Source organism: Salvelinus sp. IW2-2015, linkage group LG13, assembly GCF_002910315.2.
Source record: "Salvelinus sp. IW2-2015 linkage group LG13, ASM291031v2, whole genome shotgun sequence".
NCBI lineage: Eukaryota > Metazoa > Chordata > Actinopteri > Salmoniformes > Salmonidae > Salvelinus > Salvelinus sp. IW2-2015.
Genome location: NC_036853.1, coordinates 42,454,783 through 42,515,730, shown reverse-complemented (window position 1 = coordinate 42,515,730; position 60,948 = coordinate 42,454,783). Strand labels below are relative to the sequence as shown.

The window sequence follows — 60,948 nt, the reverse complement described above, 5'->3', positions numbered from 1 at the left end:
CTTGACTGCAACAGTTCTTTTGAACTTTTGTTGTTCTGATCCCCAACACCATGGCTCGTCCATCCTCAGCAGCTTGTGCATAGGAGCCGATAGTGTCGACAGATTCGGTAGGAAATTCATATAGTAGTTTATTAGGCCCAGATATGATTTCAGTTCTGTGACTGTAGTAGGCATTGGTGCATCCTGCACCGCCGTTACTTTCTCTGGTACTGGATGCTGTCCAGTAGCATCCACTCTGTGTCCTAAAAATGTCACTTCCTTCTCCATGAAGCTGCACGTACTCCATTTCAAGCGTAGCCCAGCCTCCTCCAGTCACTGTAACACTCTGTCCAGTGTTCAGATGTGGTCCTGATCATTTCTTCCTGTCAGGAGAATATCATTGAGATACACTGGGTAATCGCCTGTAGAATCTCCTCCATAGTGCACTGGAAGATAGCGGGACTGGAGCTGATGCAGAAGGGTAACCTGGCATAGGTGAACAGTCTCTTGTGCGTGTTCACTGTGACATATTTCTTTGAATCTTCATCTAGCACAATCTGCTGGTAAGCATGACTCATGTCTAGTTTGCTGAATTTTTCTAGCTCTAGCTAAGGACGTGAACATGTCCTCCATTTTAGGAATGGGGTTCTGTTCTAGTGATGACACTCTGTTTACAGTTACTTTATAGTCACCACACAATCTCACTGTACCGTCTGGTTTTAACACTGGGACTAACGGTGCTGCCCAGTCTGGTTCCATGATTTTGTTGTCCTGGCAATGAGCTAACTCAGCCTCTATCTTAGTTTTCATTGCAATTGGTACTGACTAGAGGTCGACCAATTATGATTTTTTCAACGCCGATACCGATACCAATTATTGAAGGACCAAAAAAGCCGATAACGATTAATCGGACGATTTTTATATATATATTCTTAATAATGACAATTACAACAATACTGAATGAACACTTATTTTAACTTAATATAATACATAAATAAAATCAATTTGGCCTCAAATAAATAATGAAACATGTTCAATTTGGTTTAAATAATGCAAAAASAAAGTGTTGGTGTCACGCCCTGACCTTAGAGAGCCGTTTTATTTCTCTATTTGGTTAGGTCAGGGTGTGATTAGGGTGGGCATTCTATGTTTCCTATTTCTTTGTTTTTGGCCGAGTGTGGTTCTCAATCAGAGGCAGCTGTCTATCGTTGTCTCTGATTGGGAATCATACTTAGGTAGCCTTTTTTCCCACCTGTTTTGTGGGTAGTTATTTTCTGTTTAGTCTCTGTTACCTGACAGAACTGTTCGCTTTCGTTTTGTTACTTTGTTCGAGTGGTTTTTGATAATAAATAAAATCATGAACACTTTTCACGCTGCGCTTTGGTCCACTCCTTCCGACGACAGGCGTTAGTTGTAGAAGAAAGTAAAAGTGCAATATGTGTCATGTAAGAAAGCTAACGTTTAAGTTCCTTGCTCAGAACATGAGAACATATGAAAGCTGGTGGTTCCTTTTAACATGAGTCTTCAATATTCCCAGGTAAGACATTTTTGGTTGTAGTTATTATAGGACTATTTCTCTCTTTACGATTTGTATTTCATATACCTTTGACTATTGGATGTTCTTATAGGCACTTTAGTATTGCCAGTATAACAGTATAGCTTCCGTCCCTCTCCTGGCTTCTACCTGGGCTCGAACCAGGAACACATCGACAACAGCCACCCTTGAAGCAGCGTTACCCATGCAGAGCAAGGGGAACAACTACTCCAAGTCTCAGAGCGAGTGACGTTTGAAACGCTATTAGCACGCACCCCACTAACTAGCTAGCCATTTCACATCGGTTACACCAGCCTAATCTCGGGAGTTGATAGGCTTGAAGTCATAAACAGCGCAATGCTTGAAGCATTGCGAAGAGCTGCTGGCAAAACGCATGAAAGTGCTGTTTGAATGAATGCTTACGAGCATGCTGGTGCCTACCATCGCTCTATCAAATCATAGACTTAATTATAACATAATAACACACAGAAATACGAGCCTTAGGTCATTAATATGGTAGAATCCGCAAACTATCATCTCAAAAACAAAACGTTTATTCTTTCAGTGAAATACAGAACCATTCCGTATTTTATCTAACGGGTGGCATACATAAGTCTAAATATTCCTGTTACATTGCACAACCTTCAATGATATTATGTTATAATTATGTAAAATTCTGGCAAATTAGTTCGCAACGAGCCAGGCGGCCCAAACTGTTGCATATACCCTGACTCTGCGTGCAATGAACGCAAGAGAAGTGACACAATTTCACCTGGTTAATATTGCCCGCTAACCTGGATTTCTTTTAGCTAAATATGCAGGTTTAAAAATATATACTTGTGTATTGATTTTAAGAAAGGCATTGATGTTTATGGTTAGGTACACGTTGGAGCAACGACAGTCCTTTTTCGCGAATGCGCACCACATCGATTATATGCAACGCAGGACACGCTAGATAAACTAGTAATATCATCAACCATGTGTAGTTAACTATTGATTCATGATTGTTTTTTTATAAGATAAGTTTAATGCTAGCTAGCAACTTACCTTGGCTTCTTACTGCATTCTCGTAACAGGCAGGCTCCTCGTGGAGTGCAATGTAAGGCAGGTGGTTAGAGCGCTGGACTAGTTAACCGTAAGGTAGCAAGATTGAATCCCCGAGCTGACAAGGTAAAAATTTGTCGTTCTGCCCCTGAACAAGGCAGTTAACCCACCGTTCCTAGGCCGTCATTGAAAATAAGAATGTGTTCTTAACTGACTTGCCTAGTTAAATAAAGGTGTAAAAAACCTTGTACACCGGCCAAATCGGTGTACAAAAATACCGATTTCCGATTGTTATGAAAACTTGAAATTGGCCCTAATTAATCGGCCATTCCGATTAATCGGTCGACCCTTAGTACTGACCTCTGAAGAAACGGGGTGTGGCATCACTTGATACATATATCTTTGCTGTGAATCCTTTCAACGTACCCAACTCATCCTTGAACACTTCCTCATGTTTCTTTAACAGTTACTGTAGAGGTCGCTCAGGCAGTTCAAATCCTTCATGTTCTTGTTGGCTGCTTCAATGGCCTGCGCTTTACTTAGCGCTGTGTCAAATGTCAAAAACTCCTCAGATAAAAGGCTCCGCTGTATCTTATCATCATCTACCCCACATACTAATCTGTCACGTAGCATCACTGTGAGGGAGTTACAGTCCTGTGCTAGCTTCCTTAGCTCCACCACATATTCAATAACACTTTCCTCTGGTTTCCTATGTCTTGAGTTGAATTTTCACCTTTGTACTATTTCACTCGGTTTAGGATTGAAATGTGTTTTCAGTAGACTCACCAAGTCCTCCAATCATTTCTCTCTTGGCTTTGCCGGGCTCAGTAAGTTCCTCATCAAGATTTAGGTTTGCGCGCCCACACAGCTCAGTAGAATGGCCCTTTTCTGTGCCGCGTCGGCGATCTCATTTGCAACAATTTTTTGGAGAATTTCGCAATATTCTTCCCACAACTGTGTCTTGTTGTCAGATGGTGCCACCGATCCTACTGTGCCTGCCATCCTGTCCGTCGTCTAGTCACTGCTGCCAAAGAGAGGGCGAAGTATTTGCTAGCTTCCCCACATCGATAGCTCTCACTTACTTAGCTTAGCCTTTCCTAGCTAACTAGCGTGCTAATATTCACTCACGGTAGTTTCTCCACTCATAACTCAGAAAACTCTGTCGTCTCACCGAAAACTTCTTCTGATTTTTCCTCGTCGCCAAATGTAGTATCTTGAATAGACCAACGGTGTAATCTTTACTTGTCATTTATTAGGAACTGATTTACCACCACTATCTATCATGGAAACCAATACTCAACTATCTCTATTGTTCACAGAACGGTTACCAATCTAGGACTGGTGATAGCGCCACCTATTGGTTTGATGGGCCAGCATCATTTATCACTCTATAACAACGTTAACTTTAGCTAAGTTAGCCAAGTTCTTCTTTGCAAATTGATGAGATAGCGGTAGCTATTTAAAACTTCTAGAATATTGTAATAGCTAGATAATGTGTGTTTAATTTGTTTTCTTGCTGTATTTAAAAATCCGGTAGCCAACTGTCTGTGGCGCAACAAAATGTTCATAGTTACAGAAGTATCCATTCGTCTCAAGACAAGTGTTTAGCTGTCCTAAAGTTAAGTACATTTCCAAGAAGAAATCCTAAAACATTATTTCCAAGAATCTGCTTTCTTCTTACCTTTTTTCTTAGGAAGAAACATAGGGAAAAAATGAAGAACATTTCCAATAACTTTGAGGAATAGCAACTTTGCTTAACTTTCTTCATAAGTCTATAGTTAAGAATAAATTTCTTCTTAAGAATGTTTTGTGAATCCAGCCCCTTACTGTGAGCTGGCCAGGAGGAGACACATCATCCATGAACAATTGAGGGACACGGCAACTGAATTTCAGTAAGTACATTTAAATGAATTTGTATAAAAATATAAGTAAATAATACAACTAAACATAAAAAGGTACCACTAGTCTTAAGTCAAGTAATAGCACAAGGTATTATTGAGCATGAATGTTACGCAGAGTGAAACAGGGGAACCCACGAGCAGACTCAGACTGGGATAAAGTAACCAAGGTATTTATTGAAACACAAGGGGGAGATGGAGTGCAGGTCAGGGGAAGCTCGGGCATGTTGCTGGAAACCAGGTGTGGAGGCTAAAGCTGGAGGGAGAGGGGTTGAGACAGGGTAAGCAGGTCCGGAGGGGAATCCAAGGGAGTAGTAGAGTGGGGAATCCAGGACAGAGCAGCAGGATGACGAGACGTGGGACTGGAGACAGGGACCAGAGTCAGAACGGGCAGAACTGTAGCGGAGATGAAAACAGTGTCAGGCAAGGAAAACAGGCACAACAGCATAACAGGATCTGAATAGTAACAAACGGCTAGAAACGTAGACTGACTGAGCAGAGATTACGATCTGGCAGTGTGGAAGTGGCAGGGCTGAGTATTTGTAGAGGTCTTGACTATGGAACAGGTTGCAGCTGGTGGGGATCTGCTCTGACTCCAGCACACCTGTCTCCACCCGCACAACCACGCACACACACAGAGGGAGAGAGTACTGGGGGAGTGGCGGCAGGTCAAGATGACACAGGATGAGCAGTAGAGGGGGTTGCAGGAGCAGATGTGACAACGAAATGTTATTTTATACGTATGTGGAAAGACTATACAGTCTATAGCATCTATGAATATATAATAAACTATTGAGACTATAGATGCTGAGGGACTATGGATGCTGAAGGGACTATGGACTCTATAGAGACTAGATACTATGGAGGCTCTAGTCTTATAGGGAAGATTAGAACGAGGGCAAGTAATGGTACCATGGGAAAGCCCCGCTGACAGCTGTCTGTAGGCATTTATTTGAAGTGTCTATGTGGTCTGCAGCCACTACTAATAGCACGAGGTGTTATTGAGCATGTGGTGTTATTTTATATGTATAGGAAGATGCATATGGTGTATAGGAAGTAATGACAAGAGAATTATTGAAGATGCACACGGAGTAATAAGGGAGATTAGTGACTGTGTTTGGGAATAGTACTTAGTTAATGTGGATGTGAGTTGTGTGAATGTGGAAAGGACTTGTTAAGCTGATTGAAATTTGGATAATAAATGGCTTCAAATTTGGATATTAAGCTGATTGAAATTTGGATAATAAGTGGTAAGCTGAGTTCAGCAAAGAATTGAAATTTGGGATAATAAGAGCATAGAAATTGGGATCATAATCTGATTGAAATGGGATAATAAGAGGCTTGAAATTTATATAATAAGAGATATTATTACTATTAAGTAGTGAATGAATGAGAGCTGTCCGGGGACTAGCTCCGGTGTGAAAGAGGTGCGTGTCTGAATGAATACCCCAACCAGTTTTGTGAGCTGAGTTTATCAATATACACTGCATTCGGAAAGTATTCAGAACCCTTCCCTATTTCCACATTTTGTTACGTTACAGCCTTATTCTAAAATTGATCAACTACATTTTTTTTCTCGTCAATCTATACACAATACCCCATAATGATGAAGCGAAAACAGGTTTTTAGACATTTTTGCAAATGTAATAAAAATTAAAAAACGGATATCTTATTTACATAAGTATTCAGACCCTTTGCTATGAGACTCGAAATTGAGCTCAGGTTCATCCTGTTTCCATTGATCATCCTTGAGATCTTTCTACAACTTGATTGGAGTCCACCTGTAGAAAATTAAAATGATTTGACATGATTTGGAAAGGCACACACTTGTCTATATAAGTGCATGTCAGAGCAAAAACCAAGCCATGAGGTCGAAGGAATTGTTCGTAGAGGTCCGAGACAGGATTGTGTCAAGGTACAGATCTGGGGAAGGGTACCAAAAAAATTCTGCAGCATTGAAGGTCCCCAAGAACACAGTGGACACACATCACTCTTAAATGGAAGAAGTTTGGAACCACCAATACTTTTCTTAGAGCTGGTCGCCCGGCCAAACTGAGCAATCGGAGGAAAAGGGCCTTGGTCAGGGAGATGACCAAGAACCCGATAGTCACTCTAACAGAGCCCCAGAGTTCCTCTGTGGAGATGGGAGAACCTTCCAGAAGGACAACCATCTCTGTAGCACTCCACCGATCAGGCCTTTAGTGTAGAGTGGCCAGACGGAAGCCACTCCTCAGTAGAATGCACATGATAGCCCACTTGGAGTTCCCCAAAAAACAAGATTATCTGGTGAATGCCAAGTATCACGTCTGGAGGAAACCTGGTACCATCCCTACGATGAAGCATGGTGGTGGCATCATGATGTGGGGATGTTTTTCAGCGGCAGGGACTGGGAAACTTGTCAGGATCGAGGGAAAGATGAACGGAGCTTACAGAGAGGATGATGGTAACCTGCTCCAGAGCACTCAGACCTCAGACTGGGGCGAAGGTTCACCCTCCAACAGGACAATGACCCTAAGCACACAGCCAAGACAATGCAGGAGTTGTTTCGGGACAAGTCTCTGAATATCCTTGAGTGGCTCAGCCGGAGCCCGGACTTGAATGCCGATTGAACATCTCTAGAGAGATCTAAAAATAGCTGTGCAGCGACGCTCCCCATATAACTTGACAGAGCTTGAGAGGATCTGCAGAGAGGAATGGGAGAAACTCCCCAAATACAGTTATGCCAAGCTTGTAGCGTCATACCTAAGAAGACTTGAGGCTGTAATTGCTTGAACAAAGTACAGAGTAAAGGGTCTGAATACTTATGTAAATGTGATATTTCTGGTTTTATTTGAAATACATTTGCAAAAAACTTAAATCTGTTTTTGGTTTGTCATTATGGGGTATTGTGTGGAGATGGATGAGGGAAAAAAAAATACTTAATCCATTTTAGAATTAGGCTGGGGTCTGAATACTTTCCGAATGCACTGTATTTGTGGAGGAATGTAACTGTTTTTCTGGGTGATTTGTGATGTTTTATGCTTGCCATGACTGTGTTTTTGTACTTTAACGTGTGTATTTATAGTATATATACATATACAGTGGGGCAAAAAAGTATTTAGTCAGCCACCAATTGTGCAAGTTCTCCCACTTAAAAATATGAGAGAGGCCTGTAATTTTCATCATAGGCACACTTCAACTATGACAGACAAAATGAGAAAAAGAAATCCAGAAAATCACATTGTAGGATTTTTTATGAATTTATTTGCAAATTATGGTGGAAAATAAGTATTTGGTCACCTACAAAACAAGCAAGATTTCTGGCTCTCACAGACCTGTAACTTCTTTAAGAGGCTCCTCTGTCCTCCACTCGTTACCTGTATTAATGGCACCTCCTTGAACTTGTTATCAGTATAAAAGACACCTGTCCACAACCTCAAACAGTCACACTCCAAACTCCACTATGGCCAAGACCAAAGAGCTGTCAAAGGACACCAGAAACAAAATTGTAGACTGCACCAGGCTGGGAAGACTGAATCTGCAATAGGTAAGCAGCTTGGTTTGAAGAAATCACTGTGGGAGCAATTATTAGGAAATGGAAGACATACAAGACAAGACCACTGATAATCTCCCTCGATCTGGGGCTCCACGCAAGATCTCACCCCGTGGGGCCAAAATGATCAAAAGAACGGTGAGCAAAAATCCCAGAACCACGCGGGGGGACCTAGTGAATGACCCGCAGAGAGCTGGGACCAAAGTAACAAAGCCTACCATCAGTAACACACTACGGAGTGCCAGACGTGTCCCCCTGCTTAAGCCAGTACATGTCCAGGCCCGTCTGAAGTTTGCTAGAGAGCATTTGGATGAGGCTATGGAACCTTGACCTGTTCACCGGACGTGCTACCTGTCCCAGACCTGCTGTTTTGAACCCTCTAGAGACAAGAAGGAGCGGTAGAGATGCTATGAAAAGCCAACTGACATTTACTCCTGAGGTGCTGACCTGTTTCACCCTCAACAACCACTGTGATTATTATTATTTGACCCTGCTGGTCATCTATAAACATTTGAACATGTTCTGTTATAATCTCCACCCGGCACAGCCAGAAGAGGACTGGCCACCCCTCATAACCTGGTTCCTCTCTAGGTTTCTTCCTAGGTTCTGGCCTTTCTAGAGTTTTTCCTAGCCACCGTGCTTCTACACCTGCATTGCTTGCTGTTTGGGGTTTTAGGCTGGGTTTCTGTACAGCACTTTGTGACCAGCTGATGTAATAAGGGCTTTATAAATACATTTGATTGATTGATTGACTCTACTTCACAGGACAGGGGTCAGCTCTTCATCATCCAGTGTCTGCTGAAGCATTATGGCACTAAGAACCTTTCTGATTGTACTTATCTGTCTTTCCCAAATACCACCATGGTGCGATCCAGTGGGAGGGTTAAATATCCATGTGATACCTTTTTTGAGAGGGGTGTCCTGTACCTGAGCATCATCCAGGCCCTGAATGGCCTCCTTAAGCTAATGCTCTGCTCTGACAAGGTTGGTACCATTATCCGAGCAGGTATAACCTTCACTTGTCCTCTCCTACAAACCTTCTTATAGCATCTATGAGTCAGTGTCCAATGAATATGCCACTTCTATATGTACAGCTCTTATGTTAAGGCATGTAAAGATGACTCCATACCGCTTGACACTCCACACTTTATTTCAAATGGGCCAAAGTAGTTGACGCCCACATTGGTGAAAGGTGGTTCATCTGGAATCAGTCTTTCCTGGGGCAGGTCTGCCATGTGCTGTTCACCTCTGCTGGAGATTACCTTTCTGATAGCACTAGGAACCCATTATCTTTGTCTGAGGTGAGAGTGTGTGTGATTTCATCCACTATGTCCAACATCCTCATGAACATTTATTTTTACCACCATTTTTTGATATCCAATTGGTAATGAGAGTCTTGTCCCATCGCTCCAACTCCTGTACGGACTCGGGAGAGGCGAAGGTCGAGAGCCATGCGTCCTCCGAAACACGACCCTGCCAAGCCGCACTGCTTCTTGACACAACGCCCACTTAACCCGGAAGCCAGCCACACCAATGTGTCAGAGGAAACACCATACAACTGGCGACCGTATCAGCATGCATGCCCCCGGCCCGCCACAGGAGTTGCTAGAGCATGATGGGACAAGGACATCCCGGCCGGCCAAACCCTCCCCTAACCCGGACGACACTGGGCCAATTGTGCGTCGCCTCATGGGTCTCCGGTCGCGGCCAGCTGCGACACATCCGGGGATCGAACCTGGATCTGTAGAGATGCCTCGAGTACTGCCGTGCCTTAGACCGCTGCGTCACTCAGGAGGCCCCCTCATTAACATTTCTGATAATAAGCTGTGTCACATGATGGATCTTGGGCAGGATCGCCGGGTGCTTACAGTGTGTTGGAATAGCTGACCTACTCAATCTGCCACCTACTCTCATAACACCATCTTGGAACACTGGAGACAAAGATGGCTGTTTCTTTTTACCATTATTCAGAGCTACCATTTCATCTGAAAACATTCTCTGACAAACTATTTGCATTTCTGCATCCATCAGCTCTTCCACAGAGTGACCTTTTGATCAGTGTTCTTTTGTAGCTATTCAACTCCTTCTCCATCAGATTAGTGTTTTCCTCGTCCTTTTTCCCCACCTTAGATTCTTTATTTTCTCACACACTTGCTTTAGTGCACTTTTAACCTTTAGGATCCATGCAACCTCTCTGCTGAGTTGGTGCCACTCTGAGTAGTGAGAAATGAGCTTGCTGACAGCATCGACATTCTGTTCCACAAATACAACATTCACCAACATCTCTCTTCACCTCCGGATCATCAACGACTAGAGTTTGATCTGGCATGTGTGGCCATTCCGACTCKAGCTGCATTAGGAAATCTGGTCCTGAAAATGCATCTCCTTGAAATGGCAGGCTACATTGACACTGACAAATTGAGAATCAGAGATCGATAAACACGACCTTGTCTTGAATCCATCAATAGCCTAGGCCTAGGTGTCTGGAGACATATTGTAGGCTACAATATGAGGAGGAAATTATAGTCCCAAAAATGCTTTCCAGTTCCACTGACTCACCCACATTTGGAAGTTTATGAAATATTTTGGTAGCCTACAGCATAGAGACTAAATAAATGTTAAGTGCAACGCTTGAGAGATGAGAGTTCAGGCTCATGTCTATTGGAGCAGAGGGAGAGAGAGATCATAGAAAGTGAATCTCATTCTAGTTATGTGAGATACTGGCGCACTTCTCACGCAGCCACCGGCCACGCATTGGTCTCAAACATATACTATGCCCACATACTCAAACTTAGCTGTGGGGCTTACAAGTCTGAATTTCTTATAGTCTAATTTTCAAGACATCAATGTACAGCAACATTTTTAGTCATCACTGCAGAAACCCCCGCCATGCATATGCACACATAGCTGTGGAGCTTACAAGACTCGAATTTCATATACTTTAAGACATCAATGTAGCAGTAGAACAAACATATCACAATAATTTGATTTGATTTCAGAATATACTTCAAATAAAATCAATCAATGTAGGCTACAGCAGAACACATATTATAACATATAGTCCTCCTGCCTATGTGATAATATGAAGCGCATATTCAGATTAACGTCACAGTACAGAACAAGTTTGTAAAGGAAGATGTTCCTACCTTAGTTTTCCAAAACCTCCCAGAACACAGCCATTTTCTTGTGCGTCTTCTCCATATTTCTTGTTTTGCTCCTGGTGTCTGTGACACATCTGTGTCCTTTAGCAATCCATGACCTCACAGAGGACTGGGTTGAATTGGGTCAGGGGTGGGTCAATTAGCTTCAGAAAGTGTAGCCCTGATATGGTGGAGGTATGCAGAGAGGCGCAGGTTGAGGTGCAAATCAGATTCATTTGAGAAAATCCCTGCTCGCATTCTGCACTGGAGATGGGGATGGTGCTGACCATAATTTAACAGCTGTTTAAGTGCATCTGGAATGTCTCCTTYATCATTAGTGTCCCTGTAGACCCGTATAAGTATGACCATACGTGGACTGTCAATGCCAAACCGCTGGTAGAGAGATGCTATCTGTTTCTCCATACTGCGTCCTCCGGCCAGTATTGCAGGCAAAGCACCTTCAGCTTCTCTATGAACTGGCTGTATCCTGTATTGTCCACTGCACGTCCTCCTTAAGAGAACACTCTAGCCTCCATGTTCCTCGCCAAGCTCTTGAAAAATTCCCTCTAATTAAGAACTCTGTCGCTTGGTCTTCCACCATTCAGTTTGACGCCTTGGAAAGAGTTCTCCTGAATCCCTCTCTAGCTGAGTTGTGTCCGTCGGCCTGGCTGCTCTGCCATTGCACTGAATTCCCTCGCTTCCCTGGTGACTGCCCTGTGTGCAGTAATAATTGTTCAGTCTCTTTTGGAGCTCGAGTGACAATTCAGATAGTTCTTGAAGTGCATTACACATAAGGCCTAGCGAAATTCTTTGGTTTTCTTTCACCAGAATATGTAGGCAGTTTGAATATTTCTCAGCTGCAGACATTTGTAAATTTACATGTCAAGAATGCACACTTGATATCAGGGATCATCAACAAGATTCAGCCGCGGGCCGATATTTCTGGAGCGGATGGTCGGGGGGCCGGAATATAATTACTAATAATTTTGAGACTGCAAATTGACAGCAAAAAAATCCAAACAAAGAATTTCAAACCTTGCTTACATTTGTATACGATCACGGCTCTCTATTATGCATGGGAATACTTGGGAACAGATTTCTTAAATCAAAATAAATTGTGTTTTATTTTGCAACCTTGCTTAAAACTTCTCACGAGTCACCATCCCGGATCCGGGAGCACCCTCATCAGTAAAAAAGCTGACTAGCATAGCGCCACAAGTAAATACTAGCATCTAAATATCATGAAATCACAAGTCCAAGACACCAGATGAAAGACACACATCTTGTGAATCCAGCCATCATTTCCAATTTTTTAAATGTTTTACAGCGAAAACACAATATGTATTTCTATTAGCTAACCACGATAGCAAAAGACTCAACCGCATATTTTCACCATTTTTTTACCGCATAGGTAGCTATCACAAATTCGACCAAATAAAGATAGTCACTAACCAAGAAACAACTTCATCAGATGACAGTCTTATAACATATTTATTGTATAGCATATGTTTTGTTCGAAAAATGTGCATATTTCAGGTATAAATCATAGTTTTACATTGCAGCCACCATCACAAATCTCACCAAAGCAGCTAGAATAACTACAGAGACCAACGTGAAATACCTAAATACTCATCATAAAACATTTATGAAAAATACATGGTGTACAGCAAATGAAAGACAAACATCTTGTGAATCCAGCCAATATTTCAGATTTTTTAAGTGTTTTACAGCGAAAACACAATATAGCATTATATTAGCTTACTACAATAGCCTACCACACAACTGCATTCATTCAACGCAACGTTAGCGATAGCGAATAAACCAGCAAAAGATACATTTTTTCACTAACCTTCACAATCTTCATCAGATGACAGTCCTATAACATATTACACAATACATATATGGTTTGTTCAAAAATGTGCATATTTAGCGGCACAAATCGTGGTTTTACAATGTGAATACGTAGTCAAAATGCAGAAATATTGTCCGGAGAAATCTTGGAGGCACCTAATCTAATCAAATAACTAATCATAAACTGTACTAAAAAATACATGTTGGACAGCAAATGAAAGATACACTAGTTCTTAATGCAACCGCTGTGTTAGATTTTTAAAAATAACTTTAGTACGACATACAGCTTACGTTATAGCGAGACAGCGCCCAAAATCAGGGCGGAAAATACGTCTAAACATTTGACAGAAATACGAAATAACATCATAAATGGTTCCTACTATTTGATGAGCTTCCATCAGAATCTTGTACAAGGTGTCCTTTGTCCAGAATAATCGTTGTTCGGTTGTAGAATGTCCTCTTCATCTGTCGAATTAGCAAACAAAGCTAGCCATGTGGCGCAGGAGTGTCCAACTCACCATAACGCAAAACAAAGAAAAGGCCGAAAATCGCAATAAACTGATATAACTCGGTTTAAAATAACTACTTTGATGTTTTTAACACATATATCAAATAAAATCAGAGCCGGATATATCTAACGTCTATAACGAAAGCTTTTCAGAACGCAATCCAGAGGTCCTTCTCGCGCCAMGCTGAACAATGAAAAGACTGGTCACGTCATTCCAAGAGGTCTTATTCGGCCTCAGATAAAGCTATACACCCCATTCCACCTCTCACTGCCTATTGACATCTAGTGGAAGGATGCAGTGCATGTAGACCCATAGATTTCATGCAAATTAATAGGATGGCCCTGGAACAGAGCCCCCCGATTTCAGATTTTTCAGTTCCTGACAGGAAGTTTGCTGCAAAATGAGTTCTGTTTTACTCACAGATATAATTCAAACGGTTTTAGAAACTAGAGAGTGTTTTCTATCCAATAGTAATAATAATATGCATATTGTACAAGCAAGAATTGAGTACGAGGCAGTTTAATTTGGGAACGATTTTTTACAAAGTGAAAACAGCGCCCCCATATTGACAAAAGGTTAATATCTATTCTGTCCTGTATTTATAAGTGTACAAGGACACTTATAAAACAGACAGATGTGGTAAGACTGCAATATATGTAAACTAATGAGTAGAGAGATACAAATACCTTAAAGTTGTGCTATCAGTGCTCACTACTACTCACCCCTGTTCAATTCCGTATATTTGGGCATCAGTAACTTTACATTTACATTTACATTTAAGTCATTTAGCTGACGCTCTTATCCAGAGCGACTTACAATTTGGAAAGTTCATACATATTCATCCTGGTCCCCCCGTGGGGAATGAACCCACAACCCTGGCGTTGCAAGCGCCATGCTCTACCAACTGAGCCACACGGGACCACACGGGACTACTTTAATTTGTACTTTGACATAGCCTGCAAATAAGCATTTCATTGCATAGTTTACACCCCACTGTAGCCTGTGTATACAATGAATAAATGTTCCTATAATGGCTCTAAGGCCTTTGGAAATTAAGTTGTTACACGCACCAGTGCTTCAACTACACCAAAAAGCTCACCAGTAACACCTGAGAAACATCCTTGCATTTAATTATAAATATGACCATAGAGAAACATGGGGAATTATTGGATCAGTTGTATTAGGAACAGACAAGACTTAATACTGAATAATTATTTTCTCTTCCATATTCACGATGTTGTTCTTCCAGTACCAACAGTCGTCATAGATAGTTAGGCCTAGATTAAATCTGGACCGTGCAAGATCCGCATTATAATGCGATTGACATGTAAAGGTCATGCCCGACTGATGACACAGTGCATTTGGAAAGTATTCAGACTCTTCACCTTTTTCCACAGTTACAGCCTTATTCTAAAATGGATTAAATACATTTCTCAATCTACACACAACATCCCATAATGACAAAGCAAAAAACAGTTTTCAGAAATGTTTGCAAATGTATTGAAAACCAAAAATACCTTAAAGTATTCAGACCCTTTGCTATGAAACTCGAAATTGAGCTCAGGTGCCTCGTTTCCATTGATCATCCTTGAGATGTTTCTACAATTTGGAGTCCACCTGTGGTAAATTCAATTGATTGGACCTGATTTGGAAAGGCACACACGTCTATGTAAAAGGTCCCAGGACAGTGCATGTCAGAACAAAAACCAAGCCATGAGGTCAAATTAATTATTTGTAGAGCTACGAGACAGGATTGTGTCAAGGCACAGATCTGGGGAAGGGTACCAAAAGTGTCTGCAGCATTGAATATCCCGAAGAACACAGTGGCCTCCATTCTAAAATGGAAGAAGTTTGGAACCACCAAGACTCTTCCTAGAGCTGGCCGCCCGGCCAAACTGAGCAATCGGGGGAGATGGGCCTTGGTCAGGGAGGTGATCAAGAACCCGATGGTCACTGACAGAGCTCCAGAGTTCGAGAAGGACAACCATCTCTGCAGCACTCCACCAATCAGGCCTTTATGGTAAGACGGAAGCCACTCAGTAAAAGGCACACGCCAGCCTGTAAGGAGTTTGCCAAAAGGCACCTAAAGGACTGACCATGAGAAACAAGGTTCTCTGGTCTGATGAAACCAAGATTGAACTCTTTGGCCTGAATGCCAAGCGTCACATCTGGAAGAAACCTGGCACCATCCCTACTGTGAAGCATGGTAGTAACAGCGTCATGTGGGGATGTTTTTCAGCGGCAGGGAGACTAGTCAGGAGAGGGAAAGATGAACGGAGCAAAGTACTGAGAGATCCTTGATGAAAACCTGCTGAAGAGTGCTCAGGACCTCAGACTGGGATGAAGGCTCACCTTCCAACAGGACGACCCTAAGCACACAGTCAAGACAATGCAGGAGTGACTTCGGGACAAGTCTCTGAATGTCCTTGAGTGGCCCAGCCAGAGCCCGGACTTGAACCCAACCTAACTTCTCTGGAGAGACCTGAAATTAACTGTGCAGAAACGCTCTCCATCCAACCAGACAGAGCTTGAGAGGATCTGCAATAAGGAATGGGAGAAACTCCCCAAACACAGGTGTGCCAAGCTTGTAGCGTCATACCCAAGAAAGCTCAAGGCTGTAATCACTGCCAAAGGTGTTTCAACAAGTAAAAGGGTCTGAATACTTATGTAAATGTGATAGTTCAAAATGTTTTGTCTAAACCTGTTTTTGCCTTGTCATTATGGGCTATTGTGTGTAGATTGATGAATTTAAAAAATCAATTTCAGAATAAGGCTGTAACGTAACAAAATGTGGAAAAAGTCAAGGGGTCTGAATACTTTCAAAATGCACTGTATGCAGCGTTTACTGTGAATTTGGTCTCCAAACGCAGGAACATTGCACCCTTTGGCTTCACAACAAGCACACCATTCACTGAGGTAAAAGGTATGAGACTTCAAGATCTTAATAATTTCAACTTGGCAGTAGAAGAATAGCCATTAAGTTTATTTTAATCCCAAGACAATTATGACAGTCACAGCACATAGATACCAGTAGCAGAACTTCTTGAGAAGTCTATGGAAAGTTTATTTACAGTTGGACTAATTCCCATGAAGAATGGAGGAATTAAACAGACCAACTCTTGATAGTAAAAATGGGGTAAATAACTTATTTTTTCATCATCAGTTGAACATAACGAAGTATACCATACTACAGCAAATAGGATTCAATTGAATCCTACAGATGAAGAACCACAAAAGGTCAATATGCATTTTATGAAATGTAGATAACATGCATCATTACTAAAAATGAATTAAACAAAAACGTTGGTATAATAATTGGCAAGTATCTTCTAACTATGCTGATGTGGTATACAAAACATTTAATTATTCTAAAATGGAACAATATGGAAATAGGCCTACATGGTTCTTTGCTGTGAGGATTCAATTAGGCAACATGAATTATAGCTTCCAACTATCTTCTCTCGTGACCTTTGGACACCACAAAATCACCAACGGTACTAACCGTGACATCAAAGCAGACAGAGGGTGCTCAAAACCTGCTAATTTACAAATCAAACACCATAAAAATCAAACTTTATATTAAAAAAATAAAATAAAATAAAGTCAGTGACAGCATCCATAGCGCTTCCAAAATCTCAGAATCTTCATTTCTGGTCATCTAAGGAACTTAACCAGAAATCCATTTCCTCCATTCAGGCACACGATCCAACTAAAAGACAGCCGAGTCACCTTGGAACGTAGATCCAGGTATCCAGCCCAAAGGACAGCTTCGGCACCACAGTTAGCATTGTAAGTTAAGAGAATAAAATGTAAGATGCGGTTTGTGCACGTTTCCAGAGGGGGCTGGACCATGGGTGTTTGGTTTTGGGGTTGGAGTGATGTGACGGGGTCTTATGAGGTCTGGCACTGGACCCCGCCAGCGGACGGGTAGTCATCCTCTTCCATGTAATGGTATTGGCTGCGTCTTACTCTGGCCGGGTCGCAGTCCTCCAGGTCGGCGTATATGTAAAGGTCGTCGTCCATGCTCTCGGGCTGCTCCGCCTCCCTCTTGGCAGGAAGGTAGTGCTCTAGCTCCTCCAGCTTGTGCTTGGGGAGGAAGTTGGCCTCGGGGAATACCACCTTTGGCAAAAAGAAAATGGGTTTCATTTCTATGTCGTAACTTTTTCTTTAAAAAATGTCAGGAAATTAAGAACCAACTGAAACAGTAAAGCAAACACATTATGAGTTACACAGTGCAGACTTTAGTGTCAATTACATAATCACTACAAAATGGCCACGGGTCATAAGGTTGGTATGGTTGACTAAGTCGCCAGTGGTTTAATAAAACAGCAGTAGTCTGCAGCAGTAGTTAGTCAATCAATGTAATACATTTTAACTGAGGGAATGAATGACACCATTTACTTTCTTAATATTTTTTTAGCTTACGGCAACCTGGTATTCCCAGATGGTCTCCCATCCCAGTACTAACCAGACCCTATTTTCTCCCCGAATTAGGTCCCTTGGCTTATCTCTGCAACTCCTCAACGGGCTTGGGAGAAGTGAAGGTCGAGTCACGCGTCCTCCGAAATATGTCCCACCTGGCCGCCTACTTATCACACTGTTTGCTTGACCCGAATGTCAGCCACACCAATGTGTCGGGGGAAACACTGTTCGACCGACGACCGACCGGAGTCAGCTTGCAGGTGCAAGGAGTCGCCAGGACACGATGAGCCAAGGCAAGCCCCACCGTCCAAACCCTCCCCCGGACGGCGCTGGGCCAATTGTGCGCCGTCCTGTGGGGGTCATGGCCGAATTAGGACACTATTTCCCAATATATACACACAGCACAAAAATATGAACGCAACAACGTCAAAGATTTTACTGAGTTACATTTCATAAGGAAATCAGTCCATAGAAATATAGATTTCACATGACTGTAAATACAGATACCTTAAAAAAATATATAATTAAGTAGGGGCGTGGATCAGAAAACCAGTCAGTATCTGGTGTGACCCCCACTTGCATCATGACATCTCCGCATACAGTTGATCAGGCTGTTGATTGTTGCCAGTGGAATGTAGTCCCACTCCTCTTCAATGGCTGTGTAAAGTTGCTGGATGTTGGCGGGAACTGGAACGCGCTGTTGTAAACGTTGATCCGGAGCATTCAAATATGCTCAATGTGTGACATGTCCTGTGAGTATGCAGGCCATGGAAGAACGGGCACTTCCAGGAATTGTGTACAAATTCTTGCAACATGTTTCAGCATGATAATGCATGGCCCCATGAGGTGATGGCGGCAGATGAATGGCAGGACAATGGGCCTCAGGATCTCGTCACAGTATGCATTCAAATTGTGAGCGATAAAATGCAATTGTGTTCGTTGTACGTAGCTTATGACCTCCCATCCCATACCATAACCATGGGGCACTATGTTCACAACGTTGACATCAGCAAACCGCTTGCCCACACAACACATACACACTGTCTGCCATCTGCCCGGTACAGTTGAAACCGGGATTCATCTGTGAAGAGCACATATCTCCAGCGTGCCAGTGGTGATTGAAGGTGAACATTTGCCCACTGAAGTCAGTTACGACGTCGAACTGCAGTCATGTCAAGACCCCGGTGAGAACGACGATCCTGCAGATGAGCTTCCCCGAGATGGTTTCTGACAGTGTGTGCAGAAATTCTTCAGTTGTGCAAACCCAGTTTCATCAGCTGTCCGGGTGGCTGGTATCAGACGATCCCGCATGTGAAGAAGCCAGATGAGGTGGTCCTGGGCTGGTGTGGTTACACCTGGTCTGCGGTTGTAGTACTGCCGACTCTACGACGACATTGGGAGGTGGCTTATGGTAGAGAAAATAACTTTCAATTCTCTGGCAACAGCTTTGGTGGACATCCCTGCAGTCACCATGCCAATCTGTGGCATTGTGTTGTGACAAAACTGCATATTTTAGTGGCCTTATATTGTCCCCAGCACAAGGTGCACCTGTGTAATGATCAGGCTTCTTGATGTCACACCTGCCAGGATGGATGGATTATCATGGCAAAGGAGAAATGCTCACTAACAGGAATGTAAACAAATTTGTGCACATGTGAGAGAATCAAGCTTTTTGTGCATTAGGAACATTTCTGGGAACTTTTATTTCAGCTCATGAAACATGGGACCAACACTTATATGTTATGTTTATATTCTTGTTCAGAATAAATACAAAGATAATTATTGAACTACAGTATGAAGTCCTGAATAGTGGAACACATTGAAAAGGTGTGTGTGTGTGTTTTACAGAACATACCGAAAAGAGGATAATGAGGCGTCCCTTTTCAAACGGCCGGCGGTGCATGGGCATCCCCTCATTCAGGACACACTTCTTGTCGCCAGGTTTGATCAATTCCCCTGCGAAAGGAAAAAAATATTTTAAGAAACTATAAACTAGTGCTGTCATGATACCAACATTTTACTAAGCCAAGGATCATAGACGGCTATGAATATAGATAAACTCTTGGTAGAAAGTGTCGTCTACCGCTTATCATGAGGTACCCTACCTCAGGCAAGTAATACCTCGAGACTTCTTTAATATTAAGACCTCGTGCACCAGCTGTTATTGACAAATATACACAACCCCACCCCTCGTCTTACCAGACGTAGCTGCTCGGTCCTGCCGATGCACGGAAAACCCAGTCAGCTCTATATTATCTGTGTTGTCGTTAAGCCACAACTCGGTGAAAGATAAGATTTTACAGTTAACCTCTCTAGGGTATGTGGGACGGTAGCGTCTCACCTCGTCAACAGCCAGTGAAACTGCAGGGCACCAAATTCAAAACAGAAATCCCATAATAAAAATTCCTCAAACATATGTATTTTACACCATTTGAAAGATACACTTGTTGTAAATCCAGCCACAGTGTCCGATTTCAAAAAGGCTTTACGACGAAAGCAAACCAAACAATTATGTTAGGTCAGAGCCAAGTCACAGAAAAACACAGCCATTTTTCCAGCCAAAGAGAGGAGTCACAAAGAGCAAAGATAAAATTAATCACTAACCTTTGATGATCTTCATCAGATGACACTCATAGGACTTCAGGTAACACAATACATGTATGTTTTGTTCGGTAAAGTTCATATTTATATCCAAAAATCTCAGTTTACATTGGCGCGTTATGTTCAGTAGTTCCAAAACCATCCAATGATTTTGCAGAGAGCCACATCAATTTACAGAAATAGTCACCATAAATGTTGATGAAAATACAAGTGTTATACATGGAATTTTAGATCCACTTCTCCTTAATGCAACCGCTGTGTCAGATTTAAAAAAAACTTTACGGAAAAAGCTAACTATGCAATAATCTGGGACGGAGCTCAGAACAATAGCCAAATTAGCCGCCATGTTGGACTCAACAGAAACCAGAAAATACATGATAAATGTTTCCTTACCTTTGATGAACTTCATCAGAATGCAGTCCTAGGAATCCCAGGTCCACAATAAATGCTTGATTTGTTCGATAATGTCCGTTATTTATGTCCAATTAGCTACTTTGGTTAGCGCGTTAGTGGTAAACAATTCCAAAGTCACAAAGCGCATCCACTATAACATGACGAAATGTCCAAAAGTTCCGTAACAGTCAGTAGAAACATGTCAAACGATGTACTGAATCAATCTTTAGAATGTTGTTAACATACATCTTGAATAACGTTCCAACCGGAGAATTAGATTGACTTCAGAAGAGCAGTGGAACGGAGGTCCTCCTCATGTGAAGGCGCGGTCACCTCATGGCAGTGATTACTAATTCCTGTCTCCTTCGGCCCCCCTTCACATTAGAGTCATCAGACAAAGTTCTATTGACATCTAGTGGAAGCCGTAGGAAGTGAAAACTCATCAATATCTCGCTGTAATTTCAATGAGAGCTTGGTTGAAAATCTGCCACCTCAGAAACAATTCAAACAGGAAGTGGAACTTCTCAGGTTTTTGCCTGCCATACGAGTTATGTTATACTCACAGACATAATTCAAACAGTTTTAGAAACTTCAGAGTGTTTTCTATCCAATACGAATAATAATATGCATATATTAGCAACTGGGACTGAGGAGCAGGCAGTTTACTATGGGCACCTCTGTGCACCTTTCATCCAAGCTACTCAATACTGCCCCTGCAGCCATAAGTTAACCCACTGTTCCTAGGCAGTCATTGAAAATAAGAATGTGTTCTTAACTGACTTGCCTAGTTAAAAAGGTAAAATAAAAAATTRACTACAATTTATAGCAATATTTTACCAGAAAGGTGAGATTAACCTTTGAGTATGCAGCATTACTAGTTATTGTTTATGGCCCTCATGATAAATAATTACTTTTGGGGATTATGTAGATTACATTTACTTACATTGGAGGTTAATGGAGCACCAGATTTATTTTTATATCGTTAAGGCTTAAATTAGGCCTATATGAATCCTACCTTTGAAGCACATCTCATGAGTAGCAAAGCATTTTCCTTTCTTCCTGTGCCAAGCGAATTTGCTTAGACCTACAGTGGTTCCTCCTTTAAAAGTTGAGGCACACATTGCGGGCTGCTGCAGCATTCTGTGGCACGTTATCTATTTGTCAGCCATTTTTTCTGTTAATGCAAGTTATTGCTAGTTTGACCACCAGAGGGCATCTTTGAGAAGCATTTGATAATGCCAATACGGAAGACTAACAGAATATAAAACCTTTTTTGTAATAACATAGTCTCCTCGGGGAGTGCAATGTAATCGGCCATAATCGGTGTCCAAAAATGTCGATTACCGATTGTTATGAAAACTTGAAATCGGCCCTAATTAAAATCGGCCATTCCGATTAATTGTTCGACCTCTAATAAAAAGTATATTGTCCTGCTAATAGGAAACATTTGCGCGATGGGCTACACCTGCGATGTCTTCATTATTCTACAATGTAGAAAATAGTACAAATATAGAAAAGTCCTGGAATGAGTAGGTGTGTCCAAACTTTGACTGGTACTTGGTTAATTAATTTTGATTAATATTATGGCTTTTCTATTCCATGAAAAACCCTCGGTTTCTGTTAGGATGGAATGGAAAATATAGCGCTGTACAAAGTGATGGTCGGCAGTACAGTACTGGGCTATTTAGCTAAAGAATCCCTGTGAGACCGGTTGTAATTGTAAGTGGGCCTAAGTTTTTTTTTTTTACTACTATTTTATATAGGTCTAGGCGCCAAAGAAAGACTCCAATTAAGCCCTCTTGTTTGTAAAGTCAAATTAAAATGAAGATTGTTGAAATGAATTGCTCGACTGGTGTATGTTCTCTCCATCTGTTGGTGTGTAACACTTGCATAACAAGTTAGTTATATTTTTGCACCAGCCACTGTTCACCTCCTATTGATTGCACTGCGGTTGCCGCCAGTTTAAATTGAACCTTTATTTAACTGGGCAAGTCAGGTAAGAACAAATTCTTATTTACAATGAAGGCTTACCCCAGCAAACCCAGATGACTCTGGGCCAATTGTGCGCCGCCCTGAATTCGAACCAGGGACTGTAGTAAAGCCTCTTGCACCAAGATGCAGTGCCTTAGACCGCTGCGCCACTCGGGAGCCATGACCAACACACACGTGTACAGTGATCCCTCGCCACTTCGCGGTTCACTTATCGCGGATTCGCTATTTCGCGGATTTTCATAATGCATTTTTTTTTTTTTTTTTKGTGCATTGTGCTCTGCATTCTGATTCGCTAAAAACTCACTCCCGCTTCTTGTATCAAAACATGCTACGAATTGTGCTATCATTTTGTCGTCTCGTGCAGTTATGTGTACGTACATAAAACAGCTTGGCAAATTTACATTAAGTTGGCCAAATTATCTTGTAATTTCGAACATCTCCTAAACCCATAATGTCGACGAAACGGCCTACACGTGAGTCACTGTATTTGTATACATGTAATAGTTGCTAATTGTAAAAAAAAAAAAAAGTTTTCTATTTCGCAGATTTCACTTATCGCGGGTCATTTTCGGAACGTAACCCCCGCGATAAACGAGGGATTACTGTATATCTTTTTTTCCTTCAGAACATTAACTGTGTGTAGGTAGATGTAGAAAGATTCAAGTTGGGGAGGGGGGGTTCACACCTAGCTCGGCTATTAGACAATTCTTTGAAGGTTGAATAGTCTATTGTTCAGCTAAGTGTTAAAGGTTCCAATTGATAAAGCGTGTTTAGCCACAATCGTTCCCAAACCCAATTAATACATTTGGGCAGTCGAAAGCGTGCTGGACTTCGGGCTAGAATGTTGAGTTCCAAACCTGCTCCCTGCTTGTTTCAGTACATTATTATGCTGGTCTCAGCGCAAATAACCTGGATTGTTACTCCCATCTCGCTCCTGCTCTCTTCCACACGTCATTCTCCGCCTGAGTGGCTCGCTTGTGGGCATGCTGGCAGGATGTACTGTTTTTTATTCTGTATATATGAATTACAAATCAGCCTTTACTTAAATCATGTTTCTAGTCTATTGCATAGTTACAATGTGTAATCATTGATGTCCCAGGAGCGGTGTATAATTGTAATACATACATGCAGACACAGCATCATTCAAAGAATGGCGTTTGATACACCTGGTATTGGATAAGACTGAGAAAAAGAAAACTTGCCAAATTGCGATTTTCGTAAATTAACTTTGACCAAAAAATATGCACAATTGTAAATGTTTTGCTTGACCTGTTATGACTTTCTAATTACTTAAATTAGCTCCCGCCGTATTGTTTTGTCAGCCATCTTTGCTGAAGAAAGTCACCAGGAACTGGTGGCTCGCGTCAAATTCGTCATTGGAACCACTCGATATGATTGGTCATATAAAAACCTTGGGACCCAAATGCATAATGAGTGTGCCAACTCCCCATTGCGGTGGTCTGGGGCAATGAATCCGTGATGCTGGGTACCTCCTGCGGTGGTACCCAGGCAATTTTTAAATGAGGAACCACTGTACTGTCTAGTGAGCAGGTTGTTAGCTAGCTAGGTAACATGACTGAATGTTTTTTGTTATCAAACCAATAATTAACGACCGGGATTAGTTTGGTTGTGAACTCATACCAAATGCACGCAAAATGACACAGAAAAAAAAAAAAAAGGTAGAGCTGATAATATGGGTCATATCTTTAACCATTTGAGCTAGAGACACACCATTTTCTATGCTGTAATGCTGCAAAAATGCCTGTCATTAAGCTGTGCATTTCCTGTCACTCAGAGGCTGCATGACAGCAAACTTGCACTTGCAAAGTCTACTTAGACTGGCCTGTGCTCTTGGTTATACCAGGCAATAAAATGCTCCAATGTACCAAATGTAACAGAAGAGTCATCAGGGTCTGCGTACCCGCTCGCCATCACCACTAACCTATATTTTAAAAACTGATGGCTGATCACAGCTGCCACACATGAGATGTGCATGAAAGTGAAGTGGACATTGAACATACAAGAGCCTAGTTGCTGTTGCTTAAATTTAACTTTTTATAACAGGCGCCAGCAGGTTCTTTAGATTGGTAGGACCGACAAATTTGGTAGCATCATATGAAACGGTACTACGGTATTCTAAAATGATGGTAAAAGTATCATGACGTTTAGGTACCGTTATAATACGATGGTACCAGTATACCGTGCAACACCACAATATTTTTWWTTTTTATTTTAAATGCATAAAAAAAATATATTGCACAGTGTTGTACAAGGTTTCTGTTAAGTGAAATAATCTAGAAAGTGTACCTGGGTGGCAGGTGATGAGGAGGCTTCGGTTGTCCAGAGTTTGACAAGGCTTCTGGAAACCACACAAGGCCTCCACCAGCTGCAGCTCCATAGTCATGATCAGATTTTCCCCTTGCCTGTAGAATAGAGCACAGTCAATACCAACCGGGCTGCGATCAATTGCATTTCAATTCTGGAAGTGAAAATCAAGAACTGAGAAGTGACTGGCTCTCAAATGGGGATTTTTTGTTGCTGAAAATTTATTTCCATTCAGTTCTTGAAATTGACCAACATCATTTTTCTACATGCCTAGATATATAGACCTTTTTCCAGTACACGATACACTGATGTCACACAGTAACATACAACTTTTAATACCTTTTTGGGTTCTCATACGTTTACAATGATATTTTGATTCTTGCTTGAACAGTTGCTAAGATTATATTTGGTTTTGATTTTTGCTTAACTTTGATGCAGCAGTTGTTAGCTAGAATGCTAACGCTCATTGATATAGGCTGTAGCAAAAACTAGCCAAAGAGCCATTTTACTGGTTGAAATGTTTACGTATAATGCTGTTGATTTGCATTAAGCAGGACATTCATACGAGCCTTAAAACCCAATTATAATCCAAAAGTAGTGTGAAAAGCACTCATAAGCAACATGTAAAGAGAGCCTTTTTGCTGGCCTTCTATAAGAACTCCCCCACCAACTTCCGTGCATCGCCCTCAAAAGCAATTTTTGCACAGAAAGGAGTCTATAGGCTAGTACAGAATACAGACCAATACAATACTGAAGAATATAAAAGGTCTCGTGTGGAACATTGGAACTGCCAAATATGTGCACAAACAATCAGACAATGTGATATAGACATAGGGTAGAGGTAGGTAGTGAATAAGAACTGGCATGAGAGGCTTCATCTTTTACCTGGTGAAGACGGGATGGACTCTCTGATCCAGGACAATGATGATGTCACCAGGCTCTAGTCCTGGCTCCTGATCTCCCTCCCCGTGGAAAACTAGCTTCTGCCCATCCTTCATACCTGCAACAATTTAGGATTAATGTAACAACTGGATCGTATTTAACTGCATTAAGAAAATACTGATCAGAATTCTGGTAATGGCGTTCACACAGAACCATGCCTTGGGGAACATTTAGGGCACTTTAACATATCCCTAGATGATTTGGATCCTAGAGCAATTGGTAACCAGATCCATGCTGTCCTGGTCCAGAGATATAATCCAGAAGTACTAGTCGCATGAAATTTAGTTACAGAAATTATATCCAGAATCTGTTCATTTCCATTCTTGTCAAAGCATTTGTAGAATTCAAGAAACGCTCCAGGGTACCAAATTCATAAAAATGTCCCTTTTTCAGGACCCTGTCTTTCAAAGATAATTCGTAAATCTTCAAATAACTTCAGATCTTCATTGTAAAGGGTTTAAACACTGTTTCCCATGCTTGTTCAATGAACATGCACCTGTGGAACGGTCGTTAAGACACTAACAGCTTAGAGATGGCAGGCAATTAAGGTCTGTTATGAAAAATAAGGACACTAAAGGAGGCCTTTCTACTGACTCTGAAAAACACCAAAAGAAAGACGCCCTGACATCTGCGTGAACGTGCCTTAGGCATGCTGCAAGGAGGCATGAGGACCGCAGATGTGGCCATCTAAATTGCAATGTCCGTACTGTGAGACGCCTAAGACAGCGCTAAAGGGAGACAGGACAGACAGCTGATCATCCTTGCAGTGGCAGACCACGTGTAACACTTGCATAGGATCGGTACATCCGAACCTCACACCTGCGGGACAGGTACAGGATGGCAACAACAACTGCACAAGTTACGCCAGGAACGCACAATCCCTCCAGTGCTCAGACTGTCCGCAATAGGCTGAGAGGTGCTGGACTGAGGGCTTGCAAAAAGTGCTCTTCACTGACGAGTCGCGGTTTTGTCTCACATGGGGTGATGGTCGGATTCACGTTTATCGTCAAAGGAATGAGCGTTACACCGATGCCTGTACTCTGGAGCGGGATCGATTTGGGAGGTGGAGGGTCCGTCATGGACTGAGCTGGTTGTCATCGGACTGAGCTGGTTGTCATTGCAGGCAATCTCAACACTTTGCATTACAGGAAAGACATCCTCCTCCCTCATGTGGTACCCTTCCTGCAGGCTCATCCTGACATTACCCTCCAGCATGACAATACCACCAGCCATACTGCTCGTTCTGTGCGTGATTTCCTGCAAGACAGGAATGTCAGTATACTGCCATGGCCAGGAAAGAGCCCGGATCTCAATCCCATTAAGCACATCTGGGACCTGTTGGATCGGAGTGTGAGGGCTAGGGCCATTCCCCCCAGAAATGTCCCGGAACTTGCAGGTGCCTTGGTGGAAGAGTGGGGTAACATCTCACAGCAAGAACTGGCAAATCTGGTGCAGTCCATGAGGAGGAGATGCAGTGCAGTACTTAATGCAGCTAGGGGCCACATCAGATACTGACTGTTACTTTTGATTTTGACCACCCCCTTTGTTCAGGGACACATTATTCCATTTCTGTTAGTCACATGTCTGTGGAACTTGTTCAGTTTGTCTCAGATATTGAATCTTATGTCGCGTGCGCGAGCGTTGCAAAAATAATTTAGACATCTATATTATTAAATTATTGCACGCCAAGGAGCATCTGGTTGCCAAGGGCTAAAATAGAAGTCAGTTCTATTTGTGACGCAGATCGCGCTGCAAGTCCTGCCTCTCCCATCTCCTCATTGGTTTATAGAAGCAGGTACCCACGTGCCATCTCCTCCTTGGTTATACTGACGTGGGTGACTGAAAAACGAATGAGGTCGGTGGCGGTAATGCACCTAATTTATGAAAGTTGCCAATCGCAATATAAAGTCAAGAGAAGAAAAAGCCTGGAAGGAAGAGAGATGACTAGAAACGATTCGGTTGACCATTTTGTGTGTGGATTAATTGGCGGAGTAGAGGACCTTGTGCATTTCAGGTAAAATAACTCAATGTTTATATCCCAGGACAAATTAGCTAGCAACAGCAAGCTAGCCAAATAGGACAAATTAGCTAGCAAGTGCAAGCTAACTAGCTAAATTGCCATAAATGTTTAATGCTTTTCGACCTGTCCCCAAATTAATATAATTGGTTCCGAGTTTGTTTTGATATTTTAACCTGCATGTCATGATCGCGTTGTGTGTGGGGGGGACAAAATACATTTATGCACGATGGCGCACACTCGCAGCCAGTTTGGGTTCTGTGTAAGTTTGCTGAAAATAAATGCAGTTGACAGTGAGAAGACCTTTCTTTTTTGCTGAGTTTGTGAAAAAGCCCTGCGAGTTGGACAAAACCAACTTTCCCTGACTGTTGCCTTGGACAACCAGCGCCAGAAGAGTAGGGGAACAACCAACCACAACAGAATTCACAGTACACACACACACACCAGTTTGTTTCAGTATAGGGATTTGACTATGGCTGTCCATTGGATACATTCAAAGGCTTTAGTAACTCAGGGATACACCAAGTGCTCTTGCTGAGTGAGCTTTATTTTATATATATAAAAAAAGGGCAATTCCACCCCTTATTGATCATCTCGAGCACAATACCAGTGTCTACATGTGAAAACAGCAGCCACAACATTTTGTAGAAAATACATTTAAAAAAGGGGTTGTACCCGATAACATCAAAAGTTAACATTGATTTTCAAAACAGATTCGTGGGGAGCAAGAAAATACCCTCCTTCTGGATAGAAACTTGTTGCAGGTTTTGAAAATCAATGTCTGTATTACTTGTAATCCTACCTGCAATGTCACAGAAGCATTTTTTTTTTTTACTTACTATTTTTAACTAGAGATCATAGAAATAAATGTACCGTTTTCACATACTCACCATTTTCACACAACTACCCAAAAAATAAAAATAAAATGTTTAAAAAGCAGCCAGAACAGCTTCAACGCACCTTGGCATAGATTCTACAACTGTCTGGAACTCTTTTGGAGGGATAGAGTTCCAGACCAGTCTTCCATAATTTGGTGTTTTGTTGATGGTGGCAGCAACACCGTCTCAGGCACCGCTCCAGAATCTCCAAGTGTTCCATTGTATTGAGATCTGATGATTGACACATTTTAAAGCCCACTATGCTCCTTTGAGACCCACCTTTTAAAAAGTCAGATCTTTGCTAGCCATGGTACGCAAAATATTGTGAAAATGGGAAATGTTATACTGACCCTAAGCATGATGGGATGTTTTAATTTGAATACACAATCCCTCATTTACTCAAGTGTTTCCTTTATTTTGGCAGTTACCTGTTGGTAGACACTGATATGGTGCTGGAGAAAATGAATAGGAGGTTGAAAAGTGGCAGAGTTGCCATTTTAGCTGTGTGTGTACGTACAGTGCATTCAGAAAGTAGTCAGACCTTGACTCTTTACCCATTTTGTTACGTTACGGCCTTCTAAAATGTATTACATTGTTGAGGAAACAAAACTACACAATATCCCATAATGACAAAGCAAAAACAGGTGTAGTAATCTTTGTATAAAAACCACACAAAAAAACTACTTCCGGCGCCGACCGAGATGGCCGCCTCGCTTCGCGTTCCTAGGAAGCTATGCAGTATTTTGTTTTTTTATGTGTTATTCCTTACATTGGTACCCCAGGTAATCTTAGGTTTCATTACATACAGTCGGGAGGAACTACTGAATATAAGAGCAACGTCAACTCACCATCGTTACAACCAGGAATATGACTCTCCCGAAGCGGATCCTGTGTTTTGCCTTACAATGGATCTGATCCCAGCCGGTGACCCTAAACAACGACGCCGTAAAAGGGGCAAACGAAGCGGTCTCCTGGTCAGGCTTCGGAGACGGGCACATCACGCTCCACTCCCTAGCATACTACTCGCCAATGTCCAGTCTCTTGACAATAAGGTTGATGAAATCTGAGCATGGGTAACATTCCAGAGAGACATCAGGGATTGTAACGTTCTTTGCTTCACGGAAACATGGCTAACTCAAGAGACGCTAACGGAGTCGGTGCAGCCAGCTGGTTTCTTCACGCATCGCGCCGACAGAAACAAACATCTTTCTGGTAAGAAGAGGGGCGGGGGTGTATGCCCTATGATCAACGAGACGTGGTGTGATCATAACAACATACAGGAACTCAAGTCATTCTGTTCACCAGATTTAGAATTCCTCACAATCAAATGTCGACCGCATTATCTACCAAGGGAATTCTCTTCGATTATAATCACAGCCGTATATATTCCCCCCCAAGCATACACAGATGGCCCTGAACGAACTTTATCTGACTCTTTGTAAACCGGAAACCACACACCCTGAGGCTGCATTCATCGTAGCTGGGGATTTTAACTTTTACTTGGTACTCATCCCGGATCCGGGAGCACCCCCCACAGTAAAAAAGCTGACTAGCATAGCCTAGCGTCACAAGTAAATACTAGCATCTAAATATCATTAAAATCACAAGTCCAAGACACCAGATGAAAGATACAGATCTTGTGAATCCAGCCATCATTTCTGATTTTTAAAATGTTTTACAGGGAAGACACAATATGTAAATCTATTAGCTAACCACGATAGCAAAAGACACCATTTTTTTCCTGCATGGGCAGCTATCACAATTTCGACTAAATAAAGATATATATAGCCACTAACCAAGAAACAACTTCATAAGATGACAGTCTGATAACATATTTATGGTATAGCATATGTTTTTTTAGAAAAATTTGCATTTCAGGTATAAATCACAGTTTACCATTGCAGCCACTATCACAAAACTCACCCAACGCGACTAGAATAACTACAGAGAGCAACGTGTATTACCTAATTACTCATCTTAAAACATTTCTGAAAACTACACAGCGTACAGCAAATGAAAGCCCAACATCTTGTGAATCCAGACAATATTTCAGATTTTCTAAGTGTTTTACAGCGAAAACACAATATATCGTTATATTAGCATACCACATGAGCTAACATCACCCCAGCATTGATTCCAGGCAAAAAGCGCGATAACGTTATCACCACCAAAATATATTAATTTTTTCACTAACCTTCTCAGAATTCTTCAGATGACAGTCCTGTAACATCATATTACACAATGCATATAGAGTTTGTTCGAAAATGTGCATATTTAGCATCACAAATCGTGGTTATGCTATGTAATCAGTCAAAACATGGCATGCATTCTGGCCGGCGCCATCTTGGAAGGGCACCTAAGTTTACGATTATTTATCGATTAGATTGACTAAAAAAATACAGGTTGGACAGCGAATGAAAGATGCATTGGTTATTAATGCAACCGCTGATTTAGATTTTTAAAATTAACGTTACTAGACATACAGTGTGCGTTGCAGCCAGACTAGTGCCGCAATAATGGCCGATAAATGCGTTTACATTTTTCCACATAAATACGGAATAAAATCATAAATAGCTCTTACTTTTGGACGAGCTTCCATCAGAATCTTGGGCAAGGTGTCCTTTTGTCCAAAAGAATCGTTGCTTTGTTGTAAAACGTCCACTTCAACTTCGGAACTAGCAGCTAACAGTAGCTACGTGGCACACACATGTCCAAATCCTCAAACGCAATACTACGAAAATTCCGAAAATAGCAATATACTCGCATAAACTGATATAAATCGGTTTCAAATAACTTCGTTATGATGTTTCTAACACCTATATCGAATTAAATCACAGACGGACATATCTAAGGCCGATAACTGAGCGTTTCAAAATGGTATCCTGAGGTCTTGCGTTGCGTAATGGCGGAAGTCGAAAAGAGAGCGCACCTCGTTCCTTGCCCTTTTATAAGCTCTGAGAAATACGTAGAAACACCATTCCACTTCTCATTGGTTACTGACATCCAGGGGAAGGCGGGTGCAGTTCATTTCGATCCATAGGGCACACACAGAGCTTTAAACTGATCCGAGATCAGAGCCTAGTTCAGACCTTCGCATGTCCTGTCATGATTTTCGCTGTAGAAAGAGTTCTGGTTTCACCACAGACATAATTCAAACGGTTTTAGAAACTAGAGATTGTTTTCTATCCAATAGTAATAATAATATGCATATTGTACGAGCAAGAATTGAGTATGAGGCAGTTTAATTTGGAGACGATATTTTCCAAAGTGGAAACAGCACCCCCTGTATTGAGAAAAGGTTAACAAGGCTAATCTGAAAACAAAACTCCCTAAAATTTCCGCGATTTTAACAAGCTAATCTGAAAACAAAACTCCCTAAACTTCCGCGACGCATATAAGGCCCTCCCCCGCCCTCCTTTCGGAAAAGCTGACCACGACTCCATTTTGTTGCTTCCAGCCTACAAACAGAAACGAAAAACAGCAAGCTCCCGCGCTCAGGTCTGTTCAACGCTGGTCCGACCAATCTGATTCCACGCTTCAAGACTGCTTCGATCACGTGGATTGGGATATGTTGCGCATTGCGTCCAACAACAACATTGACGAATACGCTGATTCGCGGGAGCGAGTTCATTAGAAAGTGCATTGACGATGTCGTACCCACAGCAACGATTAAAACATTCCCAAACCAGAAACCGTGGATTGATGGCAGCATTCGCGTGAAACTGAAAGCGCAAACCACTGCTTTTAACCAGGGCAAGGTGACCGGAAACATGACCGAATACAAACAGTGTAGCTATTCCCTCCGCAAGGCAATCAAACAAGCTAAGTCCAGTATAGAGACAAAGTAGAGTCGCAATTCAACAGCTCAGACACAAGAGGTATGTGGCAGGGTCTACAGTCAATCACGGATTACAAAAAGAAAACCAGCCCCGTCGCGGACCAGGATGTCTTGCTCCCAGACAGACTAAATAACTTTTTTGCTCGCTTTGAGGACAATAGTGCCACTGACAGAGCCCGCTACCAAAAACCTGCGGGCTCTCCTTCACTGCAGCCGAGGTGAGTAAAACATTTAAACGTGTTAACCCTCGCAAGGCTGCAGGCCCAGACGGCATTCCCAGCCGCGTCCTCAGAGCATGCGCAGACCAGCTGGCTGGTGTGTTTAACCTCTAACGAGCCTCTACCCGGGTCCGGGATCACCCCCCATCCCCCCACACACTGATTAGCATAGCTAGCATAGCTTCACAAGTAGATAGTAGCATCTAAATATTCATTAAATCACAAGTCAAGACACCAGATGAAAGATACAGATCTTGTGAATAAAGCCACCATTTCAGATTTTTAAAATGTTTTACAGGGAAGACAAAATATGTAAATCTATTAGCTAAACACGTTAGCAAAATACACCACTTTTCTAACTTCATCAGTTTTACTACTTCAGTGCTATCACCAATTCGGCTAAACTAAGATATTGATAGCCCAATAACCTATAAAAAAACCTCTTCAGATGACAGTCTGATAACATATTTATGGTATAGGATAGGTTTTGTTAGAAAAAAAGTGCATATTTCAGGTAGAAATCACAGTTTACAATGCACCGACCATCACAAGACGACTAGAATTACTATAGAGAGCAACGTGTATGACCAATTTACTCTTAATAAACATTTCAAAGAATAGACAAAGCATAGCAATGGAAAGACCCAGATCTTGTGATTCCAGACAATATTTCAGATTTTCTAAGCGTTTTACAGCGAAAACACAATAAATCGATAAGTTAGCATACCACATGTGAAAACGTTACCAGAGCATCGATTCCAGCCAAAGAGCGCTATAACGTAATCACCGCCAAAATATATTAATTTTTCACTAACCTTCTCAGAATTCTTCCGATGACACTCCTGTAACATCATTTTACAACATACTATACAGTTTGTTCGAAAAGGTGCATATTTAGCCATACAAAACCGTGGTTACACAATGAAAATACTAGGAAATCAAGCCTCAAAATGTCTGACGTCATCTTTCAGAGTGATCTAGTTTAATTGAAAGCTAATCATATACTTGACTAAAAAATACAGGGTTGACAGGAATCGAAAGACAAATTAGTTCTTAATGCAACCGCTGACTTACATTTTTAAAAATTATCCTTACTTTTCAATACAGGGTTCGCCAAGTGACGCGATAAACAAACAAAATGGTGAAATATGCGTTTAAAATATTTCGAACAGAACAACGATTTATCATATTAAATATTGCTTACTTTGAGCTGTTCTTCCATCAGATTCTTGGGCAATGTATCCTTTCTATGTTGTAATCTTCTTTTGGTCGATAGATGTCCTCTGTCCTTCGAAATGTCCACTAACAACGACCGAGACCGCGAAACGTTCCCAAAGCTAGAAAGTGCACGACAAATAAATTCCTCAGAATCGCACTAAACGGATATAAATTGCTTATAAAACGGTTCAAATTAACTACATTATGATGTTTTTAACAACTATAACGACTGAAAACATGACCGGAGAAATATTGCTGGTTTAGACAACGTATTTGGAATGAGGCAAGTCCGATGTCCTTCACGCTTCAGGCGCGCGACGAGAAAGGGAGGTACCTATACGTTTTGTTCTTTTATAATGGCTGTGATTGTGCAATCGATTCCATTCAAAACGTGATGACGTACAGACACCCAGAGGAAGACGTAGGCAGTGTCGGTTTCTTCATAGCATTCACTGTCACCTTTAAAACAACTCCAGATCAGGGGTAAAAATTTCTGAAATCTGACCCCTGTCATGAAAAGTGCTGCTGTAGATATAGTTCTGTACCACTCAGAGACAAAATTCCAACGGCTATAGAAACTAGAAAGTGTTTCTATCCAATAATAACAATAATATGCATATTGTACGATCAAGAATTTAGCACGAGGCAGTTTAATTTGGAGACCCAAATATGCTAATGCGAACAGCACCCCCTATAGTTCCAAGAAGTTAAGGACATATTCAATTAATCCTTATCCCAGTCTGCTGTTCCCACATGCTTCAAGAGGGCCACCATTGTTCCTGTTCCCAAGAAAGCTAAGGTAACTGAGCTAAACGACTACCGCCCCGTAGCACTCACTTCCGTCATCATGAAGTGCTTTGAGAAACTAGTCAAGGACCATATCACCTCCACCCTACCTGACACCCTAGACCCACTCCAATTTGCTTACCGACCCAATAGGTCCACAGGTCCTCCAAACTCGTCATCAAGCTCGAGACCCTGGGTCTCGACCTCCCCCCTGTGCAACTGGGTCCTGGACTTCCTGACGGGCCGCCCCCAGGTGGTGAGGGTAGTAACAACATCTCCACCCCGCTGATCCTCAACACTGGGGCCCCACAAGGGTGCGTTCTGAGCCCTCTCCTGTACTCCCTGTTCACCCCGACTGCGTGGCCATGCACGCCTCCAACTCAATCATCAAGTTTGCAGACGACACTACAGTGGTAGGCTTTGATTACCAAACAACGACGAGACGGCCTACAGGGAGGTGGTGAGGGCCCTCGGAGTGTGGTGGTCAGGAAAATAACCTCCACTCAACGTCAACAAACAAAGAGAAAGAATGATTGTGGACTTCAGGAAACAGCAGAGGGAGCACCCCCCTATCCACATCGACGGGACAGTATGGAGAAGGTGGAAAGTTAAGTTCCTCGGTGTACACATCACGGACAAACTGAATTTGGTCCACCCACACAGACAGCGTTGTGAAGAAGGCGCAGCAGTGCCTCTTCAACCTCAGGAGGCTGAAGAAATTCGGCTCGTCACCAAAAGCACTCAAACTTCTAAAGATGCACACATCGAGAGCATCCTGTCGGGCGTTGTATCACCGCCTGGTACGGCAACTGCTCCGCCCACAACCGTAAAGCTCTCCAGAGGGTAGTGAGGTCTGCACAACGCATCACCGGGGGCAACTACCTGCCCTCCAGGACACCTACACCACCCGATGTCACAGGAAGGCCATAAAGATCATCAAGGACAACAACCACCCGAGCACTGCCTGTTCACCCCGCCTATCATCCAGAAGGCGAGGTCAGTACAGGTGCATTAAAGCAGGGACCGAGAGACTGAAAAACAGCTTCTATCTTCAAGGCCATCCGACTGTTAAACAGCACCACTAACATTTAGTGGCCGCTGCCAACATACTGACTCAACTCCAGCCACTTTAATAATGGGAATTGATGGATAATTAAGTAAAATGTCATCACTAGCCACTTTAAACAATGCCACTTAATGGAATGTTTACATACCCTACACTACTCCATCTCATAATGTGATACCGACATATGTACCATCTACTGCATCTTGCCGTTATGCCGTCTAGTACCAATGCACTATTCATATATCTTATGTCACATATTCTTTAATCCCTTCTACACTTGTGTGTATAAGGTAGTAGTTGTGGAATTGTTAGGTTGATTACTTGTTGGTTATTACTGCATTGTCGGAACTAGAAGCACAAGCATTTCGCTACACTCGCATTAACATCTGCTAACCATGTGTATGTGACAAATAAAATTAGATTTGAAAAATAACATTTACATACAATTGAAGTCGGAGGTTTACATACACCTTAGCCAAATACATTTAAACTCAGTTTCACAATTCCTGACATTTAATCCTAGTAAAAATTCCCTGTCTTAGGTCAGTTAGGATCACTACTCTATTTTAAGAATGTGAAAGGTGAGTGATTTTTCCCAGCTTTTAATTCTTTCATCACATTCCCAGTGTGTCAGAAGTTGACATACACTCAATTAGTATTTGGTAGCATTGCCTTTCAATTGTTTCACTTGGGTCAAATGTTTTTGGCCCATTCCTCTTGACAGAGCTGGTGTAACTCAGTCAGGTTTGTAAGGCCTCCTTGCTCGCACATGCTTTTTCAGTTCTGCCCACAAATGTTCTATAAGATTGAGGTCAGGGCTTTGTGATGGCCACTCCCAATACTTTGACTTTGCTGTCCTTAAGCCATTTTGCCACAACTTTGGAAGTATGCTTGGGGTCATTGTCCATTTGGAAGACCCATTTGTGACCAAGCTTTAACTTCTTGACTGATGTCTTGAGATGTTGCTTCAATATATCCTACAGTTCCTTTCCTCATGATGCCATCTATTTTGTGAAGTGCACCAGTCCCTCCTGCAGCAAAGCACCCCTACAACATGATGCTGCCACCCCCCTGCTTCACGGTTGGAAAGGTGTTCTTCGGCTTGCAAGCCTCCCCCTTTTACCTCCAATCATAACGATGGTCAATATTGCCAAACAGTTCTATTTTAGTTTCATCAAACCAGAGGACCTTTCTCCAAAAAGTACAATATTTGTCCCCATGTACAGTTGCAAACTGTAGTCTGGCTTTATATGGCGGTTTTGGAGCAGTGGCTTCTTCCTTGCTGAGCGCCCTTTCAGGTTATGTCGATATTGGACTCGTTTTACTGTGGATATAGATACTTTGTACCGGTTTCCTCCAGCATCTTCACATGGTCCTTTGCGGTTGTTCTCAGATTGATTTTCACTTTTCGCACCAAAGCACATTAGTCTTTGAGACAGAATGCGCCTCCTTCCTGAGTGGTATGACAGCTGCATGGTCTCATGGTGTTTATACTTGTTCATCTGTACAAACAATAATACACGTGGTACTTTCAGGCTTTTGGAAATTGCTCCCAAGGATGAACCAGACTTGGAGGCCTACAATTTTTTTTCTGAGGTCTTGGCTGATTTCATTTGATTTTCCCATGATGTCAAGCAAAGAGGCACTGAGTTTGAAGGTAGGCCTTTAAATACACTGCTCAAAAAAATAAAGGGAACACTTAAACAACACAATGTAAYTCCAAGTCAATCACACTTCTGTGAAATCAAACTGTCCACTTAGGAAGCAACACTGATTGACAATAAATTTCACATGCTGTTGTGCAAAAGGAATAGACAACAGGTGGAAATTATAGGCAATTAGCAAGACACCCCCAAAAAAGGAGTGATTCTGCAGGTGGTGACCACAGACCCACTTTCTCAGCTTCTATATTTCCTGGCTGATGTTTGGTCACTTTGAATTGCTGGCGGTGCTTTCACTCTAGTGGTAGCATGAGACGGAGTCTACAACCCACACAAGTGGCTCAGGTAGTGCAGCTCCATCCAGGATGGCACATCAGCGAGCTGTGGCAAGAAGGTTGCTGGGTCTGTCAGCGTAGTGTCCAGAGCATGGAGGCGCTACCAGGAGACAGACAGTACATCAGGAGACGTGGAGGAGGCCGTAGGAGGGCAACAACCCAGCAGCAGGACCGCTACCTCCGCCTTTGTGCAAGGAGGAGCACTGCCAGAGCCCTGCAAAATGACCTCCCAGCAGGCCACAAAGTGCATTGTGTCTGCTCAAATGGTCAAAATGAGGGTGGTATGAGTGCCGACGTCCACAGGTGGGGGTTGTGCTTACAGCCCAACACCGTGCAGGACGTTTGGCATTTGCCAGAGAACACCAAGATTGGCAAATTCGCCACTGGCGCCCTTGCTTTCACAGATGAAAGCAGGTTCACACTGAGCACGTGACAGACGTGACAGTCTGGAGACGCCGTGGAGAACGTTCTGCTGCCTGCAACATCCTCCAGCAGATGACGGTTTGGCGGTGGGTCAGTCATGGTGTGGGGGTGGCATTTCTTTGGGGGGGCCGCACAGCCCTCCATGTGCTCGCCAGAGGTAGCCTGACTGCCATTAGGTACCGAGATGAGATCCTCAGACCCCTTGTGAGACCATATGCTGGTGCGGTTGCCCTGGGTTCCTCCTCATGCAAGACAATGCTAGACCTCATGTGGGCTGGAGTGTGTCAGCAGTTCCTGCATGAGGAAGGCATTGATGCTATGGACTGGCCCGCCGTTCCCAGAACCTGAATCCAATTGAGCACATCTGGGACATCATGTCTCGCTCCATCCACCAACGCCACGTTGCACCACAGACTGTCCAGGAGTTGGCGATGCTTTAGTCCAGGTCTGGGAGGAGATCCCTCAGGAGACCATCCGCCACCTCATCAGGAGCATGCCAGGCGTTGTAGGGAGGTCATACAGGCACGTGGAGGCCACACACACATACTGAGCCTCATTTGTTGACTTGTTTTAAGGACATTACATCAAAGTTGGATCAGCCTGTACTGTGGTTTTCCACTTTAATTTTGAGTGWGACTCCAAATCCAGACCTCCATGGGTTGATAAATTTGATTTCCATTGATAATTTGTGTGATTTTGTTGTTAGCACATTCAACTATGTAAAGAAAAAAGTATTTAATAAGAATATTTCATTCATTCAGATCTAGGATGTGTTATTTTTTTGAGCAGTGTACATCCACAGGTACACCTCCAATTGACTCAAATGTCATTTAGCCTATCAGAAGCTTCTAAAGCCATGACATCATTTTCTGGAATTGTCCAAGCTGTTTAAAGGCACAGTCAACTTAGTGTACGTAAACTTCTGACCCATTGGAATTGTGATACAGTGAATTATAAAGTGAAATACTCTGTCTGTAAACAATTGGGAAAATTACTTGTGTCATGCACAAAGTAGGTATCCTAACCAACTTGCCAAAACTAGTTTGTTAACAAGAAATTTGTGGAGTGGTTGAAAAATTAGTTTTAAATGACTCTAAGTGCATGTTAACTTCCGACTTCAACTGTAAATATTCAGACCTTTAACACAGTACTTTGTTGAAGCACCTTTGGCAGCGATTACAGCATTGAGTCTTCTTGGATATGATGTTACAAGGTAGGAAATGTCTTGGTGGTTCCAAACTTCTTCTGTTTAAAAATGATGGAGGCCACTGTGTTCTTGGGGACCTTCAATGCTGCAGACATTTGTTGGTACCCTTCCCCAGATCTGTGCCTCGACAAAATCCTGTCTCGGAGCTCTTCAGACAATTCCGTCGACCTCATGGCTCGGTTTTTGCTCTGACATGCACTGTCAACTGTGGGACCTTATATAGACAGGTGTGAGCCTTTCCAAATCATGTCCAATCAATCGAATTTACCACAGATGGACTCCAATCAAGATCAATGGAAACAGGATGTACCTGAGCTCAGAATCATAGCAAAGATTCTGAATAGTTAGGTAAATAAAGTCTGTTTTTATTTAATACAGTTGAAAAAAAATTAAAAATGTGTATCCGCTTTGTCATTGTGGTAGTGTGTAGATTTAGGATTTTTTTTTTGTCCATTTTAGAATAAGGCTGTAACGTAAGGGGTCTGAACACCTTCCGAATGCACTACATACATGCACGCATACACAGTGGACAAAACAGTCTACATTTCCGTAACAGACTGACCAGGTGAAAATTATGATCCCGTATTGATGTCTAATGTTAAATCCACTTCAAATCCGTGTAGATGAGGGGGATGAGACAGGTTTAAGAAGGATTTTTAAGCATTGAGACATGTATTGTGTGTGCCATACAGGGGTTGAATAGGCAAGAAAAAAAATATTTAAGTGGTTTTGAACGGGGTATGCCAGGCGCACCGGTTTAATTGTGTAAAGAACTGCAACGCTGCTGGGTTTTTCATGTGTATCAAGAATGAGCCACCACCCAAAGGACATCCAGCCAACTTGACAACTGTGGAAAGCATTGGAGTCAACATGGTCCAAGCATCCCCGTGGAACGCTTTAGACACCTTGTAGAGTCCATGTCGACAGATTGAGGCTGTTCTGAGGGCAAAGGTGTTCCTAATGGTTGGTACACAAGTTGATATGTAGCCGGGCATTTTGTCAATTGACTGCCATTCTGCACAATAGGGTCAAACGGAGCTATAAGTGGGCTGGCCTAGTTACGGAGCCACCACAAATCCTGGAAATGTTTTGGAAAGGACCATGTGAAAAGGACATATCTGTATTTTTTGTACATATCTTTTGTTTGGCCCTGTATAGTGTGAATCAGGCACTGATGTGTCACTCACTATGTCATCTTATATCACAATACTCTTCATTCCTGGTCCCAGAAGACCAGAGCCATAGTCTCTGCCCAGCTCTAGAAATGCTGATCCAACTAATCAAGATTTTGACTACATGCATTAGCCGTGTAGCTCTCCAGGACCAGAAGTGAAGAAAATGTAGGTTATATCACATAACAGACATCCAAAACTCTGGCTAAATGGACAAACATCAAAAACCTCATACATCCTCAAAATGGAGAAAGAAAATCTTTACACTTTTACCTGTTAAATTGGCAGTCACTCTGCTAGCATTCCCATCCACAGGTAGCTTGGTCTGTCAGTAACAGTGTCAACAGGGCCATGGCGCATCCCGTGTCAACATGCTTAACCCAACCCCCCACGTCGCTACACAAACATAGTGAACAATAGGCAGAGTCTATGCTCTTGACAATTTGTACTCCACACAAATCAAACGAGTCAAAGAACTGTTGGACCTCATAGCAAAAATAAATAACATTCAGGGTAGAACATTTTAATTTATTGTATACATTAACTATAATAAGTTTGTCAATTGTGAGCTGTGGAAAGACTTCAATTGATTGACAACTAATCAACCTCCTCACCTTTGTCAATGTGGACCTCCAGGATCTTCTTCTGCCGCAGAATCTTCCGTCCACTGCAGGCCTTGCAGCGGTCCTTGTGGCTGATGCGCTGGCCCTGGCCCTGGCAACCCCCGCACACGGTGGACACCTGCTGCACCATGCCCGGTCCCAGCTGGTGGAGGCGCACCTGCATGCCCGTGCCGCGACAGGACATGCACATCTCCACCGCGCCCTTCCTTCCCCCACGACCTACCCCAAACCATAGCCATGTCAGTCCACATCACCCCAGTTGTTTGCAGCAGTAACTCTCATTACATCACCGTTAAACAGAACCCCACATGCTGTGTTTGACAGGGCGGTAAATGCTAGTCAACAGATAGCAATTCTGTGGCTTAATGATCCGCTGTGTAAATGTACTTGGAGTAAGCAATAACATCTATGTATGCATTTTATAGTCAGAGCAACAAAAATGGAACCAAATAATACTGTTTGGCCATTGTACGATGATAATCTCAAAAATGTTTTACCCTAGCCGAGGCATTTACCTCCCTCTAACAGTTAATTGTTCATAATGTGATACGGTTTTTAAAAAACAAAAAATTACATCCAATCCATGCATGAACACACAGGGCTATTCAACCTGATGACTTCAGGGTCACCACACTGGTCATCCCTTTTAATAAGGGACTGATCAAGACCAATGTTAACCAACAATGTAACATGTGTAGTAATGTAGCACCTTCACATCGCTCGCAAATAACATTCTTCTGGACAGCAAGTTTCCTCGTGGCGCCATTGAAGAGGTCTTCCAAAGAGACTGTGAGCTGATGAACCACATTCTTTCCTAGGTTGAGAGCACATTGGGGCAAAGCATCAGCTTTAGAGAAGTTAAGAAGAACCACAGAAAACCAAAAGCCAGAATTTGAAGTCTTCTGTGGAAGGTAACATTTGTCTCTGTACTTCATTTTGTTTTACCTCTCCTCTCCCGGTGCAGTCGGCCACCTCCTCCAAAGAACATGTCAAAGATGTCCATGGGGGATCCAAAACCCCCGCCACCTCCGCTGCCCCCTCCTTTTATTGCCTTCTCCCCTCCCCGGTCGTACACCTCTCTCTTCTGGGAGTCTGACAGCACCTCATATGCCTGAGATATCTGCTTAAACTGGGAAGAAAAAAAACTGAATGAAAAGGGGGATACCTAGTCAGTTGTACAACTGAAATGTATCTTCCGCATTTAACCCAACCCCTCTGAATCAGAGAGGTGCGGGGGGCTGCCTCAATCGACATCCACGTCTTTGGCAGCCGGGGAACAGTGGGTTAACTGCCTTGCTCAGGGGCAGAACGACAGATTTTTACCTTGTCAGCTCAGGGATTCAATCCAGCAACCTTTCGGTTACTGGCCCAACGCAATCAATTCTCAGAGTGCAAACAACTACTAATAGAAATCTCAACTAGTACTCAAAAATATTAAACTTACTAGAATTGTCTGACAGAACTGTAGAAACAATTTATGTATTTTCCATATTCATCTCTTAAAAATAACCTGGCATAACCGGCATCAATGTGCTCGATTAGCATACATCGCTCCCTCTCTGAACTTGCCTCTGACTGGGCTTGAACCAGGGTCCTCTACCTTGCCAACACATGTGACCACCCACTCGACAATGTGAAAAAAAACATTTGAGCTATACAAAAGGAACCAATTGTATAGATCAATCTACAAAATTTCATGCTAGCTGTGGAGTGAGCTTACTGTACCTCTTAACTCCGCTACACTGGCATGAATAACGTATATCCACTCAACCACTGGTCATGAATCAGAACCTATTCATAAGAGTTTTACATCGTTTATATAACATACACAGCTCACAAAGATAAAGGTGGTACGACAAAAATAAACTCTGATCATCATGGACGCAAAGTGGTTTCCTGAAAACTTCCACTCACTTTCTCCCCCTCCGTAGGGTTCTTGTCAGGGTGGTATTTCAAGGCCAGCTTACGATAAGCCTTTTTCAGCTCATCTGGTGTGGCATTGGGCTTAACACCCAACATGTCATAAAAGCCGGTTTCCTTCACCATTGTTGTTGGTTAGTCTGCAGAAGAAAAAAAATGCTGTTCACACAAGTGTCAGTTTCTCTTCCTGTATGACATATAGTGCTGAGCGATGTGCTTTGAGGTCAGTTCAGTAATAGTTTGATTATAAAAAATAAACACATTGATAGATTTTTTTATTTGGGGGGGGGGGGGGGGCTATGCAGTCTTACAAAATCATTATCTTAGTAGTTCTTCAAAGTAAATATGGCATACCTTACGACTGCTAAACACCAACTATCAAATCTTAGATTATGTATTTTCAGCTAGATATCACACGAAGCAACTGCTCTTTCCCTCTCCGTCTCTGACCGGACAAGTAGATGCACAATGGACTTTGTTCAGTGCAGTTAATGTAGAATATTGGCCTGTTGGGAACAGTTTGGGCTTGATCTGATCTAAAAGAAAGTGAGCATTGCACTCAGGAAAAAAATTAATTAAATGGAAATCATATAATTGAACCGAAGTTGGTCAATCAGTTGTTAAAATTCGCTCAGCACTAATGACATTCTATTTGCATTTGAAACCACTTATTGGTATGACAAGTTCCCCACCACTGCAACTTCATGATAGAAATATCCCACTCAGATAGCATTAGAAACAACAAAGTTGGTGAATAGCAACATATATTTTCAACATGAGGGGTTAGCTCTTAACATCTGAGTTTCTGAACCCAGAAACTCAACATCGTGAGACTTCTGAGAACACATGCTAAACAGACCAGAGGGGTGTCCTACTTACTACAAAGCAAGCTAGATCTACTTGGGGTATCTACAGCAAACCAGCTTCAGATAGCTTCACATTCCAGCTCAGGCTTCTTCCATCATACAACAGTATTTATTGCTTGGCCAAATGCCACTAACTCTAGCAGGCTTGTAAATGCACATGGCTAGTCAAACTCAGTGCCACATTAATTTGTGCCTAAATCAAAATAAGAGAAATTCTCTTGCAAATTCAGCCGGCTATGGTGTGAATTATAAGTGCCATCTTATGTGCTTTTCAATGCACAACAAGTATCTTCCCCCGACTCCTATCGATAAAATAATTGTTTTGTCAAACAAAAGTATTACTGTGCGTGAAGTTTAAAATGCATTCTGTCACTAATAAATGTGCAATGTGATATTAACACTACTCTTTTTTAACAAACATTTGCTTTCTCCCTAGTTTTCAGCCGTCAGCTTCGCCCACGACGGGTTCATGTGAACTACAATCCTGACGCTGTGTTTTAACATCAATATTCATCGCTTGGGATACGGCTTTCAAAACATATGGCTCTTCTTTCATCAGCAAGAAATCATCTTTAAATAAAGAGAGATACTTACTGTGTAATTTTTTTTGTACTTACTGTAGTAGTTTTGCACAGATACACATAGCTATGGAAGCCCAATATTGGACTAAATGAGCCTAACATTACTTATTAGTTAAAGTATCTTACATTTTAGGTTTAAAGGGCTCTGGAAGCCAAAACAACCAAATAAACGTGAATCGATTCTCAACTGCGGTAACGTTACGGTTCTAGAAATATCAATCCCTGTACTTTCATATCAACTTCACAAATGCTAAATACACAACTACTGTACACTGTTTTAACCGGGTTTAACAGTTGCTGAGGATAGTATTTTTCAGTGACACATTTGTGGCGTTTGTCTTCAGTTTACACACAGGTAACGTTAGGTGTTCACTCAGACGCAAATAGCTAACATTCATTAGCACAGATAACGTTAGTCCACTGTCTTCTGTCTGTAAACAAGCGCTGTAATAAGGATATATATGGGCTTGTGGAAACCCTATAAAATGGTGTGTATCAATTTAACATTTTAATGTTTTACTATTAGCGTTATTTCTCTGATATGAAATGTAAAGTCCTCATGGTTCCACGTTAACGTTACGGTCTTTGCCAATACTAGAAGCGCTAGCTAGCGTCGAGCGTTAGCTACGTCATTAACGCTGGCTAGCTAACGTTACATTATTACTAAATGCTTAAATGACAACAGAGACCCATCTAGCTAGTTACCCGTATCCAACACGATAACGTTAAAGTTAGCCAGCTAGGTAACTTACCTTGGTTTGGTAGCTAGCTAGGCTAACGTTAGCTGGCCAGCTATCCACGACCTAGCTAACTGATAGTAGTAGCTTAGCTAGTAGTTTATTACTATACCAATTAGGAACATTACTTTTTTTTGCAGAATGAAAACAACATTAAATTGTGGTTAGCTACCTGTTACAATAGACGGACGTTGAGAGAAAGGACCTTGTTTAACTTATAACACCCCTCGTCCTGGCGATGAACTTCCAGAACCTTCTACTACTTGCACCGCCTACTTTAATGGTGCTTTCAAGACAACTCGGAAAAAACGAGGTCAAACCATGACGTCGGTGATTTTCAGGTCGGGAAGTCGGGGCTATAGAAAGATGCCCGAGTTTCCGACTTGGGATTCCGAATTTGATGGACTTTCCCAGTTCCCAGTTGCCTGGAACCCACTGAAGTCAGAGATTTCCCAATTCAGAATTCCGAGTTGTTTTGAACATGACATTATTCACAGTGGCGTGTATTCATGGTTGCCAAGGGAAGCCAGGGCTCCCCCCCAAAATGACCAAGAAAAAAATATACAATTATTTATCTTTTGTCTCTCTGGGTTTCATAATTTTCCTTACATTCACAAGAGCCCCTCTGTATGTGTAGGCCATCTATCTAATACTGTCTAGTCCAAAAGACTATGACATTGTTGCCACCCCTAGCATTGAATGTAACAGCAAACATTTGGCCTTTCTTTAAAAAAAAACAGGTATAAAATAATAGCCAATCAGTCTCAAGCTGAACTGAATGAGCTCAAATGTGAATGGTCCTGGCACACCAAAAAAAGTGTCAAGTGGGAAGCCAGTTTGGATTTGTCCTCACTCCTATCAAATCGCATTGAGAGCATACTTCATTGACAGAAACAACTTGACTTGTTGCGTCTTGTGTTGTTGTCCTCAGGTGGCTGGCTAGCTAAAGTTGGCCCTTTCCTAAATTAGCCATGGATGGAGATATAGAAAAACAATACATCATGTAACTAGTAGCTTAAACAGGCATCTTGGTGCATTTGGCATGTCAAAAACAAGTAGTGATGAAGTCAATCTCTATTTTATTAGAACCCCCATTAGCTGTTGCGAAAGTAGCAGCTACTCTTCTTAAGGTCCACACAAAACATGAAACATGACAAAATACAGAACATTTATAAACAAGAACAGCTTGAGGACAGAACTTCATCATTTTTTAAAACGACACACATACTGAAGCCTACAAATCAATACATACACACAAAATATCTAGGTCAAATAGGGGAGAGGTGTTGTGCCTTGAGATGTTACGTCATCTATTTTTTTTAAACCAGGTTTGCTGTTCATTTGAGGAATATGAGATAGAAGGCAGTTCCATGCAATAATGGCTCTATATAATACTGTACGCTTTCTTGAATTTGTTCTGGATTTGGGGACTGTGAAAAAAACCCGGGTGGCATGTCTGGTGGGGTAAGTGTGCGTGTCAAAGCTGTGTGTAAGTTGACCAACTTACAAACAATTTGGAATTTTCAACACATTAATGTTTCTTATAAAAATACGTGATGCAGTCAGTCTCTCCTCAACTCTTAGCCAAGAGAGACTAGCATTCATAGTATTTAAAATAACCCTCTGATTACAATGAAGAGCAAGATGTGCTGCTCTGTTCGGGGCCAGCTGCAGCTTAACTAGGTTTTTCTTTGCAGCACTTGACCACATGGCTGGGCAATAATCAAGAGAAGACAAAACTAGAGCCTACATGACTTGCTTTTTGGAGTGTGGTGTCAAAAAAGCAGAGCATCTCTTTATTATGGACAGACCTCTCCCCATCTGTATAACCATTGAATCTATATGTTTTGACCATAACAGTTTAGAATCAAGTAATTTAGTCTCCTCAACTTGTTCAACAGCCACACCATGCATTACCAGATCCAGGTGAGGTCTAGAACTTAGGGAATGATTTGTACCAAATATAATGCTCTTAGTTTTAGACATGTTCAGGGCCAGTTTATTACTGGCCACCTGTCACGAGAATTTTCAATCCCAATGATAATAACTATCAATCAATAGCTTTGACCAATCCCCGAGATTTGTAAGACCATGGGTATAATAATAATTAGGCAAAGACTCAGCTTTATGCAAAAGGTTAGTACAGTTTATTCAGAGAACGTTCTAAAGTCAAGAATGCAAACACAGTCTTTATAACACACTCAAACAAGTTCAAATCTTAAGCTACGCCTTGCTCAGACAGTCAGTGTTTTTCCACAACACAGATGCATTGTTTCTTTAATCTGCAACATGTTTCATAATTTTCTGCAAGTCTAACAGTTTCTCCCCTCCACGTGTGGAGACAGAATGTCCTATAAGGAACACAGTAATACAGCTTGTCTGTCGATAGCTCCTCTTATCATTTGTTTCACACTTGCACCTTGCTTACGTCCTAAAAAGGAAGAAAAGGTCCTTGTTCTAATTCTGACTAAAACTACACACATCATCAGATTATAGTTTTATGATTCTAATAAATTTCATACAATTATATGGTTTCAGGGTGGAATATTTTTAGTCATTACCATTAAGCATATAATTCCCTTATCATCACCCATTCCAAAACTCTCTGCAACTCCTTGCATGGGCATGCAGTCATGGCTGAACACAGAGTACAGGAGGGGACTGAGCACGCACCCCTGTGGGGCCCCCGCGTTGAAGATCAGCGTGACGGAGTTGTTGTTGCCTACCTTCACCACTTGGGGTAATCCCGTCAGGGAGTCCAGAAACCAGTTTCACAGGGAGGGGTTCAGACCCAAGGCACTGAGCTTAGTGATGAGCTTGGAGGGCACTATGCTGTTGAAGGCTGAGCTGTAGTCGATGAACAGCATTCTTACATAGGTATTTATCTTGTTTAGGTGGGATAGGGCAGTGTGCAGTGCAATGGCTGTGGATTATGTTGTCCATGCATCTGTTGGGGCGATATACAAATTGTAATGGGTCACGTAAGGTGCAGGTAATAATAACAATTTCAAATATTTGACTGAGTTACAGTTCATATAAGCAAATCAGTCAATTTAAATACATTCATTAGGCCCTAATCTATGGAGTTCACATGACTGGAAATACAGATACTGTACTTTAAAAAAAAGTAGGGGTATGGATCAGAAAACCAGTCAGTATCTGGTGTGACCACCATATGCCTCATGCAGCGCGACACATCTCCTTCGCATAGAGTTGATCAGTTGATCAGTTGAACAATCAACACTGTTGATTGTGGCCTGTGGAATGTTGTCCCACTACTCTTCAATGGCTGTGTGTGAAGTTGCTGGATGTTGGCGGAAACTGGAACACGCTGTCGTACATGTCAATGCGGAGCATCCCAAACATGCTCAATGAGTGACATGTCTGGTGAGTATGATGGCCATGGTAGAACTGGGACATTTTCAGCTTGCAGGAATTGTGTACAGATCCTTGCAACATGGGGCAATGCAACATGTAACATGCATTATCATGCTGACACATCAGGTGATGGCGGCGGATGAATGGCACGACAATGGGCCTCAGGATCTTGTCACGGTATCTCTGTGCATTCAAATTGCCATCGATAAAATGCAATTCTGTTCATTGTCCGTAGCTTATGCCTGTCCATACCATAACCCCACCGCCACCATGGGGAACTCTGTTCACAAGGTTGACAGGTTGTGAGGTGCGCGTAATGATGAGTGCCAGGTGTGCGTAATGATGAATCCCAGGACCTGTGGTGTCAGGTCGGATGGTATGGAGCAGCACGGGATGAGGGTCAAGGACCAGTAACACATCTGTAAATGGTATTCTTAATGTCTCCTCGGGTCTCTACCGAATTAGGTAAATCCACTTTTAGTTTTAATGCACCTCATTGCTGGAACCAACTGCAAAATACACTGCAATTGGACGCTCTGGTGGAACTTGGGCAATTTAAAATGGTGCTATGTTTAGGTCTGAATTGATACATTTTTTATTTGTTTTACCTTTATTTAAACAGGAAGTCAAAATTTAAACCAGAAGTCACCATTTAGACCAGGGTCTCTTTTGCAAGGGACCCCTGCACATACAATTCATAGACAAATCAAAAATACAGCACAATCAAGAAAAACAGCCACATTCCTTAGCAAACAGATATTGCAAATGCCTTAGATGAAAGAAAGAATTGTGCTGCCATGTTTGTAGACTTGTCAAAAGCGTTTGATACTGTAGACAGTGTTATTCTGTTGAATAAGCGGCCCTCGATAGGGTTGGGTAGTGATGCTTGCCGATGGTTTCATAATTATCTCAATGACAGAACTCAGGCCATCAAGGTAGATGGGTTCAAATCTGAGTTCCTTGAGTTACATAAAGTGGTGCCCCAAGGTTCGATACGTGGCCCACTACTGTTTACAATCTATATAAATAACATTGGTAATGGTGTAAAAAATATATTTATTTGTATGCAGATAATAGTCTTGTATTCCATTGCTCCATCGGTTAGCCAAGCCTTTTCACATTTGATGTCTGATTTTCAAGCACATGAGAGGTCATTATTATTTATTGTATCTAAAGTTAGTGCTAAATGCAAAGTCCCATAACCCATATTTAAATTAATTTGTAATGACTAGTTTGAACGGTACACAAATTGAGTTCCTTCCTACAGATATCTTGGTATCTGGCTTGATGACAAACTGTAATTTAAAAAACATGTCACTGAGCTGGTAAAGAAGTTGAAGTTCTTTTACAGAAACAAAGCATGTCAGACTTTTGTTAATTTGAAGGAAATAGTCCAGGCTTTTTTCTACATCTATTTTCGATTATGAGGATATTATCTACACTCTAAAAAGAAAAAGTTCCTGGAGTATCTTTACGGGTTCTTCAAATTGAAACTGTGGGGGAACCCCTGTAAGTTCTTTGAAGAACCTTTTAGGGGTTATTTAAATAATCCCTTTTAATGGTTCCTCGAAGAACCTTTTGAAGAACCCTTTGGGGTGATTTTTTTTAACTACGCCCCCCTCCCCTATTTATATTAATAATGTTAATACACATAACAATAACACAATATTTTTGTTCTCAGTGTTTATTATGATTTTAGTGGCAAAGCAGAATTAAACAAATCCAAATATGAGGTAAACTCCAATGGATATATCCTCTGGCGTGTTTTGTATTTGTATTTATTATGGATCCCCATTACTCTTCCTGGGGTCCAGAAAAATTAAGGCAGTTTATACAATTTTAAAACATTACAATACATTCACAGATTTCACAACACACTGTGTGCCCTCAGGCACATACTCCACCACTACCACATATCTACAGTATTAAATCCATGTGTATGTATAGTGCGTATGTTATCGTGTGTGTGTGTGTGTGTGTGTGTGTGTGTGTGTGTGTGTGTGTGTGTGTGTGTGTGTGTGTGTGTGTGTGTGTGTGTGTGTGTGTATGCATGTGTGTATGCATGTGTCTGTGCCAATGTTTGTGTTGCTTCACAGTCCCCGCAGTTCCACAAGGTGGTTTTTTAAATATATTTTTAAAATATATTTTTACTGCTTACTTGATGTGGAATAGAGTTCCATGTAGTCATGGCTCTATGTAGTACTGCACACCTCCCATAGTCTGTTCTGGACTTGGGGACTGTGAAGAGACCTCTTGTGGCATGTCTTGTGGAGTATGCATGGGTGTCCGAGCTGTGTGCCAGTAGTTTAAACAAAAAACTCAGTACATTCAGCTTGTCAACACTTCTTACAAAAACAAGTAGTGATGAAGTCAATCTCTCATCCACTTTGAGCCATGAGAGATTGACATGCATATTATTAATATTAGCTCTCGGTGTACATCCAAGGGCCAGCCATGCTGCCCTGTTCTGAGCCAATTGCAATTTTCCTAAGTCCTTTTTTATGGCACCTAACCACACGACTGAACAGTAGTCAAGGTGCGACAAAACTAGGGCCTGTAGGACCTGCCTTGTTGATAGTGTTGTGAAGAAGGCAGAGCATCGCTTTATTATAGACAGACTTAGCTAATACTGCATCAATATGTTTTGACCATGACAGCTTACAATCTAGTGTTACTCCAAGCAGTTTAGTCATTTCAACTTGCTCAATTTCCACATTATTTATTACAAGATTTAGTTGAGATTTAGGGTTTAGTGAGTGTTTTGTTCCAAATACAATGCTTTTAGTTTTAGAAATATTTAGGGATAACTTATGTTAATGTGCTGATGTTCTCTGTATCCATAGTGTCATGGAAAATTGCAAGATGATGTTATATTGCTTGTAAGATGATGTTATAATGCTTGTATTACATTATAATAGTTGTTACATTCGACAGAATAGAGTATTGTATGTGTTCCACTGAGGATGGGCCTCTATGAGATAGCACTGACAGAGGAGATTTACGATGTCTTTGGGTAATGAAGCCTAAAGAGCATTCCAGATAGTAAAGGTAATGTTTTCGTGCTATACCGTACCAGGGTGAGACAGGTTCCAGTTTGGAGTAAGAGGGGGCCAGACACTGGTCTTTACAATGAGAACTGTTGACACAGCAGTAACTGTCTGCTATGTTTTATAGATATATTTCATACAAATCTTAACCTTGTGAACTGTTCCTAAGATCTGTGGTTTGTCATGTAAGTTGAGAGGGGTGTATCTTGACTATAAAAGATTTTGTATTTTTCTGTAGTCACTCTCAATGGTTCATTATAGATAGGTTAAAGCTTAAAGCTTATTACATATGTAGTTTAAGTATAACTCTGACTGGTGTGTAGTTTGTAACTCTCCTAATTTGGTAATACAGAAAATGCCATCACATTAGCCAGAATGATTTTGCAGTACATGGTGATCAAACAGGTTTCCTGTTACATTCATCAGAGGTGTAGTCTGTGAATCCAAGCAATAGTAATTAAAACAGATGAATAACAAACACATTTTCTATTTATACCTTGGTTTTTGTAGTGAATGTGAATGAAAAAAACTGTTTTGAGAATGGTTTTCATACACATACCTTGTATATAATGTAGAGGCCTATGTGATATTTATTGAAAAGGTAAGGGATGAGGATGGTTAATGTGATCTGCATAACATACCAATTGACATACCTGCATACATAGACACAAAAGTGAGCAGTTCAGTCATCTGCACCCAATACAGCTAGTTTCAACATATAGCCTACATATTCTTACCTGTTTGTTTATTGATATTCATTGAATTGTGTCTATTATATTGTGTTTTAGAAAGATTTGTACAAATATGAAAAGATAGATGGTATCATCATAAAACAATATCAATTTAGATAATACAAGGGACAAACCTTACCTTAAATTGAGGATATCTTAAAATTTTTCAGTTAAGTGCCTGCACCTGCTGTCCTTTCAAATTCAAGTCCAAATGTTTCAGTTGGGCAGTTAGGTTCCTGCAAGAACTAAGGAGGTTCCTTTTTTCAATTACATTTTTACTTTATTTAACTAGGCAAGTCAGTTCCTTGATGAACCCCACTTCCTATGGGGTTCTTGGAATAACCTTTTGGGGACCATTTTCAGTGCCAAGAACCCTAAGGTCCTTTGAAGAACTTTTAGGATCTTAGAAGAACCCTTGTTGAACCACAAATGTTTTGAGTGTATATGCATGTAGCAGCATCTACACTTAAACCACTAGATGCTGTTGTGCCCTTAGGTTTATTATTGGTAATGGTTATATAACTCACCATGCCTGTAGATTGCTTCTAATGAAAATGTGGTGAAGGTGAGTTGAACTGATTTGATTGACTTAAAATCAATGTCCTGCCTGGGCAATTCCATGCAAGATATTTATAGCCTTTCACCATGGAGTTGTGTGCACATTTTTTTGTGATGTGTTAACCCACCCAGCTATAAAAGTGACAGGGTTGATTGTAACAGGGTTGATGATTTAATCTTAAAGGGGAACTGTACTTCCTGATTATGCCTCTGTTTAGATTTGGTTCATTAAGAAATGCCAGCGGCCATTACTGAATTCAAACGTCAATTTGTTTCGGGGTGTGGTTTGATGTGGGGGTCTCGTGGTCATGGCTAGAAAGGATCCAGCTTTTGTCAAATTTATCTCAAAAGTTTAAATTTAGCGCATTTTAGGTAACCCTAACCCTTTTTCCTAACCTTAACTTAATTATCTTAACCTGCTGCGTAAGTTCTCCTAACCTGCTATGAAAATTCAATTCTGACATTAATTTGACAAAAGCTAGATCTATTCTAGCCATGACCTTGCCTCGTATGTGTTCGCAGGCGGGAAGAGTTAGCAAAATGATTTAGCCAATTAGCTTCAGCCAGCTGGTGTGCGTCCGTGGCAAAATTAGTTTGACTTAGGAAACCCTATTTCCGGGGCTAGTTAGGGACCGTCAATAAATTACACACTGTAAATGAAACAATATTTTCATGTTGCACACATTTTAGGTCTCATTAAATACTTTCAATATTTGTTTATACATTTATACAATGTACAGTTGGTGTGAGGTTTTTAAGTCATTTAAATTTGGAGCCATTGGAATTTGAATGTATTGTCCCATATTAAATCAAAACCAAATCTTTTTTTTTTATTGGTTACATACACATGGTTAGCAGATGTTAATGCGAGTGCAGCGAAATGCTTGTGCTTCTAGTTCCGACAGTGCAGCAACGTCTAACATGTAGTCTAACAATTCCACAATAAGTACCTAATAGACACAAATCTAAGTAAGGAATGGAATTTGAGTATATGAATATATGGATGAGCAATGACAGAGCGGCTTCCTGTTAAGGCAAGGGCTGATTTCAAGGTTTTACTGCTAACCTACAAAGCATTACATGGGCTTGCTCCTGCCTATCTTTCCGATTTTGGTTCTGCCGTACATACCTACACGTACGCTACGGTCACAAGACGCAGGCCTACTAATTGTCCCTAAAATTTCTAAGCAAACAGCTGGAGGCATGGCTTTCTCCTATAGATCTCCATTTTTATGGAATGGTCTGCCTACCTATGTGAGAGACGCAGACTCGGTCTCAACTTTTAAGTCTTTACTGAAGACTCATCTCTTCAGTGGGTCATACGATTGAGTGTAGTCTGGCCCAGGAGTGTGAAGGTGTACGGAAAGGCTTTGGAGCAATGAACCGCCCTTGCCATCTCTTCCTGGCCGGTTCCCCTCTCTCCACTGGGATTCTCTGCCTCTAACCCTATTACAGGGGCTGAGTCACTGGCTTACTGGTGCTCTTCCATGCCGTCCCTAGGAGGGGTGCGTCACTTGAGTGGGTTGAGTCACTGACGTGATCTTCCTGTCTGGGTTGGCACCCCCCCTTGGGTGGTGCCGTGGCGGAGATCTTTGTGGGCTATACTCGGCCTTGTCTCAGGATGGTAAGTTGGTGGTTGAAGATATCCCTCTAGTGGTGTGGGGGCTGTGCTTTGGCAAAGTGGGTGGGGTTATATCCTTCCTGTTTGGCCCTGTCCGGGGGTATCATCGGATGGGGTCACAGTGTCTCCTGACCCCTCCTGTCTCAGCCTCCAGTATTTATGCTGCAGTAGTTTTATGTGTTCGGAGGGCTAGGGTCAGTTTGTTATATCTTATCCGGTGTCCTGTGTGAATTTAAGTATGCTCTCTCTTATTCTCTCTTTCTCTCTTTCTTTCCTCTCTCGGAGGACCTGAGTCCTAGGACCATGCGTCAGGACTACCTGGCATGATGACTCCTTGCTGTCCTCAGTCCACCTGGCCGTGCTGCTGCTCCAGTTTCAACTGTTCTGCCTGCGGCTATGGAACCCTGACCTGTTCACTGGACGTGCTACCTGTCCCAGACCTGCTGTTTCAACTCTCTAGAGACCGCAGGAGCGGTAAAGATACTCTTCATGATCGGCTATGAAAAGCCAACTGACATTTACTCCTGAGGTGCTGACTTGCTGCACCCTCGACAACTACTGTGATTATTATTATTTGACCAGCTGGTCATTTATGAACATTTGAACATCTTGGCCATGTTCTGTTATAATCTCCACCCGACACAGCCAGAAGAGGACTGGCACCCCTCATCGCCTGGTCTTCCTAGGTTTCTTCTTAGGTTTTGGCCTTTCTAGGGAGTTTTTCCTAGCCACCATGCTTCTACACCTGCATTGCTTGCTGTTTGGAGTTTTAGGCTGGTTTCTGTACAGCACTTTGAGATATCAGCTGATGTACGAAGGCTATATAAATACATTTGATTTGATTTGATTTACCTGTCCATGGTTGCAGGATCTTGTCTATTTTGACAAGTTTTCTATTGAAATTCATTGTGCAGAGCTTATTTATATATTTTGTGATATTGAATACCGAGTATGTCTACTTTACCATCAGCCCATTTTATAGGTAAACTGCAGGGTAATGTAAAAGTTGTATTTTTTAAGGATCCAAAACGTAATATTGTACACTTATAATGATTACGTTTTAGTCCAGAGATACAGAAAGTTATCTTTAATGAGACATTGCAGGGATCAGCTTGCGGACTGAATATAAAACTTGAGTCATTGGCATACATGGACACCTTTGTTTTTAAGCCTTGGATTTCTAATCCTCTAATGTTTTTATTGGATCTGATTTTAATAGCTAGCATTTCGATGGCCATAACGAATAGATATGGTGACAGCGGACACCCTTGCTTAACTCCTCTTGACAATTCAAAACTCTCTGAGATGTAGCCGTTATTTAGTATTTTACACCTGGAGTTGCTATACATTATTTTTACCCATGTTATAAGAAATACCGAAATTGAAAAAATCCAGGCATTTATAAATAAAATCCATTCTTACTTTATCAAATGCCTCTTCAAAATCCGCTATAAATACCATTTCTGGCTTCTTATGTTTCATGATGTGATATTATTTCTAGTAGTTGTTGTATATTATCTAAAATGTATCGTCCATGTAAAAAACCTGTCTGATCAGGATGAACAATAACTGATAAAACCCTTTTAATTCTGAGTGCTATGCATTTTGCTAGTATTTTTGCATCACAACATTGAAGTGTAAGGGTCCTCCAGTTTCTTAGATAGACTGGGTCTTTATATTTGCCATCTGGGTCTTGTTTTAATTATAGAGAAATCAGACCTTCCTGCTGAGTACCTGACAGACTACCATTTCTATAGGAGTAGTTAAAACAATCTAACAATGGAGCTTTTAGTATATCAAAAAATACTTGATATACTTCTATGCCATCAAGCCCTGGGTTTTTTCCAAACTGAAAGGATTTAATAGCCTCAAAAAGTTCTTCCTCTGTAATTTGGCCTTCGCACTGATCTTTCTCTACATTTGTAATTTTCCATTTTTTAGATTATTTGGAAAGAATTCCTTACCATAATCTTCATTCAGTGGGAAAGGATGAGATGGAAAAGAGAACATCTGCCTAAAATAATTAGCTTCCTCTTTTAAAATATAATTTGGAGAATCATTGATGACTCCGTCATCAGTAACGAATTTCTGCAAATTCTTTTTGTTAGCGTTCCTGTATTGGAGATTCAGGAAGAATTTTGTGCATTTTTCTCCATATTCCATCCAGTTTGCTTTATTTTTGTAATAGACTACATTAGATCCTTCTTGAATAAGTTCCTCAAGTTCTTTTTGTTTTTCCTCTAACTTATTTTGTATCTCTGTAGTATCGTTTTTATTGCTATCTACCTGTACTTTTAGTTCATGGATTTCCCTTGTTAGTCTTGTCTCTTTAGCCAGAAACTGCTTTTTTATTATTGATGAATATTGAATTGAATGACCCCTGAAGGTACATTTAAAGGTATCCCAAACAATGATGGGATTTGCTGAACCTATATTATACCGGAAGAATTCAGTTATAAATGATTTTGTCTTAGTTAAAAATAAGTTGTCCTCCAGTAAACTTTGATTAAATTTCCAATATCCCCGTCCATGTGGAAAATCTATAAGAGTGACCATGCCCCACTCACCTGGATGCATAGGGCTAAAGAGAAGAACGCTCGGGTGATGCGGTGGTTTTTGAGTCTCCAACCGTTTCACTTTGACTTGAAACACAGAGCAGGGAAGGAAATGGGAAATGTGGATGGGTTATCCCGCATGTACGCATATTTTGCTGCGGTAGCCCGTCCTAGGGGGTCGGATCTAGGGGGGGAGATGTGTGGCAACGAAGGGGGTCGAGTGATAAATGGCAGATATGTGAGAGCAGAACTAATAAACGGGTTCTGCCCGATCACTAAAATGGCCACCCCGATCAGAACTACAGATCACAAAATGGCCGACTGCCAAAACGACAATTCCCAGAAGGTGGAGCCGACCCACAGATAAAGGGTCAAGACAAACCAGGAAGAGAGAGAGGGCTGGAAGGATCTATGAACCATAGAGAAAGAGACAGTATATATTGGCTGGATTTACCGTGTATGAGCTGGACTGTTTTGGACTTACCTGTTGGCGTTTGGACCTGGACCTACCGAGAACCCGATTCGTGTACCGAACCCTGCTATCCTTGACCTTGCCTGCGGCCTGGGTGGACCAGGACGGAGAAAAAAACACACAGGTACTATCCTGTTTGAAAGAACTTTCACTCTGGGGTGATTTTGGTGACAGTTTCCCACTTAATTTGTGACAAACGCTCCTAACCTTGAAGAGGTTTGCCACAGTATATATATAACTTTTTTGAAAACTCAACTTACATAAACTGCAATAAAAATTGGTAGTCAGATGGCTAGAAGGGTGTCTTTAGTCACAAATGTACCGTTATTTTCCATGCCATTTAAATGTTGAGCTCGAGGTGATTTTATCCTCTAACCACTAGAGAGTGTCCGAAGTTAGGGGGTGTCCAATGTTGGGGGGAAAATTAGCTACTAATACAAACATTGTCATAGCTGTAGTATGAATCTGTCGCTAAAGCTAACAACTAGGTCCAATGTTAGCTCGCTAACAATAGGCTATAACTATCAATGCAAATGTATTTCGGATTCGAATAATATTACTACACAAATCATCGCTAGCTACCAAACAGTACGCTTTAACTTGCAATAAAAGTGATATTTGAAACGCATAATATCTGAAAATGTAGCTAGACTCTTATATGGATGAATGCTCCACTGCAGACTGGAACCATTTAACTCCATTTTGTTTGTAGATACATCTTGTTTGGCCAGCATTGTGTCAAGTCACTCCGGTTCACACTGACCGAGGCATGTGCAGAAAGTAGCCCATCACTTTTTCCAACTGATCTGTAGGTAGCGCTTGCTAAATTCAGGGTGTCAATGTTGTTGAGAAAAGTACAAAACTTTTATAGTTCTTGACGGCTAAGGGTATATCTTTTAAAAATGGCGTGRTAGACTGGTTTATCAACACATACTGAGCAGGTCACATTTATAGACAGAAGCATGCTATATGGATAATCAATCCATACTCATCTCCCAGCATGTCCAACCCATCCAGTATTTCAGCTAATCATGGCTAGCAGGAAGGTTCCTGGCTTTTTCTGTGACTAATCCAGCTGGGCTCGTAATTTAAGAATTGTATTCACGGATTCAAGTTTGTTATTAAGGCACATGAAAGAACACATACTCCAGAAGGCATTTCTGCCCCCCAAAAAAATGTTATGTTAAAATGCCTCTCCTGTGACATACACCTAGTTTCCTGAAACGAGTCACAAATGAAAACATATCTAACTGGTGGGATACACAAGCTTCATTCCTTGGCAAATTAAGACAGTTTTATAACATTCTAAATGGATTGGCTGATTGAAGTATGGAAATACGTGTTCCACCAACAAGCTGCAGTTTTTGAATAATTGCGTCCAGTCTATGTTTCATTTTCCACAGGCTACTTTGCGATCTGCTAGTGCCATTTATACTGACTGAATATATATGGGGCAATTTAGCAGTTAGGAATTGTTACATGTAATGGTTATCATAAATTAGACATTATTGCGAACTGTTGGCATATAGGCCTTGATAAATGTGCACATATTTTCTTTAAGGTCTTGTGTTCTAAAAATATCATTTTTTTTTCATTCAAGTACTTGAGTTCAATATAACTTATTGTGGCAGTAGCTAAGAAAAACTGTTGTGTTCTGTTCATAAAATATGGATCCYCCCTGTGAAGAAACAGTGTAGAATTGCAGGAAATAGTTATTAAAAACAACAAATATTTTTAAATGTTTTATTCATTCATTGTTTTTTGCACCTACAATTTCAGACAGTCAGGCACCCATGAACGTTGTTTTTATATTTCAATTTGTAATGTAAAGTAAAAGAGTGATGCAAAAACTGAGTGTTGAAGATTAAACATCATATAGATACTAAGTATTTATACCATAGATAGTAAATATATATTGAATAAGTTAATATTGTTTTTATACAGAGATACGTCACAGAGATATGTCATCAGAGAGCGCAAAAGGACATTGTACTGTCTACACTCGGATGTTGTTAACAATTAAACATTTTCATTAAATCGATTTTAATCCGAACTAAAGTTTTGTTGCTAAGGATTCCACGACGCGGTTAGCCTTTACGGCTGGGACTGCAAGTTTGCGTTCCTTTTTTTGCATGGATTTCGCGAGTGCGAGCTGGCTGAACTACAGCCACCTGTCGTCGTCGTGGGAAAGACTCATTGTTATCTTTTCGTAAAACAACTAGTTGGAGTTAAGAGCCAATCTGGATACTAAAGAGATCCTGAGGGAAATTGACGAGTACCAACAGCTTTACGCTATGAAGGAACAACATACTCCTTCATGGAAAGATCCGACCACCTCACAAATTAACTTTAACCCCCCCCCCAAAAAAACGGATTCATATACAGACACGGACGATTTACTTACCTAAAAGAAAGACTTTGATGTGTCTCAATAGCCGCCTTGTAGCTTGTAATCTGCCTTCTGAGCTCTGGCCCAATTGTAGACAGAATGTTAATTTGCTCTTGGCTCATTCTAAAGTACTGGTGATGGCGTGCTCCATCTAGATGAAGTTCAGCAAACAGGTGGTAGTAATCTCCCTGGTTGCTGTCTCCTCTGTTGGTTGATAGGGTGCGCCCAATGTGCCTAGCTTCCTGATGGTTCTTCATATGTCTGTGAAGTTATATTTTGAAAAAGCTAATTTTAGGTTAAAAAAATTATCTGTATAAACCCAAATCAAATGTATTTTTAAAGCCATTTTTACATCAGTCGATGTCACAAAGTCCTATACAGAAACCCAGCCTAAAACCCCAAACAGCAAGCAATGCAGATGTAGAAGCACGGTGGCTAGGAAAAACTCCCTAGAAAGACAGGAACTTAGGAAGAAACCTAGAGAGGAAC

General features: G+C 41.5%; 1 protein-coding gene across 5 annotated transcripts; it reads right to left on the bottom strand.

Moving 5' to 3' along the window:
• Positions 1 to 16,432: 16,432 nt before the first annotated feature.
• On the bottom strand, positions 16,433 to 46,004 carry dnaja1 (DnaJ heat shock protein family (Hsp40) member A1). 5 transcript variants are annotated; one of them, XM_023998328.2, is made up of 10 exons: positions 45,881 to 46,004; positions 43,879 to 44,082; positions 43,519 to 43,664; positions 42,550 to 42,733; positions 42,314 to 42,418; positions 41,596 to 41,823; positions 26,106 to 26,220; positions 25,203 to 25,318; positions 19,765 to 19,865; positions 16,433 to 17,606 (listed from the first exon to the last, which is right to left on the bottom strand). In XM_023998328.2, the coding sequence occupies exons 3-10, from the start codon at positions 43,648 to 43,650 to the stop codon at positions 17,379 to 17,381; spliced, it is 1,209 nt and encodes a 402-aa protein (XP_023854096.1). In that variant the 5' UTR covers positions 43,651 to 43,664; positions 43,879 to 44,082; positions 45,881 to 46,004; the 3' UTR covers positions 16,433 to 17,378. The 5 variants fall into 5 exon arrangements, with proteins under 5 accessions (XP_023854096.1, XP_023854097.1, XP_023854095.1 ...); XM_023998329.2 differs by having other exon boundaries at positions 43,879 to 44,060; XM_023998327.2 differs by having other exon boundaries at positions 43,879 to 44,055.
• Positions 46,005 to 60,948: the final 14,944 nt, after the last annotated feature.

Coding starts and splice junctions, on each gene's coding strand:
- dnaja1 (XM_023998328.2), bottom strand. CDS start 43,650: ATGGTGAAGGAAACCGGCTTTTATGACATGTTGGGTGTTAAGCCCAAT. Junction 41,824..42,313: donor TATTTGCGAGCGATGTGAAG/GTGCTACATTAC, acceptor GGTTTGGGGTAG/GTCGTGGGGGAAGGAAGGGC. Junction 19,866..25,202: donor CCTCATCACCTGCCACCCAG/GTACACTTTCTA, acceptor TTCCTTTCGCAG/GGGAATTGATCAAACCTGGC.